This window comes from Paramisgurnus dabryanus, chromosome 4, assembly GCF_030506205.2.
Source record: "Paramisgurnus dabryanus chromosome 4, PD_genome_1.1, whole genome shotgun sequence".
NCBI lineage: Eukaryota > Metazoa > Chordata > Actinopteri > Cypriniformes > Cobitidae > Paramisgurnus > Paramisgurnus dabryanus.
The window spans coordinates 18,787,892-18,859,980 of record NC_133340.1 but is presented as its reverse complement, the minus strand read 5'-3'; positions in this window follow the sequence as shown (position 1 = coordinate 18,859,980).

Below are 72,089 nucleotides of genomic sequence, written 5' to 3'. Positions count from 1 at the left end.
GGAAACAATGGATATAGTTTATTATCCGGATTAGCAGCGGAGTTTTGCGTGTGTGTTTGATGCGGTGGATTTTCATGACGAGTTACACGTGGTAAGTAAGACTTCTGTCTTATGTTGGAAATAGGCGCGTGTATATTATATAAATGACACGAACATGTAGTGAATCATAAGTTAAAACAGTGTTGTATAGTGTTGCATGACTCGTACTCGCTCCTCCCGTGTTATAACTCCTCCTTCTTCATTTTTTCGTACGTTATCGGAAAGATTCGGTAAAGCTAATCTTTCTTTTATAAATCTGATTAAACTAAAGACTCTTCAGAGATATAAAGGATGTCATACTACTCCATAGGTACTCCAGATTAATATCAGAAATGCAGAAACAGCGTGTGTTACGTGAGCTTTAAGAATCCTTTAGAATCCTGTGGATTCTATGAAATTTTAATAGGATTTTTTTGACAAGGGGATCCCCTCACTGCAGCCGTCTGCTCTCGTCTAAATTTCTGGTGAGGCAAGCGGCATCTCAAACAAACCTAACATTATGCTTACCTTGTATAGCAGGTGTTCGACATCGCTACGCAGACCGATCGGCTTATGATATCAAAATTCGTCGAGAGCGATTCGAATGCATTGGGAAAAGTCTTCTATCGCGGTATTTCAGGTCTCCTCAGCGCCACTTGAAGTCGAACAGGGGATGACATCAAAGTATCGCGGTACTGATGTAATCCCTTACGAAACAAAAATATATTGCAGTATATTGGAAAATATCATGTAATATATTAGGCAACATATTCCCATGTATGGGATTTAATATTTATAATTTCCAATATATTGAAATATATGCATAAACCATACATGTATATATGATACAAAATATATTGCAATCAAGAACAAAAAGGGCACTATATTTTTTACACGTAATAGTTTGTCTTTATATGCTTTAATATATTGCAATATATGCATAGACCACATCCTGTGATCCTGGACATTGGTAATTTAAGTGGCTTTAATTTATATTTTGTATATTTTTTGTTTAATGGCACTCTTTTAAAATGTAATTTATGTAAATGCAATGCAACACATTTATGTAATGTAATGTAAAGCCCATCACATTTCCTTTGACTGACCATATGCAAAACCTCTTGTGGTTTTAATAGGCCTATGTAGCTCTGTATCTCAAATTGGGTTTAGTATCTGTGCCTGATTAAAAGAAAATAAAGGTGGCTTTTGATAGATTACCCATCAGTCTGTGTTAATATGTGTTATTAATGTTTGTATATTGCAGGTTGCATATTAAGTTTTTATATATTTTAGATGTTTCATGTATATATACTGTATATATCCCCATATATGTTCATACATTGTATGTGCATGTTCTCATATATGGACACATATTGTGCATACATTTACAATAAATATGTACATATATTTCCATCTAATTTTACATATATGTAAAATGTATTTCCACAATATATCAAACACATATCTACGTATACATTTCCATGTAGTTGTACATATATTTGAAATATATTCTACCATATCACTGTAAAAAATTGCTGTTAAAAAACAGCCAAATTTAACAGTATGATTCTGTTTTTTAACAAAAACAGAAGTATACTGTTAAATTCTGCATTCTGTAAAAAAACAGTTCTCAGAATAATGTGAATTTACAGCCCTGAGAGTCCACCGTTAAAGACTGTGTCCCAAATCACACCCTACACCAGGGGTTCTCAAAGTTTACATTCAAAGGTCCAAATCTGAAATCTCATCATTTTCATGGGTCCGGAAAAACTGGTTATTACAAAAATTGTCAAGCATGGTAATAACTTTATCTAAATCACTTGTTTATATAACAAATCAACACAAATAGTTTGGGAAAAACATAACAAGTGTATTTTGCATTTAAAGTAAAAACATTTTTTAACCATAAACACAAGAAATATGGCAAAAGTAACCAGGTGCAAAATACAGAGCAACCTAATTAGAGAAATGGCAAAGTTTGTTTTCCATCAGATACATAAACCATGGCAAAAAAAGTGTGATTGGTTTGCGGAGACAATGACCAAAATTAGGGGTGCACCTTTAAATTGGCTGATGATGCTTGCTATATGCTTCTCAATGTATTACGGTGAAATGCCGTTACATCCAAAAGCCAGGGGGCGCTCTCGTGCAGAAACTCAATATGCGCTGCAGCCGAAGAACCAGACACACGCAGCTCCAGGAAATGTCTGGATATATTTATATTGCTGTTCTTCAAACCTTTTCAGGTATTTTCATGATAATAAAGAATATGTATAAATATTATGTATGACGAGTGTTTTTTCAAATGCATGTTATAAACGACTCAAACCAACAGTGATTTCAGATTTATAAGGACTTACTGATCAAAAGCCGTAGTACATGAAGTAGCTGTGCATAATATCTGAGTGTGATGGCTACAGCGTCACACAGGAAATTTTAAAATAACTCGTTTTATTTTCGGACCAGGAATACTTTTAAATTAAAAAAAAAACTAAACGAATGGTTTACAAGTTTAATATGCATTTGTAAATTAGCAAATGCACACTTTTAATCAATCACATAAAAATGAATGCACTTGTAATATGAAGTGGACGCGGGTCCGGATCAAGTTCCCGTCGGGTCCGGATCCGGACCGGAGTCCGGACTTTGAGAACCCCTGCCCTACACCCTCATTCACTATTCCCTACATTAGTTTCCTTATGATCCACCTGAAATCAAGTCAATGAGTTCAAGTACTGAAGCATTAATGATGGACACCTGCTGCTAATAAACAGAATCACTGAAGAAAAGATAAACAAAAAAAGAGAAGAGATGAGCAGAAACACTTACAGACACAAAGACTTTGATGAACATCAACTGAAAATTACACAACACATTAAATCTCTCCATATATCACCAGAGGAGAATTAAACATTTACACAAACACCATTACCATCTTTACTTATAAACCACTTTGACTTTATTTCTGTTATACATCTACAACAGTTCTTACTGAGAACAAACAGGTGTTTACTAGACTTTACAAGCATTTTCTTTAAAGTCACCATTATGGTGATCACTGTTTTCATTAGTTGGGCTCTTGACTTGGTTTACAGTCTGGTTGCTATAACTGTGTCTTTATGATGCATGTTTGTTATGGCAAAGAAAACCAAGAGATGATAGACTCTTGTGAGGTTGGATTTCTGATTATTGATCAGTAGTTTGTCTTACCAGCCTTATGAAGCTTAATCATAAAAATTAGTAGTTCTTAGGAATGTTTATGAATAAGTATTTACATATTTGAATCAGAATCATTACATGAATTATTAGTATAACAGTAATCTGATAGCTTGACAGAGTTGCCTACAAATGTATTTATGCAAACTTGAAAACAGTCCTCAGCTGACACTCACAGACATCAAGAATCAGCCTACGATTCTCAACTAGGGTGACAAAAGAAAATGGAAAAACAGTTCATCGGCCTAATGAGTTTTGTACTATGCTGATACCCAGCATGCATTGCAGCATGAAGCTTTTCATTTGATAGTCACCATTGTTGAGATTCATAGCCTGATTCTTGATGTCTGTGTGTGTAGTTTGCTCGTGTTTTTTAATTTCATTTAATCCCAATGTTTTTAAGATTCCTCTGGCTATATCAACACTCAGTTTCTGTCACATTATAAGATTACTATAAGGGGTTGCCACCCATCTAATCAGTTATGAGCTTCTGTATAAATCAGTAAATTACTTTTGACTCATGAGACTTACACCATAACAGTCATTAGTTAGTGATAATGCTATATTTATACTTTTTTTGCCATATTCAATGTCTTTCAAATCACATTGATAAGCATGAATAAATATAACACCAAAGGGCAAACCCAAGGATCAAGAGTCCTACTAAAGTAAACACTGATCACGAGAATGGTAACTATTATTTAGGGATTAGACTATTAGACTAGAGCTGTCCAAACTCAAAACAACTTGCACTGACATATTTTAAAATACATCAGTGCCCTTTGTTTCGCCTGAAAATGCACAAGTAATGTTTTTAGTTAGGCATGTTTGTTAAAACTTGTTAAATTTCCTAATTAAACTATTCCTGGTTTAAGATAATACCTGTTTAGGAAACCACACCGTATGATTTATTTCTCAGTAAGAGCTAATGTACATATAAAATAAAATCTAACTGGTTTGTAATAAGTGAAGATGGTAATGCTGTTTGTGGAGTTGTTTGATGATCTTCTTGTGAGATCTTAGGAAATCTGAGTAAGTTTGAGTCTCTTCTAAGTCTGTAAGTTGAGTTTCTGCTTGTTTTCTCTTTTATTCGGTTCTTGTTCATCTTTCATTCAGAAATTGTGTTTGTTAATAGCAGCTGTTCATAATTAACTCAATCATCACTTCATTATCTCATTAACTTCAACATTGGCTCTGTTTCTTTTACTCTTTGTAGTGTGGACACATTAAGCAGTGTTCTTTTGACACCAATTATTTTGCGATGGGGTTTAAAGGGTTAAATATGTAAGCTATAAAAACACAGAATGCTAATGTTTTTTAACAGTCCGAAGGAGACCGTAAAAAAACATTATCTTGCTGGCAACCAAGCTGCCAGTTGATTACTGTTATTTAACAGAATGTGCTGTTAAAAAACAGAAAACCTAACAGTCAAATTTGCATACAGAAATATGTTAATTTCACACAGACATTAGAGAAAAGTCCTTGTATTTTGTTTTTTAAATCATGTGAACTTAAAAACTGTTCAGGGGATTTACACAAGATGATAATGTGAGAGATCTCTTAGTGTTTAATGTTTTGTTTGTTAGGATTTGACTCAGTTTTTGGGTTACCATTGTGCTGAAGAGTAGTGTGGTTGTTTAGGTCAAGGATGGGCAGTAAATCATTGATGTTATGCTGCCTGTTGTTTTATTTTAAAACAGTAACTTTGTAGTTTATGATGAACTACATGAGATTTGTATGAAAGTTTAAATGTTTGCAGTTCAATTTTAGAAGTAATATTTGTTTTCAGTGGACTCAAATTAATTAAGTTCACAATACTAACACCACCATGTAAATATATATATATTAATAAACTTGAATGGATCAGGCAATTGGTTTCCTAAATGAAATGAGTTGCTTTCAGGGCATTATAACATTAACATACTGTTAAAATATGAGAGCTGTAAATTAACGGAAGTAGAACTGTATTTTAACAGAGGCAGAACCGTAAAATAACATTATCTTGCTGGCAACCAAGCTGCCAGTTGATTACTGTTATTTAACGGCACAATTTTTTACAGTAAACATACATGTGACACTACATCTGTACATATATTGTTAATACATGTTTCCATATATGCACATATATTTCACATATTTCCCATCTAATTTCACAAATTTTTCAAATGTATTCCACAATATATCGAACACATATCTACATATATTTCATGTATATTTTCATATAATTTTACATATATTTGAAATATATTCTACCATATAGTAAACATACATGTGACACGATATCTGTACATATTTTTTTATACATTTTTGCATATAAATCGAAATACAATATTGGGGATATTTATAAATATAATATTGCATATATTTTTAAATATACAAGCACATATATTATATTCATGTACAATATATTGAAAGCGGCAATAGTTTGTATATTTTGCAATATACTGCAATATATTACACATATATAGAATATATGTACCATCAATATATATTGAAAAATTGAACGTAAAATAATATATTGCAATATATTGCAAATAATGTATTGGTAAATATATTTTCCTTTCGTAAGGGATCGATTTGTCTGTTCATGCGACGCCATATAAAGACTAGTCTCAGCCTCAGACGTCACGCCCACAAACTGTTGGCTGAACAGCTTGACAGTAGGCTATAGAGTGCCGAACTCATGACGTCACTTTGTAGGCCAACCCGAAAGTTAGCGGCGCATGGGTTCCCTCGATCGAAAAGCCATTCATTAGATTTTTCCCATAGACTTTTGGAAAATCGCAAAAAATAAGATCTCTGTTCAACAAAGAGTTATGAACCTTACACGTTTTGTCTATCAAGATAATCTTTATAAGTTAAACGAAAATGTATTCATTTTGAAGCCTAAATAAAGCCGTCAGATATAAAATGTTAACGGTATGCTATAAACGGACTACAGCGCACCGGTCGCGGATCAACGTCATCATCAAGCTTCCTCAAACTTTATTTAAAAAACACGCTCGCTCATTATGATCTGCGCTGTTTATGGACACTTATCCACTTTTTCATGAGAAATATTGCCCATTCGTTATTTCCAAAAATGTTAGAAATTTTGTTTACACGTGCTTCTTTGAGATTTTTTGTTAATGTTTTATTTATTTATTAGTTTATTATTTTTGTTCGTTTATATAAACCTTAATATTATTTTCTTTGTGATTAAGGTTATTATGCATGATCATTGTGACCCAAATAAACTTTAAAGATTATCTTTCACTGTATTATGTTTGATTGTATGTTTGCATACCATTTGCTAATTCGCCAGAAAAAAAAACATCTCAGAAGCCCTAGCTATTGCCGTATCAATTTCCAATCTTATGTACTTTTTCTTACTTAGACGATAGAAAACCATAGCTCGAGGAGAGAGAACCACTATAAATCTACTGCGGTCAAGCCAGCCGCCACTCCGAAAAAGACGGTCAAACTAGCCCCCCGTTTTTTTTCTGTGTGCACATAAATTAGACTTTACGGTAAACGCACGAGAGGAATGATTTCAAAATAAAAGTTTCTCACTTAATCTGTTGATATTTATGTTGCATTGTGTGTCTGTTTTAAGTCATTACTAGGGTATTATGGGTGGTTGCTAGGCTGTTTCTCTTGCATTCTGTGTGGTTGCTAGGGTTCTATAAGTGGTTGCTAGGCTGTTTCTGTTGCTATCTGTTTGGTTGCTAGGCTGTTTCTGTTGCATTCTGTGTCTGTTTTAAGTCATTGCTAGAGTATTATGGGTGGTTGCTAGGCTGTTTCTCTTGCATTCTGTGTGGTTGCTAGGGTTCTATAAGTGGTTGCTAGGCTGTTTCTGTTGCTATCTGTTTGGTTGCTAGGCTGTTTCTAATGCATTCTGGGTCTGTTTTAATTCATTGCTAGGGTATTATGGGTGATTGCTGGGCTATTTCTGTTGCAGTATGTGTCTGTTTAAGTCGTTGCTAGGGTATTATGGGTGGTTGCTATGATGTTTCTGTTCCATTCTGTGTCTGTTTTAAATCATTGCTAGGGTATTGTGGGTGGTTGCTAGGCTATTTCTATTGCATTCTGTGTCAGTTTAACCCCCTGGGGTCCAAAAACGCGGCGCCGCGTTTTGACGTGTTTTTTCCTTATCATGGCAGAACCAACTTAAAATACTCCATCATTATGTTGGCTTGACAAAGCCAACATACTGTTCTTCGATCTAAGCTTATTATTATTATTATTATTATTATTATTATTATTAGTGGTGCTTGCATTTATGCAAGGCATCACTATTACTATTGCTCATACTTATTATTAGTGGTGCTTGCATTTATGCAAAGCATCACTATTACTATCTTGCATACTTATTATTAGTGGTGCTTGCATTTATGCAAAGCATCACTATTACTATCTTGCATACTTATTATTAGTGGTGCTTGCATTTATGCAAAGCATCACTATTACTATCTTGAATACTTATTATTATTATTATTATGTTGGCTTGACAAAGCCAACATACTGATATTGTATTTAAACTTATTATTATTATTATTATTATTATTCTTTTTCTTCTTCTGAGACTAAAATTTCCGCAGCTAACTCGTCTGACAGCTTTCAAGCTACATTCACCAAATTTTCCACGGACTTTCTGACTGGTCTGAAGAAGTGTGCTATATCTTTTTGAAGGGATCCGACTTACAGAATTCCTAAAACGGGACATTAAAATTCCGAAAGTCCCATTGACTTAACATTGGACAAACTTTGACGGCTTCTAGCTGCGAGCGAGAATTTTGTAGAAACTTGTGGGTTACCACATTTGAAGAGGCTGGCAGGCTCTGTAAGAACATACATTACATTGGGGTGTAAGTTTCACCCTTGGGGCGCAAGAGGCACCCAAATTTCCCCATTGACTTATAACGGGACAGGAAACATGCCCATATAAGGGAATAAAAACATTCCAGATGGAATATCTTCGCTTTACAGTGTCATAGAGACATGGGGGTAGGCTCATTTTACTCGGGCATCCAATCAGACTCTCAGGATCATCCCAAAGCTAATTAGCCACGCCCCTAGCAACCATTTTTGGGCACCCTAGCAACATATCCCATAGACTGCCATTATAAAATGCCCAGATGGATATCTTTGCATCACACTGTCATAGAGACATGGGGGTGGGCTTATTTTACTCAGGCATCCAATCAGTCTCTTAGGATTCTTATTGAGCTATTAAGCCACGCCCCTAGCAACCAAATATGAGCACCCTAGCAACATAATAAACAAAGCCTTATATCTCTGGATCCGAACATCATAGAGACATGGGGGTTGGGTCGTTTGGTCACGTTAGCTTCATGCTAGCTTCATGCTAAGTCATACTAGCTTCATGCTAGTTTCATGCTAGCTTTATGCTAATTTCATAATAAATCTTGCTAACTTCATGGTAAATCATGTTAGCATCATGCTAGCTTCATGCTAATTAATGTTAACATCATGCTAGCTTCATGCTAATTAATGTTAGCATCATGTTAGCTTCATGCTAATTAATGTTAGCATCATGCTAGCTTCATGCTAATTCATGTTAGCTTCATGCTAGCTTAATGCTAATTCATGTTAGCTTCATGCTAGCTTCATGCTAATTCATGTTAGCATCGTGCTAGCTTCATGCTAATTCATGTTAGCATCGTGCTAGCTTCATGCTAATTCATGTTAACGTTGTGCTAGCTTCATGCTAATTCATGTTAGCATCGTGCTAGCTTCATGCTAATTCATGTTAACGTCGTGCTAGCTTCATATTAATTCATGTTAACGTCGTGCTAGCTTCATGCTAATTCATGTTAGCGTCGTGCTAGCTTCATGCTAATTCATATTAGCATCATGCTAGCTTCATGCTAATTCATGTTAGCATCATGCTAGCTTCAGGCTAATTCATGTTAGCATCATGCTAGCTTCATGCTAATTCATGTTAACATCATGCTAGCTTCATGCTAATTCATGTTACCATCATGCTAGCTTCATGCTAATTCATGTTAGCATCATGCTAATTCATGTTAGCATCATGCTAGCTTCATGTTAATTCATGTTAGCACAATGCTAATTCATGTTAGCATCATGCTAGCTTCATGCTAATTCATGTTAGCATCATGCTAGCTTCATGCTAATTCATGTTAGCATCATGCTAGCTTCATGTTAATTCATGTTAGCATCATGCTAGCTTCATGCTAATTCATGTTAGCATCATGCTAGCTTCATGTTAATTCATGTTAGCATCATGCTAGCTTCATGCTAATTCATGTTAGCATCATGCTAGCTTCATGCTAATTCATGTTAGCATCATGCTAGCTTCATGCTAATTCATGTTAGCACAATGCTAGCTTAATGCTAATTCATGTTAGCACAATGCTAGCTTAATGCTAATTCTTGTTAGCATCATGCTAGCTTCATGCTAATTCATGTTAGCATCATGCTAGCTTCATGCTAATTCATGTTAGCATCATGCTAGCTTCATGCTAATTCATGTTAGCATCATGCTAGCTTCATGCTAATTCATGTTAGCATCATGCTAGCTTCATGCTAATTCATGTTAGCATCAGGCTAGCTTCATGCTACTTTATGTTAGCTTCATGCTAGCTTCATGCTAATTCATGTTAGCATCATGCTAGCTTCATGCTAATTCATGTTAGCATCATGCTAACTTAGTGCTAAACATGCTAACATGGTAACTTTTGGTATCATGTTTACGGAAAGTTATAATCCTAAACTAAACTTGTTTTAAATTTCTCTCAATCTGTTTTAAACGTTCAGGCTAGGCTTTGTCAAGCCAACATAAAGTTTGTCTTCAAACTTTTCTATCTAGTTAGTGGTGCTTGCATTTATGCAAAGCATCACTATTACTATCTTGCATACTTATTATTATTATTATTAGTGGTGCTTGCATTTATGCAAAGCATCACTATTACTATCTTGCATACTTATTATTATTAGTGGTGCTTGCATTTATGCAAGGCATCACTATTATTATTGCTCATACTTATTATTATTATTATTATTATATCTTATTATTCTTATGTCTGCACACTTTTTCGGCGCGTAACTCGTCCCACACGGTTGGTCGTAGACACACGAAAGAGGGCTCAAATTGACCGGATTATTGAGGAGAGGTGTGCTATGACTTTTATAAGAGATCGGGTGCAGGATTTCCGAAAGGGGGGCGAAAAACCACCCGAAAAATCCCATTGACTTACAGTTTTTCTCAATTGCTTTGGCTCAATTCTCAAATGAAAATTTTATTTTCCAAAACAATAAGATCAGATCTCTAAACAATTAGCTTATTGTTCACATCAGATTGGAATTTCTTATTGATTTGAGCAAATTGCAAATGCTTTGGCACATGTGTGCAAACAATAAGTACAATCGTCTGCAGTTTGCCCAACAACTAATTGCATATGGCTTGTTGATCAAAACTGATGAGTCAATTCTCACTTAAACTGTCAAACTCTTCACAGCTTCTCAATTATTTGTCATCGTGTACGCCATCACATTCAAAACGATCCATTCACTTATCAAAAACTACTAAACATGCATGTACATTCCATAAATATCTGACATTGATATTGTTTGTAATGTCTGCTTCATTGGAGATTTTTTCCCTGGTGCATGGCAATGGAAAACATAAGATGTGATGTGGATGAAAATCTTCGGCCTGACCAACAAGAGCGACAGGATGTCCAACAAAACGACAGAATGTCCAACAAGAATAATTAGTTTATCATTGAGGTTATTTTGTAGTTATTTTCTATTATATTTTTTTGTAACATAGGAAATATGAAATGTACAGCAATTGGACAAGCAAGATTTCAGTTTACGTAAATGTAATACACATACAAAAATAAATGAAGTGAATAAATAGAAATGTTCATTTACTTTTTTTCTATGTACTGTTGACTCTTCTCAATTATTACGATTTTTTTATGAAACCTTATTTTCTATGGTGGACTTTCATGGTGAAAAAACAACTAAACATTTTGACCAGTGTTGCTCACACGATGACAAAAATACTTTATATTTTGGTGCCCTTGGCCAAATTACTGACAAGATAACTAGGTTTTGAAGCATGAATAAAATGTTTTGGGTGTGTAACTTCATTTTGCAGACATGCAATTAAGTTCTGAAGTTCCAGCAAACAGTTGTGACATTTGCACTCACAGTTTAGAGAATAATAAGACTGTTGCGAAAAATGTGCCAAAGCAATTGAGAAAAACTGTAACATTGGGCCAAACTTTGACGGGTCATAGCTCCGCTCGAGGATTTGGTAGAAGCATGTGGGTTATAACATTTGAAGAGGGTGGTAGGCTCTGTAAGAGCATTCATCACAATGGGGTGTAAGCTGTACCCCTGGGGTGTAAGAAGCACCCGAAATTTCCCATTGACTTATAATGGGGCAGGGAACACGCCCATATAAGGGAATAAAATCATTCCAGATGGGATATCTTTGCTTTACAGTGTCGTAGAGATAAGTGGGTGGGCTCATTTTACTCGGGCATCCAATCAGTCTCTCAGGATCATCTCAGAGCTATTAAGCCACGCCCCTAGCAACCACTTTTGAGCACCCTAGCAACCTATCCCATAGACTGCCATTATAAAATGCCCAGATGGATATCTTTGCACCACAGTGTCATAGAGACATGGGGGTTGGCTCATTTTACTCAGGCATCCAATCAGTCTCTCAGGATCCTTACAGAGTTACTAAGCCACGCCCCTAGCAACCACTTTTGAGCACCCTAGCAACATAAAATACAAACAGTTATATCTCGGCATCGGAACATCGTAGAGACACGGGGGTTGGACCGTTTTACTTGTGACTAGGGGTGTAACAATTGGGCACATCATTGGCCACTCCCAAGCCACGCCCCTAGCAACCAAATTTGAGCACCCTAGCAACCGAATAAACAAAGCCTTATATCTCCGCATCAGAACATCATAGAGACACGGGGTTTGGACCGTTTTACTTGTGACTCGGAGTGTAATCACTGGGCACATCATTGGCCACTCCCAAGCCACGCCCCTAGCAACCAAATACAGTACCCTAGCAACAGAGTAAACAAAACCTTATATCTCCGCATCAGAACATCGTAGAGACACGGGGGTTGGACCGTTTTACTTGTGACTCGGAGTGTAATCACTGGGCTCATCATTGGCCACTCCCAAGCCACGCCCCTAGCAACCAAATACAGTACCCTAGCAACAGAGTAAACAAAGCCTTATATCTCCGCATCAGAACATCGTAGAGACATGGGGGTTGGACCGTTTGACTCATGACTCGGAGGGTAATCACTAGTGGATGCCATTTTTTCCCTAGCAACCAAATACAGTACCCTAGCAACAGAGTAAACAAAGCCTTATATCTCCGCATCAGAACATCGTAGAGACATGGGGTTTGGACCGTTTGACTCATGACTCGGAGGGTAATCACTAGTGGATCCCATTTTTTTCCCTAGCAACCAAATACAGTACCCTAGCAACAGAGTAAACAAAGCCTTATATCTCCGCATCAGAACATCGTAGAGACACGGGGGTTGGACCGTTTGACTCATGACTCGGAGGGTAATCACTCGTGGATGCAATTTTTTTCCCTAGCAACCAAATACAGTACCCTAGCAACAGAGTAAACAAAGCCTTATATCTCCGCATCAGAACATCGTAGAGACATGGGGTTTGGACCGTTTGACTCGTGACTCGGAGGGTAATCACTAGTGGATGCCATTTTTTTCCCTAGCAACCAAATACAGTACCCTAGCAACAGAGTAAACAAAGCCTTATATCTCCGCATCAGAACATCGTAGAGACACGGGGGTTGGATCGTTTGACTCATGACTCGGAGGGTAATCACTAGTGGATGCATTTTTTTTTCCCTAGCAACCAAATACAGTACCCTAGCAACAGAGTAAACAAAGCCTTATATCTCCGCATCAGAACATTGTAGAGACATGGGGTTTGGACCGTTTGACTCGTGACTCGGAGGGTAATCACTAGTGGATGCCATTTTTTTCCCTAGCAACCAAATACAGTACCCTAGCAACAGAGTAAACAAAGCCTTATATCTCCGCATCAGAACATCATAGAGACACGGGAGTTGGATCGTTTTACTTTTGCCTTGGAGTATAATCATATATGATCTCCAGAATTTTGCCACGGCAAGCACCACTCACATTTTCTTCAGGAAATGTACCTATCTAGTTATTATTATTATTCTTCTTTTTCTGGACACTTTTTCGGCGCGTAACTCGTCCCGCACGCTTTGTCGTAGACCCATAAATTAGGGCTCAAATCGACCGGCTTATTGAGGAGAGGTGTGCTATGACTTTTATAAGCGATCGGGTGCAGGATTTCGGAAAGGGGGGCGAAAAACCACCCAAAAAATCCCATTGACTTAACATTGCGCCCAACTTTGACGAGTCATAGCTCCGCTCGAGGATTTTGTAGAAACATGTGGGTTACAACATTTGAAGAGGGTGGTAGGCTCTGTAAGAACATGGATCACTATGGGGTGTAAGTTGTACCCCTGGGGTGTAAGAGGTGCCCAAAAGTGCCCCAATGAAAAGTCAATGGGGCAAAATCCCATAGACTTACCATTGCAAAAATTTTGACGGGTCATAGGTACGAGCCAGGATTTCATAGAAACATGTGGGTTACTAAATTTGAAGAGGGTGCTAGACTCTGTCAGGACGTCCCCCACAATGGGGTGTAAGGTTACCATAGCAACCATTTTGGGCACCCTAGCAACCTATACCATAGACTGCCATTATAAAATGCCCGGATGGATATCTTTGCACCACAGTGTCATAGAGACATAGGGGTGGGCTCATTTTACTCAGGCATCCAATCAGTCTCTCAGGATCCTTACAGACTTACTAAGCCACGCCCCTAGCAACCACTTTTGAGCACCCTAGCAACATAAAATACAAACAGTTATATCTCGGCATCAGAACATCGTAGAGACACGGGGGTTGGACCGTTTTACTTGTGACTAGGGGTGTAACAATTGGGCACATCATTGGCCACTCCCAAGCCACGCCCCTAGAAACCAAATTTGAGCACCCTAGCAACCGAATAAACAAAGCCTTATATCTCCGCATCAGAACATCGTAGAGACACGGGGTTTGGACCGTTTTACTTGTGACTCGGAGTGTAATCACTGGGCACATCATTGGCCACTCCCAAGCCACGCCCCTAGCAACCAAATACAGTACCCTAGCAACAGAGTAAACAAAGCCTTATATCTCCGCATCAGAACATCGTAGAGACACGGGGGTTAGACCGTTTTACTTGTGACTCGGAGTGTAATCACTGGGCACATAATTGGCCACTCCCAAGCCACGCCCCTAGCAACCAAATACAGTACCCTAGCAACAGAGTAAACAAAGCCTCATATCTCCGCTTCAGAACATCGTAGAGACACGGGGGTTGGACCGTTTTACTTGTGACTAGGAGTGTAATCACTGGGCACATCATTGGCCACTCCCAAGCCACGCCCCTAGCAACCAAATACAGTACCCTAGCAACAGAGTAAACAAAGCCTTATATCTCCACATCAGAACATCGTAGAGACATGGGGGTTGGACCGTTTGACTCATGACTCGGAGGGTAATCACTAGTGGATGCCATTTTTTCCCCTAGCAACCAAATACAGTACCCTAGCAACAGAGTAAACAAAGCCTTATATCTCCGCATCAGAACATCGTAGAGACATGGGGGTTGGACCATTTTACTTTTGGCTTGGAGTATAATCATAAATTGTCCCCCGAAACTTGCCACGGCAAGCACCACTCACATTTTCTTCAGGAAATGTACCTATCTAGTTAGTGGTGCTTGCATTTATGCAAAGCATCACTATTACTATCTTGCATACTTATTAGTGGTGCTTGCATTTATGCAAAGCATCACTATTATTATTGCTCAGGGATATTATTATTATTATTATTCTTATGTCTGCACACTTTTTCGGCGCGTAACTCGTCCCGCACGGTTTGCCGTAGTCCCATGAAAGAGGGCTCAAATCGACCAGTTTTTTGAGGAGATGGTGGCTATGACTTTTATAAGCGGTCGGGTGCAGAATTTCCGAAAGGGGGGCAAAAAACCACCCGAAAAATCCCATTGACTTAACATTACGCCAAACTTTGACAATCATAGCTCCGCTCGAGGATTTTGTAGAAACATGTGGGTTACAACATTTGAAGAGGGTGGTAGACTCTGTAAGAACATACATCACAATGGGGTGTAAGTTGTACCCCTGGGGTGTAAGAGGTGCCCAAAAATGCCCAATGAAAAGTCAATGGGGGAAAATCCCATAGACTTAACATTGCAAAAACTTTGACGGGTCATAGGTCCGAGCGAGGATTTCGTAGAAGCATGTGGGTTACTAAATTTGAAGAGGGTGCTAGACTCTGTCAGGACGTCCCCCGCAATGGGGTTGTAATGTTACCCTAGCAACCATTTTGGGCACCCTAGCAACCTATCCCATAGACTGCCATTACAAAATGCCCAGAGGGATATCTTTGCACCACAGTGTCACAGAGACATGGGGGTGGGCTCATTTTACTCAGGCATCCAATCAGCGTCTCAGGACCCTTGCAGAGTTACTAAGCCACGCCCCTAGCAACCACTTTTGAGCACCCTAGCAACATAAAATTCAAACAGTTATATCTCGGCATCAGAACATCGTAGCGGCACGGGGGTTAGACCGTTTTACTTGTGACTCGGAGTGTAATCACTTGCCACATCATTGGCCACTCCCAAGCCACGCCCCTAGCAACCAAATATGAGCACCCTAGCAACGGAATAAACAAATCGTTATATCTCCGCATCAGAAAATCGTAGAGACACGGGGGTTGGACCGCTTGACTAGTGACTCAGAGTGTAATCATTATGGGATGCCAATTTTTTCCCTAGCAACCAAATACAGTACCCTAGCAACAGAGTAAACAAAGCCTTATATCTCTGCACCAGAACATCATAGAGACATGAGGGTTGGACCGTTTGACTCGTAACTCAGAGTGTAATCATTATGGGATGCCAATTTTTTCCCTAGCAACCAAATACAGTACCCTAGCAACAGAGTAAACAAAGCCTTATATCTCTGCACCAGAACATCATAGAGACACGGGGGTTGGACCGTTTGACTCGTAACTCAGAGTGTAATCATTATGGGATGCCAATTTTTTCCCTAGCAACCAAATACAGTACCCTAGCAACAGAGTAAACAAAGCCTTATATCTCCGCATCAGAACATCGTAGAGACATGGGGGTTGGACCGTTTGACTCGTGATTCGGCGGGTAATCACTATGGGATGCCAATTTTCCCTAGCAACCAAATACAGTACCCTAGCAACAGAGTAAACAAAGCCTTATATCTCAGCATCAGAACATCGTAGAGACACAGGGGTTGGACCGTTTGACTCGTGACTCAGACTGTAATCATTATGGGATGCCAATTTTTTCCCTAGCAACCAAATACAGTACCCTAGCAACAGAGTAAACAAAGCCTTATATCTCCGCATCAGAACATCGTAGAGACATGGGGGTTGGACCGTTTGACTCGTGACTCAGAGTGTAATCATTATGGGATGCCAATTTTTTCCCTAGCAACCAAATACAGTACCCTAGCAACAGTGTAAACAAAGCCTTATATCTCCGCATCAGAACATTGTAGAGACACGGGGGTTGGACCGTTTGACTCGTGACTCTGAGTGTAATCATTATGGGATGCCAATTTTTTCCCTAGCAACCAAATACAGTTTCCTAGCAACAGAGTAAACAAAGCCTTATATCTCCGCATCAGAACATCGTAGAGACATGGGGGTTGGACCGTTTGACTCGTGACTCAAAGTGTAATCATTATGGGATGCCAAATTTTTCCCTAGCAACCAAATACAGTACCCTAGCAACCGGATAAACACAGCCTTATATCTCCACATCAGAACATCGTACAGACACGGGAGTTGGATCGTTTAACTTTTGGCTTGGAGTATAATCATATATGGTCTCCAGAATTTTGCCACGGCAAGCACCACTCACATTTTCTTCAGAAAATGTACCTATCTAGTTATTATTATTATTAGTGGTGCTTGCATTTATGCAAAGCATCACTATTATTATTGCTCAAAGATATTATTATTATTCTTCTTTTTCTGGACACTTTTTCGGCGCGTAACTCGTCCCGCACGCTTTGTCGTAGACCCATAAATTAGGGCTCAAATCGACCGGCTTATTGAGGAGAGGTGTGCTATGACTTTTATAAGCGATCGGGTGCAGGATTTCCGAAAGGGGGGCGAAAAACCACCCAAAAAATCCCATTGACTTAACATTGCGCCCAACTTTGACGAGTCATAGCTCCGCTCGAGGATTTTGTAGAAACATGTGGGTTACAACATTTGAAGAGGGTGGTAGGCTCTGTAAGAACATGGATCACAATGGGGTGTAAGTTGTACCCCTGGGGTGTAAGAGGTGCCCAAAAGTGCCCCAATGAAAAGTCAATGGGGCAAAATCCCATAGACTTACATTGCAAAAATTTTGACGGGTCATAGGTCCGAGCCAGGATTTCATAGAAACATGTGGGTTACTAAATTTGAAGAGGGTGCTAGACTCTGTCAGGACGTCCCCCACAATGGGGTGTAAGGTTACCATAGCAACCATTTTGGGCACCCTAGCAACCTATACCATAGACTGCCATTATAAAATGCCCGGATGGATATCTTTGCACCACAGTGTCATAGAGACATGGGGGTGGGCTCATTTTACTCAGGCATCCAATCAGTCTCTCAGGATCCTTACAGACTTACTAAGCCACGCCCCTAGCAACCACTTTTGAGCACCCTAGCAACATAAAATACAAACAGTTATATCTCGGCATCAGAACATCGTAGAGACACGGGGGTTGGACCGTTTTACTTGTGACTAGGGGTGTAACAATTGGGCACATCATTGGCCACTCCCAAGCCACGCCCCTAGCAACCAAATTTGAGCACCCTAGCAACCGAATAAACAAAGCCTTATATCTCCGCATCAGAACATCGTAGAGACACGGGGTTTGGACCGTTTTACTTGTGACTCGGAGTGTAATCACTGGGCACATAATTGGCCACTCCCAAGCCACGCCCCTAGCAACCAAATACAGTACCCTAGCAACAGAGTAAACAAAGCCTTATATCTCCGCATCAGAACATCGTAGAGACACGGGGGTTGGACCGTTTTACTTGTGACTCGGAGTGTAATCACTGGGCACATCATTGGCCACTCCCAAGCCACGCCCCTAGCAACCAAATACAGTACCTTAGCAACAGAGTAAACAAAGCCTTATATCTCCACATCAGAACATCGTAGAGACACGGGGGTTGGACCGTTTGACTCATGACTCGGAGGGTAATCACTAGTGGATGCAATTTTTTTCCCTAGCAACCAAATACAGTACCCTAGCAACAGAGTAAACAAAGCCTTATATCTCCGCATCAGAACATCGTAGAGACACGGGGGTTGGACCGTTTGACTCGTGACTCGGAGGGTAATCACTAGTGGATGCCATTTTTTTCCCTAGCAACCAAATACAGTACCCTAGCAACAGAGTAAACAAAGCCTTATATCTCCGCATCAGAACATCGTAGAGACACGGGGTTTGGACCGTTTGACTCGTGACTCGGAGGGTAATCACTAGTGGATGCCATTTTTTTCCCTAGCAACCAAATACAGTACCCTAGCAACAGAGTAAACAAAGCCTTATATCTCCGCATCAGAACATCGTAGAGACACGGGGTTTGGACCGTTTGACTCGTGACTCGGAGGGTAATCACTAGTGGATGCCATTGTTTCCCCTAGCAACCAAATACAGTACCCTAGCAACAGAGTAAACAAAGCCTTATATCTCCGCATCAGAACATCGTAGAGACACGGGGTTTGGACCGTTTGACTCGTGACTCAAAGGGTAATCACTAGTGGATGCCATTTTTTTCCCTAGCAACCAAATACAGTACCCTAGCAACAGAGTAAACAAAGCCTTATATCTCTGCATCAGAACATCGTAGAGACATGGGGGTTGGACCGTTTGACTCGTGACTGGAAGTGTAATCACTAGTGGATGCCAATTTTTTCCCTAGCAACCATATACAGTACCCTAGCAACAGAGTAAACAAAGCCTTATATCTCCGCATCAGAACATCGTAGAGACACGGGGGTTGGATCGTTTGACTTTTGGCTTGGAGTATAATCATAAATTGTCCCTTGAAACATGCCACGGCAAGCACCACTCACATTTTCTTCAGGAAATGTACCTATCTAGTTATTATTATTCTTTTTCTGGACACTTTTTCGGCGCGTAACTCGTCCCGCACGCTTTGTCGTAGACCCATAAATTAGGGCTCAAATCGACCGGCTTATTGAGGAGAGGTGTGCTATGACTTTTATAAGCGATCGGGTGCAGGATTTCCGAAAGGGGGGCGAAAAACCACCCAAAAAATCCCATTGACTTAACATTGCGCCCAACTTTGACGAGTCATAGCTCCGCTCGAGGATTTTGTAGAAACATGTGGGTTACAACATTTGAAGAGGGTGGTAGGCTCTGTAAGAACATGGATCACAATGGGGTGTAAGTTGTACCCCTGGGGTGTAAGAGGTGCCCAAAAGTGCCCCAATGAAAAGTCAATGGGGCAAAATCCCATAGACTTACCATTGCAAAAATTTTGACGGGTCATAGGTCCGAGCCAGGATTTCATAGAAACATGTGGGTTACTAAATTTGAAGAGGGTGCTAGACTCTGTCAGGACGTCCCCCACAATGGGGTGTAAGGTTACCATAGCAACCATTTTGGGCACCCTAGCAACCTATACCATAGACTGCCATTATAAAATGCCCGGATGGATATCTTTGCACCACAGTGTCATAGAGACATGGGGGTGGGCTCATTTTACTCAGGCATCCAATCAGTCTCTCAGGATCCTTACAGACTTACTAAGCCACGCCCCTAGCAACCACTTTTGAGCACCCTAGCAACATAAAATACAAACAGTTATATCTCGGCATCAGAACATCGTAGAGACACGGGGGTTGGACCGTTTTACTTGTGACTCGGAGTGTAATCACTGGGCACATCATTGGCCACTCCCAAGCCACGCCCCTAGCAACCAAATTTGAGCACCCTAGCAACCGAATAAACAAAGCCTTATATCTCCGCATCAGAACATCGTAGAGACACGGGGTTTGGACCGTTTTACTTGTGACTCGGAGTGTAATCACTGGGCACATCATTGGCCACTCCCAAGCCACGCCCCTAGCAACCAAATACAGTACCCTAGCAACAGAGTAAACAAAGCCTTATATCTCCGCATCAGAACATCGTAGAGACACGGGGGTTGGACCGTTTTACTTGTGACTCGGAGTGTAATCACTGGGCACATCATTGGCCACTCCCAAGCCACGCCCCTAGCAACCAAATACAGTACCCTAGCAACAGAGTAAACAAAGCCTTATATCTCCGCATCAGAACATCGTAGAGACATGGGGGTTGGACCGTTTGACTCGTGACTCAGAGTGTAATCATTATGGGATGCCAATTTTTCCCTAGCAACCAAATACAGTACCCTAGCAACAGAGTAAACAAAGCCTTATATCTCCGCATCAGAACATCGTAGAGACACGGGGGTTGGACCGTTTGACTCGTGACTCGGCGGGTAATCACTATGAGATGCCAATTTTTTCCCTAGCAACCAAATACAGTACCCTAGCAACAGAGTAAACAAAGCCTTATATCTCCGCATCAGAACATCGTAGAGACACGGGGGTTGGACCGTTTGACTCGTGACTCAGATTGTAATCATTATGGGATGCCAATTTTTTCCCTAGCAACCAAATATAGTACCCTAGCAACAGAGTAAACGAAGCCTTATATCTCAGCATCAGAACATCGTAGAGACATGGGGGTTGGACCGTTTGACTCGTGACTCAGAGTGTAATCATTATGGGATGCCAATTTTTTTCCCTAGCAACCAAATACAGTACCCTAGCAACAGGGTAAACAAAGCCTTATATCTCCGCATCAGAACATCGTAGAGACATGGGGGTTGGACCGTTTGACTCGTGACTCAGAGTGTAATCATTATGGGATGCCAATTTTTTCCCTAGCAACCAAATACAGTACCCTAGCAACAGAGTAAACAAAGCCTTATATCTCCGCATCAGAACATCGTAGAGACACGGGGGTTGGACCGTTTGACTCGTGACTCAGAGTGTAATCATTATGGGTTGTCAAAATTTTCCCTAGCAACCAAATACAGTACCCTAGCAACCGAATAAACAAAGCCTTATATCTCTGCACCAGAACATCGTTGAGACACGGGGGTTGGACCGTATGACTCGTGACTCAGAGTGTAATCATTATGGGATGCCAAATTTTTCCCTAGCAACCAAATACAGTACCCTAGCAACCGGATAAACACAGCCTTATATCTCCACATCAGAACATCGTACAGACACGGGAGTTGGATCGTTTAACTTTTGGCTTGGAGTATAATCATATATGGTCCCCAGAATTTTGCCACGGCAAGCACCACTCACATTTTCTTCAGGAAATGTACCTATCTAGTTATTATTCTTCTTTTTCTGGACACTTTTTCGGCGCGTAACTCGTCCCGCACGCTTTGTCGTAGACCCATAAATTAGGGCTCAAATCGACCGGCTTATTGAGGAGAGGTGTGCTATGACTTTTATAAGGGATCGGGTGCAGGATTTCTGAAAGGGGGGCGAAAAACCACCCAAAAAATCCCATTGACTTAACATTGCGCCCAACTTTGACGAGTCATAGCTCCGCTCGAGGATTTTGTAGAAACATGTGGGTTACAACATTTGAAGAGGGTGGTAGGCTCTGTAAGAACATGGATCACAATGGGGTGTAAGTTGTACCCCTGGGGTGTAAGAGGTGCCCAAAAGTGCCCCAATGAAAAGTCAATGGGGCAAAATCCCATAGACTTACCATTGCAAAAATTTTGACGGGTCATAGGTCCGAGCCAGGATTTCATAGAAACATGTGGGTTACTAAATTTGAAGAGGGTGCTAGACTCTGTCAGGACGTCCCCCACAATGGGGTGTAAGGTTACCATAGCAACCATTTTGGGCACCCTAGCAACCTATACCATAGACTGCCATTATAAAATGCCCGGATGGATATCTTTGCACCACAGTGTCATAGAGACATGGGGGTGGGCTCATTTTACTCAGGCATCCAATCAGTCTCTCAGGATCCTTACAGACTTACTAAGCCACGCCCCTAGCAACCACTTTTGAGCACCCTAGCAACATAAAATACAAACAGTTATATTTCGGCATCAGAACATCGTAGAGACACGGGGGTTGGACCGTTTTACTTGTGACTAGGGGTGTAACAATTGGGCACATCATTGGCCACTCCCAAGCCACGCCCCTAGCAACCAAATTTGAGCACCCTAGCAACCGAATAAACAAAGCCTTATATCTCCGCATCAGAACATCGTAGAGACACGGGGTTTGGACCGTTTTACTTGTGACTCGGAGTGTAATCACTGGGCACATCATTGGCCACTCCCAAGCCACGCCCCTAGCAACCAAATACAGTACCCTAGCAACAGAGTAAACAAACCTTATATCTCCGCATCAGAACATCGTAGAGACACGGGGGTTGGACCGTTTTACTTGTGACTCGGAGTGTAATCACTGGGCACATAATTGGCCACTCCCAAGCCACGCCCCTAGCAACCAAATACAGTACCCTAGCAACAGAGTAAACAAAGCCTTATATCTCCGCATCAGAACATCGTAGAGACACGGGGGTTGGACAGTTTTACTTGTGACTCGGAGTGTAATCACTGGGCACATCATTGGCCACTCCCAAGCCACGCCCCTAGCAACCAAATACAGTACCCTAGCAACAGAGTAAACAAAGCCTTATATCTCCACATCAGAACATCGTAGAGACATGGGGGTTGGACCGCTTGACTCATGACTCGGAGGGTAATCACTAGTGGATGCCATTTTTTTCCCTAGCAACCAAATACAGTACCCTAGCAACAGAGTAAACAAAGCCTTATATCTCCGCATTAGAACATCGTAGAGACATGGGGTTTGGACCGTTTGACTCGTGACTCGGAGGATAATCACTAGTGGATGCCAATTTTCTCCCTAGCAACCAAATACAGTACCCTAGCAACCGAATAAACAAAGCCTTATATCTTCGCATCAGAATATCGTAGAGACATGTGGGTTGAATTGTTTTACTTTTGGCTTGGAGTATAATCATATATTGTCCCCCGAAATTTGCCACGGCAAGCACCACTTCACATTTTCTTCAGGAAATGTACCTATCTAGTTATTAGTGGTGCTTGCATTTATGCAAAGCATCACTATTACTATCTTGCATACTTATTATTATTATTATTATTATTATTATTATTCTTTTTCTGGACACTTTTTCGGCGCGTAACTCGTCCCGCACGCTTTGTCGTAGACCCATAAATTAGGGCTCAAATCGACCGGCTTATTGAGGAGAGGTGTGCTATGACTTTTATAAGCGATCGGGTGCAGGATTTCCGAAAGGGGGGCGAAAAACCACCCAAAAAATCCCATTGACTTAACATTGCGCCCAACTTTGACGAGTCATAGCTCCGCTCGAGGATTTTGTAGAAACATGTGGGTTACAACATTTGAAGAGGGTGGTAGGCTCTGTAAGAACATGGATCACAATGGGGTGTAAGTTGTACCCCTGGGGTGTAAGAGGTGCCCAAAAGTGCCCCAATGAAAAGTCAATGGGGCAAAATCCCATAGACTTACCATTGCAAAAATTTTGACGGGTCATAGGTCCGAGCCAGGATTTCATAGAAACATGTGGGTTACTAAATTTGAAGAGGGTGCTAGACTCTGTCAGGACGTCCCCCACAATGGGGTGTAAGGTTACCATAGCAACCATTTTGGGCACCCTAGCAACCTATACCATTGACTGCCATTATAAAATGCCCGGATGGATATCTTTGCACCACAGTGTCATAGAGACATGGGGGTGGGCTCATTTTACTCAGGCATCCAATCAGTCTCTCAGGATCCTTACAGACTTACTAAGCCACGCCCCTAGCAACCACTTTTGAGCACCCTAGCAACATAAAATACAAACAGTTATATCTCGGCATCAGAACATCGTAGAGACACGGGGGTTGGACCGTTTTACTTGTGACTAGGGGTGTAACAATTGGGCACATCATTGGCCACTCCCAAGCCACGCCCCTAGCAACCAAATTTGAGCACCCTAGCAACCGAATAAACAAAGCCTTATATCTCCGCATCAGAACATCGTAGAGACACGGGGTTTGGACCGTTTTACTTGTGACTCGGAGTGTAATCACTGGGCACATCATTGGCCACTCCCAAGCCACGCCCCTAGCAACCAAATACAGTACCCTAGCAACAGAGTAAACAAAGCCTTATATCTCCGCATCAGAACATCGTAGAGACACGGGGGTTGGACCGTTTTACTTGTGACTCGGAGTGTAATCACTGGGCACATAATTGGCCACTCCCAAGCCACGCCCCTAGCAACCAAATACAGTACCCTAGCAACAGAGTAAACAAAGCCTTATATCTCCGCATCAGAACATCGTAGAGACACGGGGGTTGGACCGTTTTACTTGTGACTCGGAGTGTAATCACTGGGCACATCATTGGCCACTCCCAAGCCACGCCCCTAGCAACCAAATACAGTACCCTAGCAACAGAGTAAACAAAGCCTTATATCTCCACATCAGAACATCGTAGAGACATGGGGGTTGGACCGTTTGACTCGTGACTCGGAGGGTAATCACTAGTGGATGCCATTTTTTCCCCTAGCAACCAAATACAGTACCCTAGCAACAGAGTAAACAAAGCCTTATATCTCTGCTTCAGAACATCGTAGAGACACGGGGGTTGGACCATTTTACTTTTGGCTTGGAGTATAATCATAAATTGTCCCCTGAAATTTGCCACGGCAAGCACCACTCACATTTTCTTCAGGAAATGTACCTATCTAGTTAGTGGTGCTTGCATTTATGCAAGGCATCACTATTACTATTGCTCATACTTATTATTTATTTATATCTTTATTTATTATTCTTATATCTGGACACTTTTTCGGCGCGTAACTCGTCCCACACGGTTTGTCGTAGACCAATGAAACAGGGCTCAAAATGACCGGCTTATTGAGGACACGTCTGCTATGACTTTTATAAGGGATCGGGTGCAGGATTTCCGAAAGGGGGGCGAAAAACCACCCGAAAAATCCCATTGACTTAACATTGCGCCCAACTTTGACGAGTCATAGCTCCGCTCGAGGATTTTATAGAAACATGTGGGTTACAACATTTGAAGAGGGTGGTAGGCTCTGTAACAACATGGATCACAATGGGGTGTAAGTTGTACCCCTGGGGTGTAAGAGGTGCCCAAAAATGCCCAATGAAAAGTCAATGGGGCAAAATCCCATAGACTTAACATTGGAAAAATTTTGAGCGTCATAGGTACGAGTGAGGATTTTGTAGAAACATGTGGGTTAGTAAATTTGAAGAGGGTGGTAGGCTATGTAAGAACATACATGACATTGGGGTGTAAGTTGTACCCCTGGGGTGTAAGAGGCACCCGAAAATTCCCATTGACTTATAATGGGGCAGGAAACATGCCCATATAAGGGAATAAAACAGTTCCAGATGGGATATCTTTGCTTTACAGTGTCGTAGAGATAAGTGGGTGGGCTCATTTCACTCGGGCATCCAATCAGTCTCTCAGGATCATCCCAGAGCTATTAAGCCACGCCCCTAGCAACAATTTTGGGCACCCTAGCAACATCTCCCATAGACTGCCATTATAAAATGCCCAGATGGATATCTTTGCACCACAGTGTCATAGAGACATGGGGGTGGGCTCATTTTACTCAGGCATCCAATCAGTCTCTTAGGATCCTTACATAGGTATTAAGCCACGCCCCTAGCAACCACTTTTAAGCACCCTAGCAACATAAAATTCAAACAGTTATAACTCGACATCCGAACATCGTAGAGACACGGGGGTTGGACCGTTTGACTCGTGACTCAGAGTGTAATCATTATGGGATGCCAATTTTTTCCCTAGCAACCAAATACAGTACCCTAGCAACAGAGTAAACAAAGCCTTATATCTCCGCATCAGAACATCGTAGAGACACGGGGGTTGGACCGTTTGACTCGTGACTCAGAGTCTAATCACTATGGGATGCCATTTTTTCCCTAGCAACCAAATACAGTACCCTAGCAACAGAGTAAACAAAGCCTTATATCTCTGCATCAGAACATCGTAGAGACACGGGGGTTGGACCGTTTGACTCGTGACTCGGCGTGTAATCACTATGGGATGCCATTTTTTCCCCTAGCAACCAAATACAGTACCCTAGCAACAGAGTAAACAAAGCCTTATATCTCCGCATCAGAACATCGTAGAGACATGGGGGTTGGACCGTTTGACTCGTGACTCAGAGTCTAATCACTATGGGATGCCATTTTTTTCCCTAGCAACCAAATACAGTACCATAGCAACAGAGTAAACAAAGCCTTATATCTCCGCATCAGAACATCGTAGAGACACGGGGGTTGGACCATTTGACTCGTGACTCAGAGTGTAATCACTATGGGATGCCATTTTTTTCCATAGCAACCAAATACAGTACCCTAGCAACAGAGTAAACAAAGCCTTATATCTCCGCAACAGAACATCGTAGAGACACGGGGGTTGGACCGTTTGACTCGTGACTCAGAGTCTAATCACTATGGGATGCCATTTTTTTCCATAGCAACCAAATACAGTACCCTAGCAACAGTGTAAACAAAGCCTTATATCTCCGCATCAGAACATCGTAGAGACACGGGGGTTGGACCGTTTTACTCGTGACTCGGCATGTAATCACTAGTGGATGCCAATTTTTTCCCTAGCAACCAAATACAGTACCCTAGCAACCGAATAAACAAAGCCTAATATCTCCACATCAGAACATCGTAGAGACACAGGGGTTGGACCGTTTGACTCGTGACTCGGAGTGTAATCACTAGTGGATGCCAATTTTTTCCCTAGCAACCAAATACAGTACCCTAGCAACAGAGTAAACAAAGCCTTATATCTCTGCATCAGAACATCGTAGAGACACAGGGGTGGGACCGTTTTACTTTTGGCTTAGAGTATAATCATAAATTGTCCCCCGAAATTTGCCACGGCAAGCACCACTCACATTTACTTCAGGAAATGTACCTATCTAGTTATTATTATTATATCTTATTCTTATGTCTGCACATTTTTCGGCGCGTAACTCGTCCCGCACGGTTTGCCACAGTCCCATGAAAGAGGGCTCAAATCGACCGGATTATTAAGGAGAGGTGTGCTATGACTTTTATAAGCGATCGGGTGAAGGATTTTCGAAAGGGGGGCGAAAAACCACCCGAAAAATCCCATTGACTTAACATTGGGCCGAACTTTGACGGGTCATAGCTCCGCTTGAGGATTTTGTAGAAACATGTAGGTTACAACATTTGAAGAGGGTGATAGACTCTGTAAGAACATACATCACATAGGGGTGTAAGCTGTACCCCTGGGGTGTAAGAGGCACCCGAAAATGCCCATTGACTTATAATGGGGCAGGAAACATGCCCATATAAGGGAATAAAAAAGTTCCAGATGGGATATCTTCGCTTTACAATGTCGTAGAGACACGGGGGTTGGACCGTTTTACTCATGACTCAGAGTGTAATCATTATGGGATGCCAATTTTTTCCCTAGCAACCAAATACAGTGCCCTAGCAACAGAGTAAACAAAGCCTTATATCTCCGCACCAGAACATCGTAGAGACACGGGGGTTGGACCGTTTGACTAGTGACTCGGAGTGTAATCATTATGGGATGCCAATTTTTTCCCTAGCAACCAAATACAGTACCCTAGCAACAGAGTAAACAAAGCCTTATATCTCCGCATCAGAACATTGTAGAGACACGGGGGTTGGACCGTTTGACTCGTGACTCGGAGTGTAATCACTAGTGGATGCCAATTTTTTCCCTAGCAACCAAATACAGTACCCTAGCAACAGAGTAAACAAAGCCTTATATCTCCGCATCAGAACATCGTAGAGACACGGGGGTTGGACCGTTTGACTAGTGACTCGGAGGGTAATCACTAGTGGATGCCAATTTTTTCCCTAGCAACCAAATACAGTACCCTAGCAACAGAGTAAACAAAACCTTATATCTCCGCATCAGAACATCGTAGAGACACGGGGGTTGGACCGTTTGACTCGTGACTCAGAGTGTAATCATTATGGGATGCCAATTTTTTCCCTAGCAACCAAATACAGTACCCTAGCAACAGAGTAAACAAAACCTTATATCTCCGCATCAGAACATCGTAGAGACACGGGGGTTGGACCGTTTGACTCGTGACTCAGAGTGTAATCATTATGGGATGCCAATTTTTTCCCTAGCAACCAAATACAGTACCCTAGCAACAGAGTAAACAAAGCCTTATATCTCCGCATCAGAACATCGTAGAGACACGGGGGTTGGACCGTTTTACTCGTGACTCAGAGGGTAATCATTAGTGGATGCCAAGAGGTATTAAGCCACGCCCCTAGCAACCAAATATGAGCACCCTAGCAACCGAATAAACAAAGCCTTATATCTCCGCATCAGAAAATCGTAGAGACACGGGGGTTGGACCGTTTTACTCGTGACTCAGAGGGAAATCAGTAGTGGATGCCAAGAGGTATTAAGCCACGCCCCTAGCAACCAAATATGAGCACCCTAGCAACCGAATAAACAAATCATTATATCTCCACATCAGAAAATCGTAGAGACACGGGGGTTGGACCGTTTTACTCGTGACTTGGAGTGTTATCACTGGTGGATGCCAATTTTCTCCCTAGCAACCAAATACAGTACCCTGGCAACAGAGTAAACAAAGCCTTATATCTCCGCATCAGAACATCATAGAGACACTGGGGTGGACCGTTTTACTTTTGGCTTGGAGTATAATCATAAATTGTCCCTCGAAATTTGCCACGGCAAGCACCACTTCACATTTTCTTCAGGAAATGTACCTATCTAGTTAGTGGTGCTTGCATTTATGCAAGGCATCACTATTACTATTCCAAAAATTATTATTATATTTTATTCTTACATCTGCACGTTTTTTCGGCACCTAACTCGTCCCGCAGGGTTTGTCGTAGACCCATGAAAGAGGGCTCAAATCGACCGGCTTATTGAGGAGAGGTGTGCTATGACTTTTATAAGCGATCGGGTGCAGGATTTCCGAAAGGGGGGCGAAAAACCACCCGAAAAATCCCATTGACTTAACATTGCGCCCAACTTTGACGAGTCATAGCTCCGCTCGAGGATTTTGTAGAAACATGTGGGTTACAACATTTGAAGTGGGTGGTAGACTCTGTAAGAACATACATCACATTGGGGTGTAAGTTGTACCCCTGGGGTGTAAGAGGCGCCCAAAAGTGCCCCAATGAAAAGTCAATGGGGGAAAATCCCATAGACTTAACATTGCAAAAACTTTGACGGGTCATAGGTCCGAGCCAGGATTTCATAGAAACATGTGGGTTACTAAATTTGAAGAGGGTGCTAGACTCTGTCAGGACGTCCCCCACAATGGGGTGTAAGGTTACCATAGCAACCATTTTGGGCACCCTAGCAACCTATACCATAGACTGCGATTATAAAATGCCCGGATGGATATCTTTGCACCACAGTGTCATAGAGACATGGGGGTGGGCTCATTTTACTCAGGCATCCAATCAGTCTCTCAGGATCCTTACAGACTTACTAAGCCACGCCCCTAGCAACCACTTTTGAGCACCCTAGCAACATAAAATACAAACAGTTATATCTCGGCATCAGAACATCGTAGAGACACGGGGGTTGGACCGTTTTACTTGTGACTAGGGGTGTAACAATTGGGCACATCATTGGCCACTCCCAAGCCACGCCCCTAGCAACCAAATTTGAGCACCCTAGCAACCGAATAAACAAAGCCTTATATCTCCGCATCAGAACATCGTAGAGACACGGGGTTTGGACCGTTTTACTTGTGACTCGGAGTGTAATCACTGGGCACATCATTGGCCACTCCCAAGCCACGCCCCTAGCAACCAAATACAGTACCCTAGCAACAGAGTAAACAAAGCCTTATATCTCCGCATCAGAACATCGTAGAGACACGGGGGTTGGACCGTTTTACTTGTGACTCGGAGTGTAATCACTGGGCACATAATTGGCCACTCCCAAGCCACGCCCCTAGCAACCAAATACAGTACCCTAGCAACAGAGTAAACAAAGCCTTATATCTCCGCATCAGAACATCGTAGAGACACGGGGGTTGGACCGTTTTACTTGTGACTCGGAGTGTAATCACTGGGCACATCATTGGCCACTCCCAAGCCACGCCCCTAGCAACCAAATACAGTACCCTAGCAACAGAGTAAACAAAGCCTTATATCTCCACATCAGAACATCGTAGAGACATGGGGGTTGGACCGTTTTACTTGTGACTCGGAGGGTAATCACTAGTGGATGCCATTTTTTTCCCTAGCAACCAAATACAGTACCCTAGCAACAGAGTAAACAAAGCCTTATATCTTCGCATCAGAACATCGTAGAGACACGGGGGTTGGATCGTTTGACTCGTGACTCGGAGGGTAATCACTAGTGGATGCCATTTTTTTCCTTAGCAACTAAATACAGTACCCTAGCAACAGAGTAAACAAAGCCTTATATCTCCGCATCAGAACATCGTAGAGACACGGGGGTTGGACCGTTTGACTCGTGACTCGGCGTGTAATCACTATGGGATGCCATTTTTTCCCCTAGCAACCAAATACAGTACCCTAGCAACAGAGTAAACAAAGCCTTATATCTCCGCATCAGAACATCGTAGAGACATGGGGGTTGGACCGTTTGACTCGTGACTCAGAGTCTAATCACTATGGGATGCCATTTTTTTCCCTAGCAACCAAATACAGTACCATAGCAACAGAGTAAACAAAGCCTTATATCTCCGCATCAGAACATCGTAGAGACACGGGGGTTGGACCATTTGACTCGTGACTCAGAGTGTAATCACTATGGGATGCCATTTTTTTCCATAGCAACCAAATACAGTACCCTAGCAACAGAGTAAACAAAGCCTTATATCTCCGCAACAGAACATCGTAGAGACACGGGGGTTGGACCGTTTGACTCGTGACTCAGAGTCTAATCACTATGGGATGCCATTTTTTTCCATAGCAACCAAATACAGTACCCTAGCAACAGTGTAAACAAAGCCTTATATCTCCGCATCAGAACATCGTAGAGACACGGGGGTTGGACCGTTTTACTCGTGACTCGGCATGTAATCACTAGTGGATGCCAATTTTTTCCCTAGCAACCAAATACAGTACCCTAGCAACCGAATAAACAAAGCCTAATATCTCCACATCAGAACATCGTAGAGACACAGGGGTTGGACCGTTTGACTCGTGACTCGGAGTGTAATCACTAGTGGATGCCAATTTTTTCCCTAGCAACCAAATACAGTACCCTAGCAACAGAGTAAACAAAGCCTTATATCTCTGCATCAGAACATCGTAGAGACACAGGGGTGGGACCGTTTTACTTTTGGCTTAGAGTATAATCATAAATTGTCCCCCGAAATTTGCCACGGCAAGCACCACTCACATTTACTTCAGGAAATGTACCTATCTAGTTATTATTATTATATCTTATTCTTATGTCTGCACATTTTTCGGCGCGTAACTCGTCCCGCACGGTTTGCCACAGTCCCATGAAAGAGGGCTCAAATCGACCGGATTATTAAGGAGAGGTGTGCTATGACTTTTATAAGCGATCGGGTGAAGGATTTTCGAAAGGGGGGCGAAAAACCACCCGAAAAATCCCATTGACTTAACATTGGGCCGAACTTTGACGGGTCATAGCTCCGCTTGAGGATTTTGTAGAAACATGTAGGTTACAACATTTGAAGAGGGTGATAGACTCTGTAAGAACATACATCACATAGGGGTGTAAGCTGTACCCCTGGGGTGTAAGAGGCACCCGAAAATGCCCATTGACTTATAATGGGGCAGGAAACATGCCCATATAAGGGAATAAAAAAGTTCCAGATGGGATATCTTCGCTTTACAATGTCGTAGAGACACGGGGGTTGGACCGTTTTACTCATGACTCAGAGTGTAATCATTATGGGATGCCAATTTTTTCCCTAGCAACCAAATACAGTGCCCTAGCAACAGAGTAAACAAAGCCTTATATCTCCGCACCAGAACATCGTAGAGACACGGGGGTTGGACCGTTTGACTAGTGACTCGGAGTGTAATCATTATGGGATGCCAATTTTTTCCCTAGCAACCAAATACAGTACCCTAGCAACAGAGTAAACAAAGCCTTATATCTCCGCATCAGAACATTGTAGAGACACGGGGGTTGGACCGTTTGACTCGTGACTCGGAGTGTAATCACTAGTGGATGCCAATTTTTTCCCTAGCAACCAAATACAGTACCCTAGCAACAGAGTAAACAAAGCCTTATATCTCCGCATCAGAACATCGTAGAGACACGGGGGTTGGACCGTTTGACTAGTGACTCGGAGGGTAATCACTAGTGGATGCCAATTTTTTCCCTAGCAACCAAATACAGTACCCTAGCAACAGAGTAAACAAAACCTTATATCTCCGCATCAGAACATCGTAGAGACACGGGGGTTGGACCGTTTGACTCGTGACTCAGAGTGTAATCATTATGGGATGCCAATTTTTTCCCTAGCAACCAAATACAGTACCCTAGCAACAGAGTAAACAAAACCTTATATCTCCGCATCAGAACATCGTAGAGACACGGGGGTTGGACCGTTTGACTCGTGACTCAGAGTGTAATCATTATGGGATGCCAATTTTTTCCCTAGCAACCAAATACAGTACCCTAGCAACAGAGTAAACAAAGCCTTATATCTCCGCATCAGAACATCGTAGAGACACGGGGGTTGGACCGTTTTACTCGTGACTCAGAGGGTAATCATTAGTGGATGCCAAGAGGTATTAAGCCACGCCCCTAGCAACCAAATATGAGCACCCTAGCAACCGAATAAACAAAGCCTTATATCTCCGCATCAGAAAATCGTAGAGACACGGGGGTTGGACCGTTTTACTCGTGACTCAGAGGGAAATCAGTAGTGGATGCCAAGAGGTATTAAGCCACGCCCCTAGCAACCAAATATGAGCACCCTAGCAACCGAATAAACAAATCATTATATCTCCACATCAGAAAATCGTAGAGACACGGGGGTTGGACCGTTTTACTCGTGACTTGGAGTGTTATCACTGGTGGATGCCAATTTTCTCCCTAGCAACCAAATACAGTACCCTGGCAACAGAGTAAACAAAGCCTTATATCTCCGCATCAGAACATCATAGAGACACTGGGGTGGACCGTTTTACTTTTGGCTTGGAGTATAATCATAAATTGTCCCTCGAAATTTGCCACGGCAAGCACCACTTCACATTTTCTTCAGGAAATGTACCTATCTAGTTAGTGGTGCTTGCATTTATGCAAGGCATCACTATTACTATTCCAAAAATTATTATTATATTTTATTCTTACATCTGCACGTTTTTTCGGCACCTAACTCGTCCCGCAGGGTTTGTCGTAGACCCATGAAAGAGGGCTCAAATCGACCGGCTTATTGAGGAGAGGTGTGCTATGACTTTTATAAGCGATCGGGTGCAGGATTTCCGAAAGGGGGGCGAAAAACCACCCGAAAAATCCCATTGACTTAACATTGCGCCCAACTTTGACGAGTCATAGCTCCGCTCGAGGATTTTGTAGAAACATGTGGGTTACAACATTTGAAGTGGGTGGTAGACTCTGTAAGAACATACATCACATTGGGGTGTAAGTTGTACCCCTGGGGTGTAAGAGGCGCCCAAAAGTGCCCCAATGAAAAGTCAATGGGGGAAAATCCCATAGACTTAACATTGCAAAAACTTTGACGGGTCATAGGTCCGAGCCAGGATTTCATAGAAACATGTGGGTTACTAAATTTGAAGAGGGTGCTAGACTCTGTCAGGACGTCCCCCACAATGGGGTGTAAGGTTACCATAGCAACCATTTTGGGCACCCTAGCAACCTATACCATAGACTGCGATTATAAAATGCCCGGATGGATATCTTTGCACCACAGTGTCATAGAGACATGGGGGTGGGCTCATTTTACTCAGGCATCCAATCAGTCTCTCAGGATCCTTACAGACTTACTAAGCCACGCCCCTAGCAACCACTTTTGAGCACCCTAGCAACATAAAATACAAACAGTTATATCTCGGCATCAGAACATCGTAGAGACACGGGGGTTGGACCGTTTTACTTGTGACTAGGGGTGTAACAATTGGGCACATCATTGGCCACTCCCAAGCCACGCCCCTAGCAACCAAATTTGAGCACCCTAGCAACCGAATAAACAAAGCCTTATATCTCCGCATCAGAACATCGTAGAGACACGGGGTTTGGACCGTTTTACTTGTGACTCGGAGTGTAATCACTGGGCACATCATTGGCCACTCCCAAGCCACGCCCCTAGCAACCAAATACAGTACCCTAGCAACAGAGTAAACAAAGCCTTATATCTCCGCATCAGAACATCGTAGAGACACGGGGGTTGGACCGTTTTACTTGTGACTCGGAGTGTAATCACTGGGCACATAATTGGCCACTCCCAAGCCACGCCCCTAGCAACCAAATACAGTACCCTAGCAACAGAGTAAACAAAGCCTTATATCTCCGCATCAGAACATCGTAGAGACACGGGGGTTGGACCGTTTTACTTGTGACTCGGAGTGTAATCACTGGGCACATCATTGGCCACTCCCAAGCCACGCCCCTAGCAACCAAATACAGTACCCTAGCAACAGAGTAAACAAAGCCTTATATCTCCACATCAGAACATCGTAGAGACATGGGGGTTGGACCGTTTTACTTGTGACTCGGAGGGTAATCACTAGTGGATGCCATTTTTTTCCCTAGCAACCAAATACAGTACCCTAGCAACAGAGTAAACAAAGCCTTATATCTTCGCATCAGAACATCGTAGAGACACGGGGGTTGGATCGTTTGACTCGTGACTCGGAGGGTAATCACTAGTGGATGCCATTTTTTTCCTTAGCAACTAAATACAGTACCCTAGCAACAGAGTAAACAAAGCCTTATATCTCCGCATCAGAACATCGTAGAGACACGGGGGTTGGACCGTTTGACTCATGACTCAGAGGGTAATCACTAGTGGATGCCATTTTTTCCCTAGCAACCAAATACAGTACCCTAGCAACAGAGTAAACAAACCCTTATATCTCCGCATCAGAACATCGTAGAGACACGGGGGTTGGACCGTTTGACTCGTGACTCGGAGTGTAATCACTAGTGGATGCCAATTTTCTCCCTAGCAACCAAATACATTACCCTAGCAACAGAGTAAACAAAGCCTTTTATCTCCACATCAGAACATCGCAGAGACACGGGGGTTGGACCGTTTGACTCGTATCTCGGAGTGTAATCACTAGTGGATGCCAATTTTTTCCCTAGCAACCAAATACAGTACCCTAGCAACAGAGTAAACAAAGCCTTATATCTCCGCATCAGAACATCGTAGAGACACGGGGGTTGGACCATTTTACTTGTGACTCGGAGTGTAATCACTGGGCACATAATTGGCCACTCCCAAGCCACGCCCCTAGCAACCAAATACAGTACCCTAGCAACAGAGTAAACAAAGCCTTGTATCTCCGCATCAGAACATCGTAGAGACACGGGGGTTGGACCGTTTTACTTGTGACTCGGAGTGTAATCACTGGGCCCATCATTGGCCACTCCCAAGCCACGCCCCTAGCAACCAAATACAGTACCCTAGCAACAGAGTAAACAAAGCCTTATATCTCCGCATCAGAACATCGTAGAGACACGGGGGTTGGACCGTTTTACTTGTGACTCGGAGTGTAATCACTGGGCACATCATTGGCCACTCCCAAGCCACGCCCCTAGCAACCAAATACAGTACCCTAGCAACAGAGTAAACAAAGCCTTATATCTCCACATCAGAACATCGTAGAGACATGGGGGTTGGACCGTTTGACTCGTGACTCGGAGGGTAATCACTAGTGGATGCCATTTTTTCCCCTAGCAACCAAATACAGTACCCTAGCAACAGAGTAAACAAAGTCTTATATCTCCGCATCAGAACATCGTAGAGACACGGGGGTTGGACCGTTTGACTCGTGACTCAGAGTGTAATCATTATGGGGTGCCAATTTTTTCCCTAGCAACCAAATACAGTACCCTAGCAACAGAGTAAACAAAGCCTTATATCTCAGCATCAGAACATCGTAGAGACACGGGGGTTGGACCGTTTGACTCGTGACTCAGAGTGTAATCACTATGGGATGCCAATTTTTTTCCTAGCAACCAAATACAGTACCCTAGCAACAGAGTAAACAAAGCCTAATATCTTCGCATCAGAACATCGTAGAGACACAGGAGTTGGATCGTTTTACTTTTGGCTTGGAGTATAATCATATATGTTCCCCAGAATTTTGCCACGGCAAGCACCACTCACATTTTCTTCAGGAAATGTACCTATCTAGTTATTATTATTCTTCTGGTACAAACTTTTTCTCACAGTAACTCCTCCTAGAGCTTTCAAGCTACACCCACAAAACTTTACAAAACTTTTAAGACTGGTACGTAGATTGTTGCTATGACTTTTCTAACTGATGGGACCTACCGAATTCCTAAACGGGGCGCTTAAACACCCCAAATTTTCCATTGACTTAACATTGCGACAAACTTTGACGGGTCATAGCTGCAAGCGAGAAATTTGTAGAAACTTGTGGGTTACCACATTTGAAGAGGCTGGCAGGCTCTGTAAGAACATACATCACATTGGGGTGTAAGTTTCACCCCTGGGGTGTAAGGGGCACCCAAATTTCCCCATTGACTTATAATGGGGCAGGGAACATGCCCATATAAGGGAATAAAAGCGTCCCAGATGGAATATCTTCACTTTAGAGTGTCGTAGAGATATGGGGGTGGGCTCATTTTACTCAGGCATCCAATCAGTCTCTTTGGATTCTTATTGAGCTATTAAGCCACGCCCCTAGCAACCAAAAATGAGCACCCTAGCAACATAATAAACAAAGCCTTATATCTCTGGATCCGAAAATCATAGAGACATGGGGGTTGGGTCTTTTGGTCATGTTAGCCTTATGCTAGCTCCATGCTAAGTCATACTAGCTTCATGCTAGTTTCGTGCTAGCTTTATGCTAATTTCATAATAAATCATGCTAGCTTCATGCTAATTCATGTTAGCATCATGCTAGCTTCATGCTAATTCATGTTAGAACAATGTTAATTCATGTTAGCATCATGCTAGCTTCATGCTAATTCATGTTAGCATCATGCTAGCTTCATGCTAATTCATGTTAGCATCATGCTAGCTTCATGCTAATTTATGTTAGCATCGTGCTAGCTTCATGCTAATTCATGTTAGCATCATGCTAGCTTCATGCTAATTCATGTTAACGTCGTGCTAGCTTCATGCTAATTCATGTTAGCGTCGTGCTAGCTTCATGCTAATTCATGTTAGCGTCGTGCTAGCTTCATGCTAATTCATTTTAGCTTCATGCTAATCATGCTAGCATCATGCTAGTGTCACGGGGTGACGATCTTTCAGGGCGGAACCAAAAGTTGAGGAAGTTTTGGTTCCGCCCGGATGTTTCCGTCCAGACCGGAAAGACGGGAACACCGGACATCCGGCAGATTCGCGGAGGCTGTAATCAGCCGATTGGGCACAGCTGTGCCTAGTTGAAGAGATCGCCGGGCAATTGGATGATTGAGGAACAGAGAGGAGTATATAAAGCACAGTTAGAACACAGTTAGGGGTGCTTAGTGTGTGCTGGGAAACGGAGCTGTGCTCATTGTTGGACGTGGTGGCTGTTTGTGTTTCTCTCTCTCCCTCTCTCTCGTTGTAAATCTTTATTGTGGACCTGCTGGAGTGAACAGGAAAACCCTATGGGTAGGAAGGAACGCTGTTCTAACCAATACTGAAGGAGTAAAGCAGGAAGAAAAATTGACCTTCTGGTACAACGTAAACAAAGGCTATTCGCCGTGAGTATACCCTTTTCTGTGTGGAGTAACTGGCAAAAGTTAACTTGTGTAACTATTGGAAACCTCCAGGAGAAGGAGGGCGGCCCTACCCCTATAAGAGTGTGGTGGGCGAGCCGTGAGAAGTCAAACTTCAAACAGCCGCCGCAACGAGACTTATTGTGGTCGTATTTCCCATCGCCTTATCGTAGCCCAAGCGCAGTGGAGGACACCGGGCGCTTCCTTTGTTGTGGTGCACTTATAGTGTGGTGAGTGAGACTGTGTAATAAATCTTTTTCACGTTTGGAGTGGTGCTGTGTATTGCTGTGGGTTGCTGTGTGTCTTGTAGACGAAGCCCCGCATCATCCATTTTCTTCCACTGGGCAGAGGACGGAGAGGCCAACGACTACAGAAATCACTGTTATTATACGTAGTGTGCTGTTTGGAGTACGAAGGGACACAGACTGAGAGCTGTCCGTGACTGTGAGTAAACCATTGGAAACTTTCGTGGTGTATACTTACCTGTGTCTGTTTTGTCGCAGAGTCAGAGGCGAAAGGGTCCGCCGCCCCGTGGTCTCTACGAAAAGGGCGCCCCCGTCGAGGAATCGATCGGCCTATGGGCATTGGAGATAGGGCAGCGCTCGACCGGGTGAGGTGGTGTGTGACCTTCGCCCCTCTGCTGACCTACGGAGGAGAACGTGATACCTACCCAGAAAGTTGTAAACCGCAAAGCCGGTGAGAAATACTCGAAGTCTCAGTAACAGTGTCTTTGTGTCCTGGCGGCCACCTGTGGAGAGAGAGCAGAACGAAAGTGAACCATTGAAGAGCAGACTGTGAACGTGATACCTACCTGAAAAGCTGTAAACAGCAGAGCCGGTGAGAAATACTCGAAGTCTCAGTAACAGTGTCTTTGTGTCCTAGCGGCCACCTGTGGAGAGAGAGAGAACGAAAGTGAATCATTGAGGAGCAGACTGTGAACGTGATACCTACCCAGAAAGCTGTAAACAGCAGAGCCGGTGAGAAATACTCGAAGCCTCAGTAACAGTGTCTTTGTGTCCTAGCGGCCACCTGTGGAGAGAGAGCAGAACGAAAGTGAAACATTGAAGAGCAGACTGTGAACGTGATACCTACCCAGAAAGCTGTAAACAGCAGAGCCGTGGCCTCCTGTGGAGAGAACGGAAAACGAGAAGGAACATGAGGAAAATGGACTGTGTGAAGATACAGTGGTGGCGGAGGAGAGCCTAGAGTGGCCATTGTTTAAGTCCCCCGTTCCCCTTCCTTATTTAATGCTTTTAAGTAATTTAATAAAGGATATTTTAATTTTATGCTTACCTTGTGTGTCTGGTCATTGGGGTGGCTTTGGGAATCTCCTCGAGGTGGAGAAAGGGGCGTGACCTTATTTACATCTGGGTCCACCCCTACCTGTGACAGATTTTGGCGTAGTCGGCAGGGCCCCACCTCGAGTTGAGTAACCAAGGTCACCCAATGACTGACAACGCGGGGCCTGCAGCCCCACCCCGTGCCACATCTATCATCATGGGAAGCCCATGGATCCAGAAATATGGAGGAGCAGAGTCGGAGGTACGACTGACCGAATGGAAGGCCCAATTAGAGTACTTGGCCGACTTACAGGGCCTTAGCGCCGCTCAGCGGCTCCAGTTTGTGTTGAACTCCCTAGAGGGAGAAGCACGGCGAGAGGTACAAGCCGCCCCCGAAGCAATCCGAGCCACCGCCCAGACTGTGTTCCAGTTCCTTACTGAGCAATATGGCGACCATACCCCCGTAGCTGTCCTCCGTTCACAATTCTTTAATTGTAAGCAAGGCCCCCGACAACCTATTAGAGCTTTTGCCCTCAGGCTGCGGGAGCAGTTCACTCGCCTGCAGGCCCGACGAGACCATGGGCTAGGAGACGGAGAGACCTTGTTACGCGACCAGTTCCTCCTGGGGATGAAAGAGGGCCCCGTGAGACAAAGTCTGAGGGTCCAGTTTCGACGGGACTCCGGGCTCACCTTTGAGGACCTAAAGAAGGAGGCGCTGGCCTTGGAAGGTGATGAGGTCGAAGTAAGTGAAACCCCTGTATGTGCAGCCGTAAGTGGGAACACCGTAGCACCACCTGAACACGCAGATTGGAAGCAAGCCCTGAGAGTAGAATTGTTGAAAGATGTCCGAGAGCAGATGTCGGAGCTATCTAAGACTCTTCTGGGAGAACTTCGCCAAGGTAGGGCGCGAGAGGAACCGAGGCCGGCACCCCGAGAGCGAGTCTACTCTGAGAGGGGCCGAGAGCCGCCGGGGCGCCCGAACCGTTTTAACCGGCCCCGCTTTGAGTGGGATGACCAAGGGCGGCCAATCTGCAATCGTTGTGGAGAACCAGGGCATTATAGCCGTCAGTGTGGGCCTCGCAGGACATCGGAAGGGGGTTTTTAGGACGACCGGCCACAGTGGGTCGTGTGGCCGGGACCCCTCGAGGAGACCCGGGAAGACGTGATAACTCAAGAGACCAGATGGTTGGGCATAGCCCAATGGCGGAAGTGAAGGTATGTGGCAAGACAGTACAGTGCCTGGTAGATACGGGCTCTCAAGTGACTTTGTTTGCCGAAAGTCTCTCGCAGGAAGTATTCGGGAAGCAGAGAACCCAAGGAGGAGAGGCCCCCTGGCTGACGTTGCGGGGCGCCAACGGCTTAGAGATTCCTTACATTGGCTATCGGCTGACGGACTTAGAAGTTCACGGGGTGTTAGTTCCCCAAAAAGGGGTAATCATCGTGGAAGACAGGTGGTTGGGTGTCCATCGAGCCCTATTAGGGATGAACGTGCTCTCCGAGTGTTGGGAGGAGTTATTTCGGGCTAAGCCCGGCCCTAGGATCTCCCCTGTTGAGAGGCCCCTATGGGAGCGAGTAGTCGCCGACTGTCGTCGGGTCCAGATGACCCAGGTCCGCAGAGGCCGGGAAGAGGTAGGGAGAGTGATGTGTCGCTATGCTCTATCTATCCCCCCTAGGAGTGAGGCCATGGTGTGGGTGAGAGTGGCCCCCCGAGGAGTTGGCCCCGAAGAGTGGGTATTGGTTGAACCCCACGCTGATTGCCCCCAAGTGGAAGTAGCACGAGGCCTAGCGGCGGTCCACCGGGGGAGGGTCCCTGTAAAGGTTCGAAATGACCACCCCTACCCAGTACACTTACACCGACACCAGCGGCTGGCCCGACTAACGGGGGTTGCGCCCCATCAGGTGAGGGAGGAGAGAGATGTTAGTTTCCGTCAGGTGTGCCCCACTGTCATCGAGGTGGCCCTGACGCAGATGGAAGCCCCTTCGAACAACGGGGAGAGGGACGTGCCGAGACACCTGGCAGGTGAGTCCCTGCAAGGGGAAAAACTGGAACAGGTGCAGACACAAAGACTCCAAGCCCTCCTTCAGAAATGGCAACATGTGTTTGCAAGACACGAGGAGGATTACGGATGCACTAAGGTAGTAGAACATCATATTCCGACTGGAGATGCAGGACCCAGTAGAGAGAGGTACCGGCCGATCCCACCCACCTTGTATACAGAGGTACGCTCACTATTGCAGGGCATGCTGGGGCGGGGCATCGTCCGGGAGAGCAGTAGCCCATGGGCAGCCCCCATCGTACTTGTGCAGAAGAAGTCGGGAGCTTGGAGGTTTTGTGTGGACTATCGTAAGCTCAACCTGGTGACCAAGAAAGACGCTTTTCCCCTGCCCCGGATCGAAGACTCTCTTGCGGGTCTCACGCGGTCTGCATGGTACTCCACTCTGGATCTGGCCAGTGGGTATTGGCAGGTGCCAGTGGCCGAGGCCGATAGGGAGAAGACCGCTTTCACGACCCCGTTTGGATTATTCGAGTGGGAACGGATGCCCTTCGGGCTCTGCAACGCCCCAGCCACGTTCCAACGCCTGATGCAGCGCTGTCTGGGAGGTCAGTTAATGGAGTCAGTCTTGGTATATCTAGATGATGTAATTGTGTACTCCCCAGATTTCGATTCCCACCTCCGGCACCTCGAAGAGGTTTTCCAGGCAATGGAGAAATATGGGCTGAAGTTGCAACCCGATAAATGCCATCTGCTGAGGCGAGAGGTCCAGTTCCTGGGTCACGTGGTCAGCGCTGCTGGGGTGGCTGTAGACCCTGGGAAAGTCTCTGCAGTAAGAGATTGGAGTGCACCCAAGACTGTGAGGCAAGTGCGTTCATTTCTAGGGTTTGTGGGATACTACAGACGGTTTATAAAAGATTTTTCCAAGATCGCTAAGCCACTTAACCAGCTGCTGGTCGGTACAGGGCGGAACCGGGGACGGGGATCACCCCCTATTGACTGGGATGAGTCCTGTGAGGGGGCATTTCAGAGATTGAAACAGGAATTGTTACAGGCTCCTATCTTGGCCTATGCAGATTTTACTCAACCATTTATCTTGTATACAGACGCTAGCAACCTGGGGTTGGGAGCGGTCTTGGCCCAACGACAAGCGGGAACAGAACGGGTGATTGCCTACGCAAGCCGAAGCCTCCACCCAGCTGAGAGGAACGATGCAAACTACAGCTCATTTAAACTGGAACTGCTGGCCCTGAAGTGGGCCCTGAGCGAGAAGTTTAAGGACTACCTCTGGGGTGCTAAGGTAACGGTGATTACGGACAATAATCCTTTGGTGCACTTACAGACAGCGAAGCTGGGAGCTGTGGAGCAGCGCTGGGTGGCACAACTGGCCAATTTCGAGTACCAACTGCAGTATCGGCCGGGGCGAGAACACACGAACGCTGACGTCTTGTCCCGATTGCCAGAGGCGGATAACCCCGGTTGCCGGGAAGGCCAGGAAGAAGAAAGCCAAAGGGAAGGCTATCTGATAGGGGCCGTGGAGGCACCAGGAGGCCAGCAGGAGGCGGTGCCGGAGAATTGGGGCTGGGACCCCTGTCGGTGGAAAGCAAGGCAGGCCCAGGATCAGGATGTGTGCCAGGTAAAGATGTGGGTGGAGCAGGGCCGACGGCCAACATCGTCTGAAAGGCTGACCCAAACAGAGACGGGAAAAAGACTGCTGGGACAGTGGGACAAGCTGGAACTCCAGGAAGGGGTGCTGTGCCGGAAGGTTAGTGACCCGAAGCTGGACGAAGAGGTGCGCCAGATCGTGGTGCCCGCTGATCAAGCAGCCGCCTTGGTGTCCGCCTACCATGATCAGCTGGGGCACCAGGGACAGGAACGGACAGTATCGCTGCTGCGCAGGTTTTTCTACTGGCCGGGGCTAGAAGCATCAGTACGCAGTTTGGTCCAAGCTTGCCCCAGGTGTATGTTGTTTAAATCTCGACGAGAGGCTCGAGCACCGATGGTGCCCATACATGCCAAAGCCCCCCTCCACATCATGGCGATGGATTTCCTGACACTGGGCCGGCCACAGGACCGCTATCCGAACATCTTAGTAATCACCGACCTGTTTACAAAGTACGCATGGGCAGTTCCCACCCTCGATCAGACGGCAAACACCACCGCAACGGCTCTATGGCGGCACGTCTTCCAAACATTCGGATGTCCAGAGTTCCTGCACTCAGACCAAGGGGCCAATTTCGAATCAAAGGTGATCCGAGAATTATGCCAGCTGTACGGGTGCACGAAGACCCATACGACGTCGTATCACCCTCAAGGAAATGGCTGTTGTGAGAGGTTTAATCAGACCCTGTTGGGGCTCCTAGGGACCCTGGACCAACGGAAGCAGAGCGATTGGGTGAGTGCTCTACCGAACCTTTTGCAAGCTTATAATAATAGCGTTCATAGTACGACGGGGTATGCCCCCACTTATCTGATGTTCGGCAGACATGTGCGGATGCCCACGGATCTGGTCTTGGGAGTGGCCGCTGGCCAAGAGGAAGGGAGCGTGACGGAATGGGTGGGGCGCCACCACCAACGGCTGCACTTTGCTTACGAACAGGTATCCCAGAAGATACGGGCTACAGGGGAAAAGAACAAGCGGTTGTACGACCGGACGGCCCGGGACGCCCCCTTGTTACCAGGAGAGAGAGTCTTGGTACGAGACAATCGGCGGCAAGGCAAAGGAAAGCTGAGTGACCGTTGGGAGACCATCCCGTACGTAGTCTGCAGCCAACAGAGGCCGGGACAGCCGGTGTACACCATCCGGCCGGAAGGAAAAGCCGGCCCTGAACGTGTGGTACACCGAAACATGATTCGCCCTTGCCCAAATTATCCCGAGGTCGCGAAGGAGGTAGTGGCGGAGCCGGCACCGACGGCCCCCTGGATGGAAGGATGGGCTGTGGTACCAGGCCTACCCGTGGTGGCACCACCCCCGGCCGCCCCAGGAGAGCCAGAGCTAGCACCTGAGCCAGTTGAACCCCCGGCCGCCCAGAGGCAACCAGAGCCAGTACCAGAGACAGCCGAACCCCCGGTCGCCCAAAGACAACCTGAGGTTGTGCCCGAGCCCGCCGAACCTGATTTCCCTGTGAGGCGCTCCCAACGGGAGAATCAAGGCCGACCCCCTTCCCGTTACGGTGAGTGGACTACTCAAAAGCATTCCAGGGACTAGAATGCATTGGCGGGGGAGGATGTCACGGGGTGACGATCTTTCAGGGCGGAACCAAAAGTTGAGGAAGTTTTGGTTCCGCCCGGATGTTTCCGTCCAGACCGGAAAGACGGGAACACCGGACATCCGGCAGATTCGCGGAGGCTGTAATCAGCCGATTGGGCACAGCTGTGCCTAGTTGAAGAGATCGCCGGGCAATTGGATGATTGAGGAACAGAGAGGAGTATATAAAGCACAGTTAGAACACAGTTAGGGGTGCTTAGTGTGTGCTGGGAAACGGAGCTGTGCTCATTGTTGGACGTGGTGGCTGTTTGTGTTTCTCTCTCTCCCTCTCTCTCGTTGTAAATCTTTATTGTGGACCTGCTGGAGTGAACAGGAAAACCCTATGGGTAGGAAGGAACGCTGTTCTAACCAATACTGAAGGAGTAAAGCAGGAAGAAAAATTGACCTTCTGGTACAACGTAAACAAAGGCTATTCGCCGTGAGTATACCCTTTTCTGTGTGGAGTAACTGGCAAAAGTTAACTTGTGTAACTATTGGAAACCTCCAGGAGAAGGAGGGCGGCCCTACCCCTATAAGAGTGTGGTGGGCGAGCCGTGAGAAGTCAAACTTCAAACAGCCGCCGCAACGAGACTTATTGTGGTCGTATTTCCCATCGCCTTATCGTAGCCCAAGCGCAGTGGAGGACACCGGGCGCTTCCTTTGTTGTGGTGCACTTATAGTGTGGTGAGTGAGACTGTGTAATAAATCTTTTTCACGTTTGGAGTGGTGCTGTGTATTGCTGTGGGTTGCTGTGTGTCTTGTAGACGAAGCCCCGCATCATCCATTTTCTTCCACTGGGCAGAGGACGGAGAGGCCAACGACTACAGAAATCACTGTTATTATACGTAGTGTGCTGTTTGGAGTACGAAGGGACACAGACTGAGAGCTGTCCGTGACTGTGAGTAAACCATTGGAAACTTTCGTGGTGTATACTTACCTGTGTCTGTTTTGTCGCAGAGTCAGAGGCGAAAGGGTCCGCCGCCCCGTGGTCTCTACGAAAAGGGCGCCCCCGTCGAGGAATCGATCGGCCTATGGGCATTGGAGATAGGGCAGCGCTCGACCGGGTGAGGTGGTGTGTGACCTTCGCCCCTCTGCTGACCTACGGAGGAGAACGTGATACCTACCCAGAAAGTTGTAAACCGCAAAGCCGGTGAGAAATACTCGAAGTCTCAGTAACAGTGTCTTTGTGTCCTGGCGGCCACCTGTGGAGAGAGAGCAGAACGAAAGTGAACCATTGAAGAGCAGACTGTGAACGTGATACCTACCTGAAAAGCTGTAAACAGCAGAGCCGGTGAGAAATACTCGAAGTCTCAGTAACAGTGTCTTTGTGTCCTAGCGGCCACCTGTGGAGAGAGAGAGAACGAAAGTGAATCATTGAGGAGCAGACTGTGAACGTGATACCTACCCAGAAAGCTGTAAACAGCAGAGCCGGTGAGAAATACTCGAAGCCTCAGTAACAGTGTCTTTGTGTCCTAGCGGCCACCTGTGGAGAGAGAGCAGAACGAAAGTGAAACATTGAAGAGCAGACTGTGAACGTGATACCTACCCAGAAAGCTGTAAACAGCAGAGCCGTGGCCTCCTGTGGAGAGAACGGAAAACGAGAAGGAACATGAGGAAAATGGACTGTGTGAAGATACAGTGGTGGCGGAGGAGAGCCTAGAGTGGCCATTGTTTAAGTCCCCCGTTCCCCTTCCTTATTTAATGCTTTTAAGTAATTTAATAAAGGATATTTTAATTTTATGCTTACCTTGTGTGTCTGGTCATTGGGGTGGCTTTGGGAATCTCCTCGAGGTGGAGAAAGGGGCGTGACCTTATTTACATCTGGGTCCACCCCTACCTGTGACACTAGCTTCATGCTAATCATGTTAGCATTATGCTAGCTTCATGCTAATTCATGTTAGCATCATGCTAGCTTCATGCTAATTCATGTTAACGTCATGCTAGCTTCATGCTAATTCATGTTAGCGTCGTGCTAGCTTCATGCTAATTCATGTTAGCATCATGCTAGCTTCATGCTAATTCATGTTAACGTCGTGCTAGCTTCATGCTAATTCATGTTAGCGTCGTGCTAGCTTCATGCTAATTCATGTTAGCGTCGTGCTAGCTTCATGCTAATTCATTTTAGCTTCATGCTAATCATGCTAGCATCATGCTAGCTTCATGCTAATCATGCTAGCATTATGCTAGCTTCATGCTAATTCATGTTAGCATCATGCTAGCTTCATGCTAATTCATGTTAGCATCATGCTAGCTTCATGCTAATTCATGTTAGCATCATGCTAGCTTCATGCTAATTCATGTTAGCATCATGCTAGCTTCATGCTAATTCATGTTAGCATCATGCTAGCTTCATGCTTATTCATGTTAGCATCATGCTAGCTTCATGCTAATTCATGTTAGCATCATGCTAGCTTCATGCTAATTCATGTTAGCATCATGCTAATTCATGTTAGCATCATGCTAGCTTCATGCTAATTCATGTTAGCATCATGCTAGCTTCATGCTAATTCATGTTAGCATCATGCTAGCTTCATGCTAATTCATGTTAGCATCATGCTAGCTTCATGCTAATTTATGTTAGCATCGTGCTAGCTTCATGCTAATTCATGTTAGCATCGTGCTAGCTTCATGCTAATTCATGTTAGCATCGTGCTAGCTTCATGCTAATTCATGTTAGCATCATGCTAGCTTCATGCTAATTCATGTTAGCATCATGTTAGCTTCATGCTAATTCATGTTAGCTTCATGCTAATTCATGTTAGCATCATGCTAATTCATGTTAGCTTCATGCTAGCTTCATGCTAATTCATGTTAGCATCATGCTAACTTAGTGCTAAACATGCTAACATGGTTACTTTTGGTATCATGTTTACGGGAAGTTATAATACTAAACTAAACTTGTTTTAAATTTCTCTCAATCTGTTTTAAACGTTCAGGCTAGGCTTTGTCAAGCCAACATAAAGTTTGTCTTCAAACTTTTCTATCTAGTTAATAATCATACACTTACGTGTTTGACATCATTTGAAACGGTAAAGGATCTTCTTTAATATGTGTTCATTCACAATAACAACAGATCTTTGTGTTTTTGTCAAATAAAGAAAATAAACAGGGTGTGCATCCAGACATGTCTGTCCCCGCCAGCTGTCTCTCAAAACACGTTACAAAAATCAATTGAAACTCCGCGAATACTCGTCACACAAGCATGATACACATATTCAAAGAAAGCCTGAAATGTCTACTTTTAAACAAGCTAAATATAATCGAAAACAAATAATGCCTGTTTATGTAATCTGCATTGAAGTAAAGAGAGTACTGTTTTTCCTGGCTGACTTCATTATCTTTAATTTGGTCACGCCCACAGCTGTTGACATGGTAATGAAGACACGAGCTGTTCAAACCATAAGCAAAGCGTAAAGTTTATCAGATTTAAAGCGTAACTAAACCCCTGTTCAGAGCCTGACTCCACCCACTGGCAATATTTGAAAAATGCAAGAAAAGTGGGCAGATCCCAACAGAGATAGAGGGGACGAACTAAGCTCGTACTAAGTGTGTGGTGAGATCGTAACAAGGGCGTGGTGATCTTGAACCTGCTTAAGTCACGAGTCATTTTTTGGACAAAACATCCAATAGGAAAATTAAACTGCAGTAGCCACCGTTCAACCTGAAGAGGGCAGCACTCACTCGTTTTTACACCATATATTGTAGTTTTGAAACACTTTATATCCAAATGTTAAAAAACTTACTAAAATCAATGAACAGCACTAATAAACCATCATTCTTACAGATCATTAACTAAAAAAAGTTGGATTAGGGTTTAGTTACTCTTTAAAGACTTTTTACCGCATGTTTGGATTATAAACTTTATTCACACACGTGAGGAATATCTTCATTTATGTCTGGACATTGAGGAAGAGAAGCATTTATCTTTAACGTTACCTTTGAAGAACAATGGAGGACGCACTGGAGCTGGATTAGAAGTATGTACTGTTAACAGTTAATTTATACCATTTATATTTGCTATCATGTAACTTAACCTCTTCAACCCTGAGGACCCTGTCCCGGGTCCAGAATTTTGTATTTTGACTTAAAATAAAATATTCTTTTAATCTTTGATGCTCCGTCATGGACCCCAGTAACACATATGAGATACTGTTTGAAAGCTTAGAGTCTCTACTTTCTGCAGATATGGATCACTTTGAGATATCTTTTACTGTAAGAAAGTTATTTACACTTAATTTACACTATCACCCCCCCAATATTTTATTATATCATTTAATATTTACATATTTCATATTTTTCAAAAATGACAAACATGGGCAAGTCTTATATCAAATGAAAGCTCTCACTCTCAGGAATAAGGCTACAGCGTTATTTTTGTTCTATTATCAACACATATCCAACAATCGCTGAATGAATAATAAGGGACAAAATGGTCTTTTGTAAACATATGTGAAACTTGAGTGTGGACTGCCTCAGATAGCACATATAGCCACAAATGATACACCATCTTTTATTTTAGGTCCTACTCTAAACAATGAGTCCATTCACAGCATTTTCTTTGGTTGTTTGCATAATTAATCCCTTGCTATTTATTATATGTGCAAAACAAAAAATTAATATTTATATGAAAAATGTATTTCCGCACCCTTCAGTAAAATAAGAATATCTTTTGAATGCGACATGATAAAGAGTTCATTCTTTTTTTGGGTGTTTACTGTCTGCTGCTGGTAACAACCAGAACTGTCTGCAGTCTGCTAGAGCACCCAGAACCAGAGTTATACACTATCAAAGACAGTGTTTACAACATAAAAAAGAAAATTTGGTGTTTCATCATATGAAAAACAACATAAATAACAATATTTGTCACAAACAGCAGCTTTTTATGTAACTTCAAAGGGTTTTCTTTAAAATGATATAAAGAAATTGCATTTATTCCACTGTATGTGGTTATGGGGACACTTCAAATGTTCTTAGGCAGAAATTGTATACAAAAAGGGTATTATTCCTCCCTTCAGTTGGAGTAAAATAACTTTTGCATAGATTATGATAGAGAAAAAATTCCTTTTTCCTCTGTAAGCTGACAATTGCTGGAATCAAACAAAACTGTCTGCAGGGACCTGAGATACCCAGGGCCAGAGTTATATACTTTCAAATAAAAACTTTAGAAAAAAACATCAAAAAGCGCCTATTTATTTTTGTGTTTATTAGAGGACTGATATCACATACAACCATGTTGAGCACTTTTAACAGTGTTTTATGTAATTTCAAAGGGTTACCTGTAAAATGATACCAAACTTTTGTATGTAAACCTCTGCATGTGGGTATGGGATGCTTTTGAAATTGGGTAGGCCAAATCCAGGCGAAAATCCCCAAAATAGCTTCAGGGTGTATGCTCATGGCTTGTGCAGTTCAGCCTTTATACAGTAAGCAACCTCATCAGACTGCACGCTTCAGATTGAAAAACTTTCGCATTGTTTACAAACGGACGCGATCTCACGTAATGGCGGATTTCACTCTGCAACAGTGTTAAACACAGTTATTCACTTATATATATATATATATATATATATATATATATATATATATATATATATATATATATATATCCACTTATAACTTTCAGTAAGCCTGAACTGCTGTATCTTTTAAGTGTGTGCTGTAATATGATTCCATGTTTACATGCTTATTTACAAACAAATCCGCGTGACCTCCCGTAATGGCGGATATCTTTTACATGTTTTACAGCGTTAGACACAGTTATTCACTTTCGTATCCTTCATGGCAACTTTGAGTAATGCTGCACTGCGGGATTTGCTGTAAAATGATTCCATATTGTTTACATGCAAGGCAATTCCATACATTGCGCTTTACACGCGACACCGTTTTTATGAGCGCCGCATTGTTTACACGGAGACGCGAGCTCGCGCACATGGATGCGCCATATGCGATGTGTTTTTAAAGTTCATACGCGCTTACAGAAACACGTTTAAAACAGAAGCTAGACGATAAGGGGATGGGCATCTGAAAACAGTCATCTGAAAACAGCTGTTTTTTATAAATAATCGCTGCAGATGTTTATCTGAGATTTAGTTTATGTACAAGATAGTTTATATGAATGTGGTATCAGTGACATTTACCTATCAGTTATGTATGTAAGGGTATTTCTGTGGACAATTTATGCTAACAGCTGTTTATAACTCTCTTAGAGGTCTGCATCTCTCTCATCAGTACAAAACTATGAAGTGGAAAAACACTTTTTGGACATAAAGTTATATGGTAGCATGAGCCACATGAAGTTTACAGCTCTGTTGTGTATCAGTTTCTTAGTTTATACAAAGTTTTTGAATAGGGTATGTTTCCAAATAAACATGTATACATTTGTCCTCACATTCTTTACTGTAGTTCACTCTCAGATTCCTGCCTAAAGGCTCATTATGCAGCTCATTGTGCAAGCCTTTGTTTGCTAGCTGTCAATCAATCCTTCTAGCATACAGCCCCTCTAAACAAAAAGTGTCTTACAATTTCTAAATCAATACATTGTTTTATGTGAATAAGTAGGCAGGGTGATTTTCACATCATATTAAAGAAAAAACTCTAGACTACTAGATTCTGTTTAGGAAAGTCTTGTTAAAACATGTTTATTATGGGTTTTGTGGACTTATATCAGTGACTTAAACATTTTGCTTTTTTAAAAACCATGCATAAACCGTTTTCTCTCAAAAATACAAACATTTACATACATGTAGCTCATATAATATTTTAGCCCAGTTTGTGCTGAACGCAGTGGTATGAGACACTTGCCATTATTATGTTTTAAAGCAACTGAAAAAAGACCAAATGTAAGAGCATGTCAGAACCTCTGACAGTGTCCCAAAATGGTCGGACCCCAGAGGGTTAAAGTCATTGTTAGGGTACTATGGGTGGTTGCTAGGCTGTTTCTATTGCATTCTGTGTCTGTTTTAAACCGTAGCTAGGGATTTATGGGTGGTTGCTAGGCTGTTTCTGTTGCATTCTGTGTCTGTTTTAAATCATTGCTAGGGTATTGTGGTTGTTTGCTAGGCATTATGTGTGGTTGCTAGGCTCCCTGCAAGTAAGCTTACGATGGGCCTGTATGGGCATAGCCTAAGGGCCCCGCACAGGTTTGCTCACTGGCGAAACGTTGGCCCCTTAGCGCTGGCCCTGCATGGGCAGCCCTCACTTAGCCCCCAGAAAGCCCTCACATAGAGAAATCCAGAGTTTAATGAACACTGCTGGATTTATATATTGTCCCAATCTTACAGAGTGTTAAAAAGTAACAATGAAGCAGAATTAAAAGCGCTGTTATCCTCTCTCTCACCATCTCTGTCTGAAACCTAAAATTGCATTTTTACATCTTATTGGTAGAGTCATTTTCTTACTTTAGGTTGAGATTTTGTTTCATTTAAAGTCACCACTATTGTGATCAGTGTTTGATTTAGTTAAACTTGACTCGTGACTCTTACATTGTTCAATTGTTTTAACTTTGTGTGTTTAAGACATGTTTGTTATAGCAGAGTGCGATACTTTGGTGGTGGTCAGTTCAGTAAATAAAGTCTAAATATCATCATATAAAAACGTATGTATTAATTTATTGTTTGTACACTTATCAGAAGGATCTTTCTCTGACAATGTGATACTACAGTATGAAACCCAGCTCTCTCTTAGCAGTTTGTCTTTCTGAAGAATTTTGAAACACTGACACTCAAAATTAACTGCTTTACAACGTAGACACACAAATATCAAGAATCAGAGTATGAATCACAATGATGGTGACAATAAAATGAAAAGCTTCATGCTGCAATGCATGCTGGGTATCAACAAATTACAAATCTCATCCAGGACTCCCAGAATGCACTGCGGCATGAATAAATAATGACCTTTATTTACCATTTTCTTTGTCACCATTGTTGAGATTCATACTCTGATTCTTGATGTCTGTGCATCTACATTATGCAGCGGTTAATGTTTATGTGCAAACTATCAAAATCCTTCAGAATAATAAACTGCTATGAGAGTTCTGGACTTTACACTGTAGTATTTCATTTTTAACAGAAAATGATGCTTCTGATAAGGGGGAAAAAACTATATTAATAAATCTGTTTATTACATGATTATGTTTGATGTTGTTTATGTATCAACCATCAATATTCAATTACTATTGCCTTTTCTTTGCTATAACATGTGTTTTAAACACACTTAGATATAGCAGCCAGAAAACACTATCAAGCCAACGGTCAAGAGTCAAAGTCCAACCACTAAAAACAACCACTGATCACAATAATGGTGGCTTTAAATGAAACAGCCAACATCTTAACATAAGTTAAGAAAATGACTCTAAAAGTAAGATGTGAAATGCAATTTAAGGGGCTCTATTTTAACGATCTGAAACGCAAGTGCGAAGCGCAACGCGCAAGTGAGTTTGTGGGCGGATCTTGGGCGCTGTTGCTATTTTCCCGGCGTGAGAAATAACTCTTGCGCCGGGCGCAAATCAATAAGAGGTTGGTCTGAAGTAGGTTCATTATTCATAGGTGTGGTTTGGGCGTAACGTCAAATAAACCAATCAGAACGCTAGCCAACATTCCCTTTAAACGCAAGGGCGCAAGTTCCATGGCGGGTTGCTATTATTATGACGGATTTACCAGGCGCACGCCAGGAGCGGTTTACAGCCGAGGAGACCCACGTTCTTGTACGGGGGAATCCCACGCTTGCCAGCATAAATCGGGCACGCCGTGTAACGGGAGGTGGATCTGCCTCAGGACTTGACGCCAGCAGAGGACATCGCTGCGTCCACCCTCACCGCTGAAAGGGTTTGGGGGCTTTGAAATCGGACCCAAGAAACGCAAGCAAGGTCCAACCCCAAAGTACTCTTACAAATCAAGTTCATATACATTAAGGTTTCTTATGAAAACATTTTAACTATTATTTACATAAAATAAACGTAATACAGTCACACAACAAAGTTATGAAAATATTTTAATCGTTATTTGCATGAGAATAAATAAAAAATATCACCACAATGCTCACCACTATGATTCCCCTTATCTTGTGTATTAATATTTTTAAGTGTAACAATTTATGATTTGCAAAAATAACTGTTGCATCTGTGTAGATTAGATAAGCAAAGTGTATGCGCGTTGTGCACGCTATACATTATGGTCAAGCATGCGCCCTTAAAATAGCATAATGAACCACGCGCAACGCGCCACTGACTTTAGACTAGTTTTTTTTGGTTAGTAGCGCAATTGTTTTTTGAAACTGCAAAATAGCATAAGAGATGGTTTGCGCCGCAACACGCCTCCTTTTTGCGCTGAACCGCCCAGGGAGCGCAAGTTCATTCCCTAGTTTGCTGACGTGCATCTGTGGAGGGAAAAACCCCGCTGTGCGCCGGCGCAAAATACGAATGATACATGCGTCACTGACAAAGTCAATTGCGCTGGGTGCAAGATAGGGCCCAAGGTTTCAGACAGAGATGTTGAGAAAGAGGATACCAGAGCTTTTAATTCTGCTGTAGTGTTACTTTTTAACACTCTGTAAGATGGGACAATATATGGGCCATTCTACCGAATTGGTGCAAATTGACACTTCAAAACTTCTTGAAAAAAGTGTGTTTTTTCCTGCAAGCTTTGTAGTCATACACATAGTAGAACATCTAAGGAACACTTATCTACTGATTGGACACTTTAGTTTCTTAGCATGTTTTTATACAGTTTTGAAATGTTTTCTCTTTCCCAAAATGTGTCACTACCGAAACACAACAACATTTGATATAAAAACTAGGTTTTTAATAGCCTATTCTGATTTTCTGTACATTAACCTTCTAAATATATATATATATTTTTTTAAAGACAGTTTCATGGTTATATTGATTGGAAATATAATTTTAACAAAACCATAAGAGTGGTTTATCAAATGAAATGCATTTTGAAAGCAATATTTCTCTTTAATTGCCATACATGCACTGATACAGATTTGAAATTCAAGGATTCATTAGTTTAATTTTTTATCTAACTAAATAAAATTATGTAATCTTTTCTGATAACAAAACTTATTTTATTTTTCTAGAACATTATTTGTTTCGGTCGTGATAGTAATGTTTCGGTAGTGACATCCATATTGGATTGTCCATATTTTGTGTAAAAAAAAGTAATTAGTTAGTCAAAAATTATTGGCATTATGAAGTCAAAACATACAGCACAAAAAATATCTAAAGCAACACCTGTAACGTAGTGCCTCCTGTGTCCCTGTGTTTTGTCATTCTTGTGTTTTGTTATAGTTGGGTTTTGGTTTATGCTTAGTTTCTGTGTACCTGTGTTTAACCTGTGTTCATGTATACCCTTGTTCCTAGTTGTATCTCCCGGTGTTAATTAGTGTCTCCGCCCCCTTGTTTGTAACCATGGATATTCATTGTGATCATGCCTCTCCTCTTGTGTGTTGTCTTGGTTACTGATTGTTTGTGCATTGTCATTGGTCTTAGTCATTCATATATACCCTGCCTGTTCATTCTGTGTTTGTGGTTTTTCGTAAGATGTCGCTAGTCCCTTGTGTTTCCTTGGTTCCTGTTTTTGTCATTTTTACACTTTCATATTGGAATAAACTGCACTTGGATCCATACCTTTTGCCTCATCTTGTCTCACCCGTGACAGAACAAACCACCACTAGGATCCAGCAGCTATTCATCATCTCCCGTGTGTTTTTCAAGTCCCCTGGATTATTCCTAGCGGTAGCATGCAGCGTGTTGGCAGCATTCCCATTCAGACTTGTCCTCCCTCCACGGAGCAGGAGTTATGGGACAAAGCGGTGGAGTTAGATGCCCTCCGTCAGCGGAGGCAGTCAGTGAGTAGTCTCGCCCATGTATTTTTAGCATTGGTGTCTGGATTGGACTACACTGAAGCGGAGCTGAACTATGCTTTTAACAACTGTCTGGATGACCCTCTGCCGCTTTGCCAAATGGCTGGGCTCGAACAGCTGGAGTTCTTCGAGTTCGTCCGTTACGTGGACAAGCGTAGCGGGAAGCATGCACGTTTCATGCCAGAGACACTTGAGTTTCGATCCGCTGCCCCCGTGCATAGGACTATTGAGTCTTCTGTGACGGTGGACACTACCTCCTCGCGTTGCTCACGACACCGACGACGGAGGAAGAAATACCTGCCCGAGCAAGCCACTGTAGGTACAGACGCTGTTCTCCCCAGTTCTGTTTCCCCTGTGTCAGCGCCCGTACTTAAAATGGCCGCCACTTCATCCCACTTCATACCTCAGTTCGCTACTATTAATCCTGCCCCAGTTTTCGAGTTTGCCACATCCATACCAGCTCCGACTTATCAGAAAGCCACCATCATCACCGTTCCAGTTGTTAAAGGTGCAGTAATAACACCTACACCCATTCACAAAATGACTGCCACACCCACTCCTCTTCACCAAACTGCATTGTCGAACTCGCCAGCACTGCCACGGTTCCAATGTTTAGTCACCAGTCTGATGGACAAACCATTGGCATCGGTACGGGTGGCTGGGGTGTCCCGTCCTGTGGTTTCCAGCTCTGTGGTGTCTGAGGATCTTTCATCTGAGCCGAGTGAATCCCCCGAGTCCCCTGAGCCGAGTGGATCTCCTGAGTCCCCTGAGCCGAGTGAATCCCCCGAGTCCTCTGAGCCGAGTGGATCTCCCGAGTCCCCTGAGCCGAGTGAATCTCCCGAGTCCCCTGAGCCGAGTGAATCTCCCCGAGTCCTCTGAGCCGAGTGAATCTCCCGAGTCCTCTGAGCCGAGTGAATCTCCCGAGTCCTCTGAGCCGAGTGAATCTCCCGAGTCCTCCGAGCCGAGTGAATCTCCTGAGTCCTCCGAGCCGAGTGAATCTCCTGAGTCCTTCAAGCCGAGTGAATCTCCTGAGTCCTCCGAGCCGAGTGAATCTTCTGAATTCTCCGAGCCGAGTGAATCTTCTGAGTTCCCCGAGTCCCCTGAATCTTCTGAGTTACCCGATTCCCATGAATCTTCTGAGTTGCCCGAGTCTTCTGAACCTCCTGAGCCGAGTGAGTCTCCTGTGTCTTTTAAGTCCCCCGAGTCCCCTGAGTCTTCTGATTCCCCTGAGTCTTCTGATTCCCCTGAGCCGAGTGAGTCTTCTGATTCCCCTGAGCCGAGTGAGTCTTCTGATTCCCCTGAGCCGAGTGAGTCTTCTGATTCCCCTGAGCCGAGTGAGTCTTCTGATTCCCCTGAGCCGAGTGAGTCTTCTGATTCCCCTGAGCCGAGTGAGTCTGCTGATTCCCCTGAGCTGAGTGAGTCTTCTGATTCCCCTGAGCTGAGTGAGTCTTCTGATTCCCCTGAGCCGAGTAAGTCTTCTGATTCCCCTGAGCCGAGTGAGTTTTCTGAGTCCCCTGTGCCGAGTGAGTCCTCTGTGCCGAGTGAGTCATCTGTGCCGAGTGAGTCATCTGTGCCGAGTGAGTCCCTTGTGCCACATTGGTCAGCTAGAGTGGCCACCGAGATGCCCCAGAGACTCTTTAGTGTCACCAAGACTATGGCCAGTGCTGAACTCTCTGCAGATCCCAAGATGGCTGTCCCCAAGCTCCTTACCCTCACTGTCTGGTCCGCAAACACTATAATTGAACTCACTGCCCTGCCTAACCTGGCCCAGAGGGCCTCTCTCTGTTGTTTCCCTCTACCCAGGTTCCTGATACCACCAGCACCACCTTGGTATCCAGTTCCTCCCTGGCTTCCTGCTCTGCCGGCTCCACCCTGGCTTCCTGCTCTGCCGGCTCCGCCCTGGCTTCCTGCTCTGCCGGCTCCGCCCTGGCTTCCTGCTCTGCCGGCTCCGCCCTGGCTTCCTGCTCTGCCGGCTCCGCCCTGGCTTCCTGCTCTGCCGGCTCCGCCCTGGCTTCCTGCTCTGCCGGCTCCGCCCTGGGTTCCTGCTCTGCCGGCTCCGCCCTGGGTTCCTGCTCTGCCGGCTCCGCCCTGGGTTCCTGCTCTGCCGGCTCCGCCCTGGGTTCCTGCTCTGCCGGCTCCGCCCTGGGTTCCTGCTCTGCCGGCTCCGCCCTGGGTTCCTGCTCTGCCGGCTCCGCCCTGGGTTCCTGCTCTGCCGGCTCCGCCCTGGGTTCCTGCTCTGCCGGCTCCGCCCTGGGTTCCTGCTCTGCCGGCAGCTCCTTCCTGGTCCCTGTCTACGCCCGCGGCTCCTCCTTGGTCCCTGTCTCCGCCCGCGGCTCCTCCTTGGTCCCTGTCTCCGCCCGCGGCTCCTCCTTGGTCCCTGTCTCCGCCCGCGGCTCCTCCTTGGTCCCTGTCTCCGCCCGCGGCTCCTCCTTGGTCCCTGTCTCCGCCCGCGGCTCCTCCTTGGTCCCTGTCTCCGCCCGCGGCTCCTCCTTGGTCCCTGTCTCCGCCCGCGGCTCCGCCTTGGTCCCTGTCTCCGCCCGCGGCTCCGCCTCGGTCCCTGTTTCCGCCCGCGGCTCCCCCTTGGTCCCTGCCTCCGCCCGCGGCTCCTCCTTGGTCCCTGTCTCCGCCCGCGGCTCCTCCTTGGTCCCTGTCTCCGCCCGCGGCTCCGCCTTGGTCCCTGTCTCTGCCCGCGGCTCCGCCTTGGTCCCTGCCTCCGCCTGCGTCTCCGCCCTGGCCCTTAGACTTTCATGGCCTTGACCCACCATCCCTCCCCCGGGTCCACCTCCATACCACCGCCCACCTGGACTTATGTACTTTGGGGTTCTTGTTGCTGGTGGGCGTCTGGAAGCCGCCCTTTTGAGGGGGGGCTATGTAACGTAGTGCCTCCTGTGTCCCTGTGTTTTGTCATTCTTGTGTTTTGTTATAGTTGGGTTTTGGTTTATGCTTAGTTTCTGTGTACCTGTGTTTAACCTGTGTTCATGTATACCCTTGTTCCTAGTTGTATCTCCCGGTGTTAATTAGTGTCTCCGCCCCCTTGTTTGTAACCATGGATATTCATTGTGATCATGCCTCTCCTCTTGTGTGTTGTCTTGGTTACTGATTGTTTGTGCATTGTCATTGGTCTTAGTCATTCATATATACCCTGCCTGTTCATTCTGTGTTTGTGGTTTGTCGTAAGATGTCGCTAGTCCCTTGTGTTTCCTTGGTTCCTGTTTTTGTCATTTTTACACTTTCATATTGGAATAAACTGCACTTGGATCCATACCTTTTGCCTCATCTTGTCTCACCCGTGACAACACCACATAAAACCACTTTGCACGGACATAACGCTGAAGAGATGGCGGATAGTTCAGACCTTAAAGGGATGCAAGATAGCCGATTTTTGCGAGTTTTATGTGTATTGTGTATATTTTATGTGTTTATGTGTATATTGGCCAATATGTGGCTGCTGTGTTCACCGACATTAATACTGGCATTATTTACAGACAGAGTGCTGGAAGCCACAAGCGATTGCAGGTCATGTGACTAAAAACAAACAACCTTTCCGTGACAACATTGAAAGCTCGGCCTAACAGCTGATCATAACTGGACAAAGCGGGTTTTTATTTCTATATACTTTTTTTATTTATATATATTTGTAGTAGTAAAGTGCTAGAAATCAATATCCTTTGCTGATAGTTCCTCATCATTGTGGAGAGTGCAGTCCATGGTTCCATAGAACCATCACCTTTTTTTTAGTATTTGTTAAATATAGTTTTTTTTTTTAAGTTCAATAAATGTTACTTTTTTAAATTAAGACATTTATAATTTAAACTGAGTGAGCAAAAGCAGTATCGGCTCCAAGTATCGGCTCAAGAAAACCGGCAGCCTGTATCGGTCATCGGCTAAGGCTAATGAAACAAAAATCAAATAAAAATGGCACAAAAAAAATCCATATGGGTCGATCTCTAAAAAGAACTATACACACAGAACTGTCTTTTAACCATCTTCCTGTGTTTGTCCTGTCTTTTCCTCCATTCTTTTCTGACATTTCTTTCCTCCCTGTCAGATAATTCTTTGATACTTTTCAGCATCCCTTCTTCCCTGCGTTTCTGATTTCGTTCTCTTTCCTTTTTTAAGTATTCTTGGTACCTTTCTGGGTCCTCCCTCAATCTTTGTCTGTATTTTCTCAGTCTGTCCGCTCTACTTTCATCTTTCTGTCTATGCATATTGGCAATTCCTCTCTCTCTGTAGCTATCTCTACAAATTAACCAAAGATATTTACATTTACATTATTAGTGTGAGCCTGCCCTGTCTACACTTAACAATGACATGTCAATTTACTATGATACTATGTGCTATCTGTTATATCAATTATATAAAGCAATCAGTCAAAGTCCCGCTAAATTAGCGCAGAAAGTTTTCCATGAGACCAGAGGTAGAATCATATAGCCTTCATTTATCTCAATAATACGTCAAGTTACTATGAATTAATTAAATTAATCTGGCCTAGTTCATTTTATCTTAGTTTGTAGTCCTAGTCAAATCACATACAACATTACAGAAATATGACTGACAAATTATTTGTACTGAAAAAGAATATATATGCACTTGAAAGTTTCTATTTATTTATTAAAATAAAGAAACAAGTGTCATTTTGTCACTACCGAAACAATCACGTCACAACCGAAAAGTCAACAAATGTTTCGGTTGTGACTGTTTCGGTAGTGACAATTTAAGCTAACTTTGATCCTACTGCTAAGATGCTAATTAGTACGTAATTAGCCAGCACAGTTCTCGACATTGAAACATAAGTAAAACCTAAATGACCAGTAGAAAAAATTAAAAAAAAAAAATTAATCATTAAAAATGTGTGATCGGTAGTGACATTGATAAATGTCACACACTGATTTCCAAACTTTTGATCACATTTACTTCAAAACCATGGGACTGATCTAATCACCATGCCACCACGAGGGAGTGAGGCACAGACAAAGTTTCTGGTTCAAAATTGAGGGGAGTGGCTTAAAGCAGTATTATATTATTGACCAAACTATGCAATGTTTTGGTAGTGACGTGAAAATGCGGGACAGTGTTTTTTTACATGATTATTCATGATTTTTACTGAAAATATCCAATAAATATATTTTTGGTTTTAATTAACTAAAGTATTCAAAATGATACTTCTTTAAAAAAATTATACAAAATTATTAAAAAATTATTTCATATTTATTTTTCTATGGTGAAATTCAGACCTTGGGGTTTGGGACAACCACCTCTCAATTGAAACCACCATATAAATGATGATATTTTATATATAAAGCCTGCAGCTACCTCAAATATTACTTTGGGTTTTGATTGCTATTTGCTTATTTTTTTTATTATCAAAAATTTTCCTATGTTAATGCTTTTTAAATTAGTTTTTTTGTTCCGGGACAGCAATTTGCACGAATTCGGTAGAATGGCCCATATATATCCAGCAGTGTTCATTTAACTCTGGGGATTTTTCTGTATGAGGGCTTCCTGGGGGCTAAGTGAGGGCTGCCCGCGCAGGGCCAGCGCTAAAGGGCCAACGTTTTGCCAATGAGCAAACCTGCGCGGGGCCCTTAGAATAGCCCTAAGTGGGCCCATAAAGGGCCATCGTAGGCTTACTTGCAGGGCTGTTACTAATTTTTTTTTAAATGGTAGCTAGGGTATAGCTTTGGTTTTCTCTTTGATTGCTAAACTGTTGCTAGGCTATATGGGTGGTTGCTAGGCTGTTCTGGCGTTCTTTGTGGTTGCTAGGGAATTATGGCGGCTGCTAGGCTGTTGCTCTGGGGATCTGTGTGGTTAGGTGGTTGTTGTGGAATTCTGGTTGGTTGTTATGCTATTGCTCTTGTTTTCTGGGTGATTGCTAGACTGTTGATAGGGTTTTATTGGTTATTGCTAGGCTGTTGTTGAGATATTATGGTGGATTACTATGAAGTTGCAAGCATATTAAGGGTGGTTGTTAGGCTGTTGCTGTGACATTCTATGTGATTGCTGGGCTGTTGCTAGGCATAGCAACAGGCATAGCCTAAAGGCCCAGTGCAGGTTTTCTATTTCTATAAGATCAAATACATGTTTATGCACAGAATGATTTTACCTCAGAGTGACAGTATACCATCTGAGGGTGTCACTTACACCATATCAGGCCAATCTGATATAGAGTTTGTGAAATACAGCCCTCCAAGATATCATAAATACTTGATTGTTTCTATAAGATCAAATAGGTGCTTAAAGGTAACTACCTGTTTGCACAGAATAATTTCACCTCAGAGTGACAGTATACCACCTCAATGTGTCACTCACACCATATCAGGCCATTCTAATATGGAGTTTGTAAAATACAGCTCTCCAAAATAACCTAAATACATGTTATTTTTATAAGATCAAATACATGTTTAAAGGAAAGTACCTGTTTGCACAAAATAATTTCACTTCAGAGTGACAGTATGCCATCTGAGGGTGTCACTTACACCATATCAGGCCAATTTGATATGGAGTTTGTAAAATATAGCTCTCCAAAATAACCTAAATACATATTTATTTCTATAAGATCTATAAGGTGCAAAATGGAAACTACCTGTTTGCACATAATGATTTTACCACAGAGTGACAGTATACCATCTCAGGGTGTCACTCACACCGTATCAGGCCAATCTGATATGGAATTTGTAAAATATAGCTCTCCAAAATAACCTAAATACACGTTTATATCTATAAATCAAATAGATGTTTAAAGGAAACTACCTGTTTGCACAGAATAATTTTACCTCAGATTGACAGTATACCACCTCAAGGTGTCACTCACACAATATCAAGTCAATATGATATGGAATTTGTAAAATATAGCTCTCCAAATAACCTAAATACACGTTTATATCTATAAAATCAAATAGATGTTTAAAGGAAACTACCTGTTTGCACAGAATAATTTCACTTCAGAGTGACAGTGTATCATCTGAAGGTGTCACTCACACAAAATCAGGCCAATCTGATATGGAGTTTGTACAATACAACTCTCCAAACTAGCATAAATACTAGATTGTTTCTATAAGATCAAATAGGTGCTTAAAGGAAACTTCCTGTTTGCACAGAATAATTTAACTTCATATGGACAGTATCCCATCTCAGGATATCACTCACAACATATCTGTCATGACTGCTGGGTGATCGATGCTGTGTGATCTGTGTGTGTGTGTGTTGTTTACCTGTGGTGCCGGTTCCTCGTGTGTTCACTAACTCCGCCCCCTTGTTTCGGTAATTGTTCACCGGTGGTGTCTCGTTTATAACGCTGTAGCCTTATTCCTGAGAGTGAGAGCTTTCATTTGATATAAGACTTGCCCATGTTTGTCATTTTTGAAAAATATGAAATATGTAAATATTAAATGATATAATAAAATATTGGGGGGGTGATAGTGTAAATTAAGTGTAAATAACTTTCTTACAGTAAAAGATGTGTCAAAGTGATGCATATCTGCAGAAAGTAGAGACTCTAAGCTTTCAAACAGTATCTCATATGTGTTACTGGGGTCCATGACGGAGCATCAAAGATTAAAAGAATATTTTATATTAAGTCAAAATACGAAATTCTGGACCCGGGACAGGGTCCTCAGGGTTGAAGAGGTTAAAACCATTATATCAAAGAAAAATTATTATTATGTTTAATGAAAACAAGACGCTATAATTTAAATAATTTGCAAACTTCCGAGTTTGTGCGGGTTTTTAAAAATACTTAATGATTTCTTAAATCACTGATATGTACTCGGACAACATGCAGGCAGTTTCTCAATCCGAAGGCTGCAGCCTTCAGAGGTCACATTTGTAGGCTGCATATGCGTCATAAAAACGTATTTTAGAATATTAACAATTATAATGTTAACTATTATTCTTAGTTAATGGTTAATTGTTATATTATGCTTATGACTTGCAAATGAAATGCTTATTTAACTTAAATAAATCAGGCTTGATGACGTATGCAGCGCGCATATGCGACATGATCCGGAGGTTGCAGCCTTCAAATTTAGAAACGGCCGCGTGCATGACGCAGAAGAGTGATTTGGTAACGATGCGCATATTATATGCCCACCATTGATTTAAAACAAAGACAAAGCTATCCGTCTGGAGCAGAATAAAGGGAAAAAAACGTGAAGCAAGGGAACAAGATAAAGGATTTGCGCGAGCAGATTAAGTCAATGTAAAGACACGCGTCTTAGCATGGGGCGATTCAAATGACGCGAATTGGGTGACACAATTGCCGCGAAAACACGTGCTTTTTCCTTTGAACTTCAAGAACGCGCTCTCGTGCAGGATGAGAGAGAGAGAGAGAGAGAGAGAGAGAGAGAGAGAGAGAGAGAGAGAGAGAGAGAGAGAGAGAGAGAGAGAGAGAGACTGGATAACACTGGATATAACTCATTGTATAGATAATAAAATAATGTATTTTGATTACACAAATCAAACCTAACTATATGATTGTAGCTGCTGACCAGCATAGGGAATCTCTATGGCTAATTTCTAAGACATGTTGCTGATACAGTACTGTGTGTTGTACCTTATCTTGTTAATTGAGTCTTTTTGGGCATCTTATGCCTAGAATTATTCAAGGAGATTGATTCTTTTAACTTCCTTTAAAGTTTGATCAGTTGTGCATAATGACATGTGCAACAAATGGATATAGGGTGTCAAACTCATAGATTTGCAATATTTAAAATCAGACACTATTTTTAAAATATTTGGGGTCAACCTCTGTGACAGCTTTAAAGGGACACTTCACCCATTTGCATTAAGCTTTGTATAGTTAGAACGCCAGTCATGTTTTTGAATGGTCGTGCATCATTTCCTCAGTTGCCGCTGAGACTGGAGAAATACAGATTTCAGTGTTGCACATCCTTCTTTCAATGATGTAAAAATCATCATTTTGCATCATTGAAAGAAGGAAGTGCAATGTCTTTGTTGAGGGAATGAGACTACAAACACCCCTTTTCTCTGTCAAATAGGCACCAAATTCTAAATGTATGTTACATTTCGACTACAAATATAACACTTTCAATAAAGATTAATGTTTCTACGGGTGAAATGCTCTTTTAAAGCTGAAACTTATCAAATCCTATCAGAGGTCCAGAATGTCATTGAAACACACCAGTGGCTTTGCTGTCATCAGTATTAAACATGTTACCCCTCGAAGTACCCCTCCCCACAGAGCCCCCCCCCCACATAACAAATCCCAATTTAACCCCTGTGTATTAACAGTATGTATTATATGTAATTTAATTTGATTCATTACATTCATTTAGATCAGGTTAATTTTTTAGTGCTTCTCACAACACATTTTAAATCAAAACAACTTATCAGCAAATACATGTTTCATGTTATAATCAGCAAGTTTATCAGTCAGGGTTTCAAAGTAATGTGCATATGGGAATATTATACAGCTATAAGATAATACACTATGTGGTTAGTTAACAACTAACTAACAGCAACATTGACTGGGTTTTACCCAGATAGCACAGGTACGTCTGTGAGATGTCTGGTAAAGATCTGGAGATCTGGAATACATCTGGTGTGTAAAAACATCTTATAAAGGAAAAGAGCTGCTTTACATACATTCTAAATCAAAAACGTCTTGCAGACATCTTCAATATGTCTATATGACATCTTTTAGGAGACGTCTCACAGACGTATTGCAGATGAGAAAACAATTTAAATAAGACATCTTGCAGATGTAAACGCAGACATCAAATAGACGTCTCCGAGATGTATGTGTGCTATGCTATAAGGGTCTGAATGCACTGACAGAGGGCCCCTCACAAAGCTTTGCTTAGGGCCCCCCAGCATCTAGGACCGGCACTGGGTTTCCGGGTGGCTCTCCTACTTCAGGATTTCACAGTGGATTACCCGTCTGAGATTTTGGATTACCATCTTCCATCTCCGCCTGTCATCCACCCTCAGGGCGGCACGTATCATCCCTCTGTTGCGAGTGGTGACTGCGCTGGTGTCTCGACGGAGGGCGTGGGTGGCTCTCTCTCTTCCTTCGGATCTGTACTGGATTATTGTGTGCCGTGTGTGGATCTACCAGTGTCTTTGCTCTCCTTTTTTTCTAAATAAATTAATTAACTTGCACTTGACTCTGAGTCCCTTTCCTGACAATATCAGGACAATCTGATATGGAATTTGTAAAATACAGCTCTTCAAAAGAATTTAAATACACATTTTATTTTGCAAACTCTGTATCAGATTGACTTGATATTGTGTGAGTGACACCTTGAGGTGGTATACTGTCAATCTGAGGTGAAATTATTCTGTGCAAACAGGTAGTTTCCTTTAAAAATCTATTTGATCTTATAGAAATAAACATGTATTTAGGTTATTTTGGAGAGCTGTAATTTACAAACTCCATATCAGATTGACTTGATATTGTGTGAGTGAAACCTTGAGGTGGTATACTGTCACACTGAAGTGAAATTATTTTGTGCAAACAGGTAGTTTCCTTTAACCATATATTTGATTTTATAGAAATAATTGAGTATTTATGCTATTTTGGAGAGCTGTAATTTACAAACTCCATATCAGATTGACCTGATATTGTATGAGTGAAACCTTGAGGTGGTATACTGTCACTCTGGGGTAAAATCATTCTGTGCAAACAGGTAGTTTTCTTTAAACATCTATTTGATCTAAAAAAAAACTATTTGATCTTATAGAAACAATCAAGTATTTATGATATTTTGGAGAGCTGCATTTTACAAATCCATATCAGATTGACTTGATATTGTGTGAGTGACATCATGAGGTGGTATACTGTCACTCTGAGGTAAAATCATTCTGTGCAAACAGGTAGTTTCCTTTAAACATGTATTTGATCTTATAGAAATTAACATGTATTTAGGTTATTTTGGAGAGCTGTATTTTACAAACTGCATATCAGATTGGCCTGATACGGTGTGAGTGACACATTGAGGTGGTATACTGTCACTCTGAGGTGAAATTATTCTGCGCAAACAGGTAGTTTCCTTTGCACATGTATTTGATTTTATAAATATGTATTTAGGTTATTTTGGAGAGCTGTATTTTACAAACTCCATATCAGATTGGCCTGATACAATGTGAGTGACATATTGAGGTGGTATACTGTCACTCTGAGGTGAAATTATTCTGCGCAAACAGGTCATTTCCTTTGCACATGTATTTGATCTTATAAATATGTATTTAGGTTATTTTGGAGAGCTGTATTTTACAAATTCCATATCAGATTTGCCTGATATGTTGTGTGTGACACCTTGAGGTAGGATACTGTCACTCTGAAGTGAAATTATTCTGTGCAAACAGGTAGTTTCCTTTAAACATCTATTTGATCTTATAGAAATAAACATGTATTTACTTTTTTTTAGAGAGCTGTATTTTACAAACTCCATATCAGATTGACTTGATATTGTGTGAGTGACACATTGAGGTGGGATACTGTCACTCTGAGGTGAAATTATTATGCGCAAACAGGTATTTCCCTTTACCATTTAACTGAATGTATAGAAAATACAGAGTCTACAGGACATTTTCAAACTCTCTATTTTAAAAACAGCATATCAGACTATGATGATACTGCAGGGGTTACAAACTAAGATGGTGTACTATCATTCAGAAGTGGAATGATTCAAACAGGTAAGTGAATGTATAGAAAGTACAGTGTATATGACATTTTAGAGCATTATAATTTAAAAACAGCATATCAGACTGTGGTGATACTGCATGGGTGAAAACATGAGAGGGTGTACTATCATTCAGAGTTGGAATGATTCTGTGGAAACAGGTGGTTTCCCTTTAACATCTAACTGAATGTATAGGACATTTTCAAACTCTCTATTTTAAAAACAGCATATCAGACTGTGATGATACTGCAGGGGTGACAACCTGAGATGGTGTACTATCATTCAGAAGTAGAATGATTCCGTGGAAACAGGTAGTTTTCTTTTAATATCTAACTGAATGTATAGAAAATACAGAGTGTATAGGACATCTTAGAGGTCTCTATTTTAAAAACAGCATATCAGACTGTGATGATACTGCATGAGTGACAACCTGAGATGGTGTACCATCATTCAGAGATGGAATGATTCTTTGGAAACAGGTAGCTTCCCTTTAACATCTAACTAAATAAAAATACTGCATGTGTTGGATATTTTAGAGCCTTCTCATTTAAATACCCTATCAACTATATAGCAATGCTCTGTCAATCCCCTGAACAACCCAGCAACTAGTAACACTAACAGCCAGCCATAATTCTGTAGCAACTACCTATCATTCACTCACTGACTCCCTATTATACGCATAACAGTTCTGTGTTAACTACCTTGAACAGCCTAGCAATTTTATAAAACACCTAAAATACCCTAGCAAAGGCCTATCAATCATTTAGAAAGCCACGGCCTCAACGTCGCAATCACCAAGAAAACATAACGATATCCTAGCAACCAATTTAAATACCATAGCCTAGCAACAGCCCAGCAATCACATAGAATGTCACAGCAACAGCCTAACAACCCTTACGAAAGGAAAATATATTTACCAATACATTATTTGCAATATATTGCAATATATTATTTTACGTTCAATTTTCCAATATATATTGATGGTACATATATTCTATATATGTGTAATATATTGCAGTATATTGCAAAATATACAAATTATTGCCGCTTTCAATATATTGTACATGAATATAATATATGTGTTTGTATATTTAAAAATATATGCAATATTATATTTATAAATATCCCCAATATTGTATTTCGATTTATATGCAAAAATGTATAAAAAATATGTACAGATATCGTGTCACATGTATGTTTACTATATGGTAGAATATATTTCAAATATATGTAAAATTATATGAAAATATACATGAAATATATGTAGATATGTGTTCGATATATTGTGGAATACATTTGAAAAATTTGTGAAATTAGATGGGAAATATGTGAAATATATGTGCATATATGGAAACATGTATTAACAATATATGTACAGATGTAGTGTCACATGTATGTTTACTGTAAAAAATTGTGCCGTTAAATAACAGTAATCAACTGGCAGCTTGGTTGTCAGCAAGATAATGTTATTTTACGGTTCTGCCTCTGTTAAAATACTGTTCTACTTCCGTTAATTTACAGCTCTCATATTTTAACATGTTATAATGCCCTGAAAGCAACTCATTTCATTTAGGAAACCAATTGCCTGATCCATTCAATAGTGATGGTCGTTTTCGAAGCACTGCTTCATGAGGCTTCGAAACATTTACGAATCTTTTGTTTCGAATCAGTGGTTCGGAGCTTGTTTCAAACTGGCCAAAGTCACGTGATTTTAGCAAACGAGGCTTCGTTACGTCATAACTGTTTCGAAACGTTTCGAAAATCCGATGGTTCACCACTAGGGGGAGTTGATCACATGACCAGTGTCTAATAAGTTTAGGTGAACTCGGGTCAGTTTTATAATGAAAGTTCATAAAACATTTATCCTTCTGACTAATAACACTCACTGCCATGTTGTCTACTTTTTGTTTATAGACAGATTTAATGACAAAAATGTGCATAATTAAAAGGGTAGTTAGTTTTATTCATTTGTTTGCCCTAAATAAAACTAAAAACACATAAAACACTTTTAACTATGTCTTAAATAAGTTAAATCATTTTTTAAACATATTTTAATAAAAATCTTGCTATTATTTTGTAAAAAAAGTGTAAAATGTGTGGACAGATCTGCTTTTACACTGTTTTGACCAGCAGGGGTCGCCAGCGTGTGTGGGTTTCGAACTGCTTCTAAAAACTGAATCAATTTTCGAAGCAATTGGTTCAATTGATTCGAAGCTTCGAAAAGCTTCGTTTCTCCCATCACTACCATTCAAGTTTATAAATATATATATTTACATGGTGGTGTTAGTATTGTGAACTTAATTAATTTGAGTCCACTGAAAACAAATATTACTTCTAAAATTGAACTGCAAACATTTAAACTTTCATACAAATCTCATGTAGTTCATCATAAACTACAAAGTTACTGCTTTAAAATAAAACAACAGGCAGCATAACATCAATGATTTACTGCCCATCCTTGACCTAAACAATCACACTACTCTTCAGCACAATGGTAACCCAAAAACTGAGTCAAATCCTAACAAAACAAAACATTAAACACTAAGAGATCTCTCACATTATCATCTTGTGTAAATCCCCTGATCAGTTTTTAAGTTCACATGATTTAAAAAACAAAATACAAGGACTTTTCTCTAATGTCTGTGTAAAATTAACATATTTCTGTATGCAAATTTGACTGTTAGGTTTTCTGTTTTTTAACAGCACATTCTGTTAAATAACAGTAATCAACTGGCAGCTTGGTTGCCAGCAAGATAATGTTTTTTTATGGTCTCCTTCGGACTGTTAAAAAACATTAGCATTCTGTGTTTTTATAGCTTACATATTTATCCCTTTAAACCCCATCGCAAAATCATTGGTGTCAAAAGAACACTGCTTAATGTGTCCACACTACAAAGAGTAAAAGAAACAGAGCCAATGTTGAAGTTAATGAGATAATGAAGTGATGATTGAGTTAATTATGAACAGCTGCTATTAACAAACATAATTTCTGAATGAAAGATGAACAAGAACCGAATAAAAGAGAAAACAAGCAGAAACTCAACTTACAGACTTAGAAGAGACTCAGACTTACTCAGATTTCCTAAGATCTCACAAGAAGATCATAAAACAACTCCAAAAACAGCATTACCATCTTCACTTATTACAAACCAGTTAGATTTTATTTTATATGTACATTAGCTCTTACTGAGAAATAAATCATATGGTGTGGTTTCCTAAACAGGTATTATCTTAAACCAGGAATAGTTTAATTAGGAAATTTAACAAGTTTTAACAAACATGCCTAACTAAAAACATTACTTGTGCATTTTCAGGCGAAACAAAGGGCACTGATGTATTTTAAAATATGTCAGTGCAAGTTGTTTTGAGTTTGGACAGCTCTAGTCTAATAGTCTAATCCCTAAATAATAGTTACCATTCTCGTGATCAGTGTTTACTTTAGTAGGACTCTTGATCCTTGGGTTTGCCCTTTGGTGTTATATTTATTCATGCTTATCAATGTGATTTGAAAGACATTGAATATGGCAAAAAAAGTATAAATAAAGCATTATCACTAACTAATGACTGTTATGGTGTAAGTCTCATGAGTCAAAAGTAATTTACTGATTTATACAGAAGCTCATAACTGATTAGATGGGTGGCAACCCCTTATAATAGTCTTATAATGTGACAGAAACTGAGTGTTGAGGTAGCCAGAGGAATCTTAAAAACATTGGGATTAAATGAAATTAAAAAACACGAGCAAACTACACACACAGACATCAAGAATCATGCTATGAATCTCAACAATGGTGACTATCAAATGAAAAGCTTCATGCTGCAATGCATGCTGGGTATCAGCATAGTACAAAACTCATTAGGCCGATGAACTGTTTTTCAATTTTCTTTTGTCACCCTAGTTGAGAATCGTAGGCTGATTCTTGATGTCTGTGAGTGTCAGCTGAGGACTGTTTTCAAGTTTGCATAAATACATTTGTAGGCAACTCTGTCAAGCTATCAGATTACTGTTATACTAATAATTCATGTAATGATTCTGATTCAAATATGTAAATACTTATTCATAAACATTCCTAAGAACTACTAATTTTTATGATTAAGCTTCATAAGGCTGGTAAGACAAACTACTGATCAATAATCAGAAATCCAACCTCACAAGAGTCTATCATCTCTTGGTTTTCTTTGCCATAACAAACATGCATCATAAAGACACAGTTATAGCAACCAGACTGTAAACCAAGTCAAGAGCCCAACTAATGAAATCAGTGATCACCATAATGGTGACTTTAAAGAAAATGCTTGTAAAGTCTAGTAAACACCTGTTTGTTCTCAGTAAGAACTGTTGTAAATGTATAACAGAAATAAAGTCAAAGTGGTTTCTAAGTGAAGATGGTAATGGTGTTTGTGTAAATGTTTAATTCTCCTCTGGTGATATATGGAGAGATTTAATGTGTTGTGTAATTTTCAGTTGATGTTCATCTAAGTCTTTGTGTCTGTAAGTGTTTCTGCTCATCTCTTCTCTTTTTTTGTTTATCTTTTCTTCAGTGATTCTGTTTATTAGCAGCAGGTGTCCATCATTAAT